The 70,502-nt window shown below is 49.8% G+C and overlaps 2 protein-coding genes across 3 annotated transcripts in view; one reads left to right on the top strand and one right to left on the bottom strand.

The window, feature by feature from the left end:
• Window positions 1-22,782: 22,782 nt before the first annotated feature.
• LOC103346748 (TBC1 domain family member 3D) lies at window positions 22,783-34,166 on the bottom strand. Of its 2 annotated transcripts, XM_051841207.2 has the most exons (14): window positions 34,037-34,166; window positions 33,385-33,454; window positions 33,138-33,223; window positions 32,041-32,083; window positions 31,559-31,639; window positions 31,039-31,146; window positions 29,841-29,950; window positions 28,505-28,553; window positions 27,824-27,944; window positions 27,171-27,265; window positions 26,720-26,785; window positions 26,087-26,186; window positions 25,404-25,556; window positions 22,783-24,245 (listed from the first exon to the last, which is right to left on the bottom strand). In XM_051841207.2, exons 1-14 carry the CDS (start codon window positions 34,051-34,053, stop codon window positions 23,098-23,100), a joined length of 2,247 nt encoding a protein of 748 aa, XP_051697167.2. In that variant the 5' UTR covers window positions 34,054-34,166; the 3' UTR covers window positions 22,783-23,097. The 2 variants fall into 2 exon arrangements, with proteins under 2 accessions (XP_051697167.2, XP_069914165.1); XM_070058064.1 differs by lacking the exon at window positions 34,037-34,166 and having other exon boundaries at window positions 33,385-33,693.
• A 25,518-nt stretch (window positions 34,167-59,684) lies between these two features.
• The window catches only part of LOC108176310 (beta-microseminoprotein), a 15,025-nt gene continuing 4,207 nt past the window's right edge, over window positions 59,685-70,502 (top strand). The window contains exons 1-3 of the mRNA XM_070058090.1: window positions 59,685-60,327; window positions 64,645-64,750; window positions 66,737-66,842. Of these exons, the coding sequence (XP_069914191.1) occupies window positions 60,325-60,327; window positions 64,645-64,750; window positions 66,737-66,842 (215 nt within the window). The 5' untranslated portion in view covers window positions 59,685-60,324. The remainder of the gene's footprint in view (window positions 60,328-64,644; window positions 64,751-66,736; window positions 66,843-70,502) is intronic.

Genomic DNA, 70,502 nt, shown 5'->3' with positions numbered 1-70,502 from the left:
AAGTGCACTAGTTTTCCTCAGCCTTTTGATCATGGGTTTCTTCAATCTGGTACCTTCTTCAGAGAATAAGGTTCCTTGCTGGAAGAACTTTTCTACAACCATACAAAGATGGGGTTTAGGACCTGGATGGACTCAAAAGCAGAGACAGAGAAAGGCCACTGAATTTGTCTGCATGCGTTTTGGAAATGTTAACTGTAGGATTAATCACAAGTCAAGCAAAAAGCATACACATGCAATAAAGTATACAAGACAGTATGTAAATACATGTACACCATTTAAGCCGTAAGTCACACGACGTCCCACAGTAGTACAAAACAAAATTGTTTTAATGAGACTCGTGTCTCATGTGTGGCATGTGTGATGGATTACAAAGGGAATGGCTATTGGAAGATTTAGGAGGAAAAAGAGTCACTCTGTTTTGCGCGACACCCAAATGCCATGACAGATGTAACAAACCATTGCAAGGCTGACTTTTTATTTTTAAATTGGTGAGACTTAGGATTCATGTTTGCAGCAGCCCAACTAGATGCAGCTGGGTAAAAGTTTTGACAAATGGAATTTAGCCCAACTGGGAAGTTACTAGAAAGGAACTCAGAGTGAGGGAAGGATTTCTGTAATCTTCAAATACTGAAGCCAGGAGGTTTGACGAATGGTTGGAGATAATGCAACACAGGAAGACAAAACAGGCCATCCACCTAGGGGCCTTTTTTTTTCCAGGATAGAATACTATTAGATTCTGTATTGGTTTTTTTCTTTAATTCATTTTGAAATCATTTCAGACTTAACACAAGAGCTGCAAATGTTCTCTCTGCATAACTTTCACTTCCCTTCTCCTAATGCTGCTATTTCATCCACCTGTGGTGCCCTGATCCAAACCATTAAGTCAGTGTGGGCCCAGTATTCGTAACTCAGCCACAGCCTTCACTCGGGTCCCAGCAGTGTTCCCACTGAGGTCCTGCTGCTTTTTCTCTCTCTCTCATGTTGGTTCTCCCAGTTTTTGTTTGTGTGCGGTTTGGACCTCTGTTAGGTGCACATACCTTTAGGGTTCATACGTCTTCTTAGAGAATTAAGGTTTTTTTATACCTTTAACTAATGTTCATCTCTGTCCTTGATAATATCCCTTGATTTTAAATAAGCTTTCCTTGAATCCCCGTAGATACTCTAGCTTGCTTTTGGTTCCTGTTGCCATGGTGCATATTTTTTCATCCTTTTACTTCTAACTTTTTTTGTGTGGCAACTTAAACTAGACTTTGTACAGATAGCAGTACTTGGGTTTTTCCTTATATTCAACTTCACAATCTCTTCTTTTAAGTAACTCACATATCCTAATCACCGTCAATGTGATTACCGGTGTGGTTGGCTTCATATCTATTCTCCTGCTGCTGTTTTAGCCATTTGTTCTTTTTCCTTTTTCCTCTTTTTTGAACTTCTCTTGGGTTGTTTGAGGATTTCATGTCCTCTGTTGACTTACTACTTATACCACTTAAGGTATATTGAGAGTTACTCAAATATTTAAAATGTATATTTTTAATGCATCTAAGTCTACCTTAAAATAACATATCCACTGCACTCTAGAGCAGGGGTCTTAGGTATTCCCAATACCCCACCACCCGTTGTGGTATTGTTTTCATATATTTTACTTTTTTACATACTACAAACACATTTATGGCCAGCATCATGGCTCGCTAGGCTAATCCTCCGCCTGCGGCGCCAGCACACTGGGTTCTAGTCCCAGTCGGGGCGCCGGATTCTGTCCCCGTCGCTCCTCTTCCTGTCCAGCTCTCTGCTGTGGCCCAGGAGTGCAGAGGAGGATGGCCCAAGTGCTTGGGCCATTGTGGGGGGGAGGTAAACCAACGGAAAAGGAAGACCTTTCTCTCTGTCTCTCTCACTGTCCACTCTGCCTGTCAAAAAAAAAAAAAAACACATTTACATTAATACTGCTTCTACCTTTGAATGTCAGATATCTTTGATGTTTTAAAATTAATTAGAATGATTAAATAAAAGTTAAGTAAAAATATACATAAATTAAGATGACAGTAAGTAAAAGTAAAGCAATTAAAGTTAAGTGAATTAAAGTTTTAAATTGAAAATAAGTAGAAAATATTTTACAGATATTCATTCCATGTCCAATGATTTTTCATTTTTTCTATCCCTGAATTTCCCAGTGATATTTCCTTTTGTCTCAAAAACTTCTGTGAATATCTTTTGTTGATTAGACCTGTTAACAATGCTTTGTCTTGGGTTTATTTGTGTGGAATCCTTTTTGTTTTCGTCAGTTGAAAATGTTTTCTTAGTTTCTCTATGCTAAGGTTTGTGGTGTACAGAAGCCACCAACATGGTGAGGAAGCAGGGTAATCTTGACCCCAAAGTGTCTGTGTCCTTGGTGGACATCCATTTAACCCCACTTCTAATCCCAGGCACTTAGTGTTCCATCCTCTGTCTCAGTGACTCTATCTTTCTGAGATCACTAGAGAGACTCATACGTGATTCAGTCTTGTGTCTGATTTAGTCCACTCAGCATAGTATCTTGAGATTAATACATGTTGGATATCAGTGGCTTGTTCCTTTTACTTGTTGAATAGCCTTCTGTTGTATCAGATGTACCCTAACTTCTTTTTAATCCATGGAAGAGCATTTGCATTATTTAGGAATTATAAATAGAACTACTACAACTCTCCATGAACTGATTTTTTTTGTACAAACATGGGTTTGTGTTTTTCTAGAACACATGTTCTCAAAGAAAGGGATAACCCCAAGGTGGAAAATTGGTTTTAGGAGGCAAAAAATATCATACTCCTCCTATATATAAAGTGCCTTGTATAGGTACATAAACTGATGCACAGTCCATCTGTAGTATTAAATTTCATGGGGGAATAATCACCAAAGCTCTGTAAAGAGACACATGAATGTTGTTTTTAAAAAATGTTTAGAAACTATCATAGAGTTGGTACCTAGAAGGGGAGCTGTGGGAACAAACTGTGTGTGTTTATCCTTGTAAATACTGTCCAACTCTTTTCAAAGGGCCGGTAACATTTTGCATTCACCTGCTCATCAGCAATGTGTGATACTGGCAGTTGCTCCACATCCTTGTTAGCTCTTGCCATCGCCAGTAATTTTTTTTCCTAAAGACATTTTTAAATTTGCTATTCAGAGATAATGCTGAATTTATTGTGTATTCTTATAAGTATATTCTTATATAACATTAATATAAATTATGCAGATTTTTAAAAAGATGGGATCACATTATCCTGAGTGTTTCCAGATTCTTCTTTTTCTTATTTCAAGATAGAACAGTAGACATCTTTTTTAAAGACATTTTTATACGTCTATATTGTTTTATTTTGCATTTACCTAATGGCTAATATCAGTGAACATGTTTTGTGTATTTATTTAGCATCTTTATATCATCTTTATTGGAGTGTCTGGTCAAGTCTTTTTTGCACTCTAAAAATATTTTTCAGAGCAAATTTATGTTTACAGAAATATCATACGGAAGGTACAAGGTTCCCATTTACTGCCCTTCCTTCCCTCCAGTTCCCCTGTGATTAACATTTTGCATTTGTGTAGAACGTGTGTTACAACAGTGGGTAGATGTCAACACATTTTTATGACCGAAAGCTCATAGTTTAAATTAGAGTTTTCCCTTTGTATAGTTTTGAGTTATGACAAATACATAACGTATGATAAGCACTGCTGCTATAGCACACAGCATCTCACTGCCTTAGCCATGCCCTGTGGAGCCCCCTCACCCCACCCTGAAACCATGGGAAAGACTGATCTTTACAATAGCAGTCTTTTCATTAATGGAGCAACAGTAAGGCTAACAGATAATGTCCCAGCATAAATAATGGAAAAGAGGATAATGCAGAATCATCAGTTGAAAGTGTAGAGAGAAAATAAAAACCAGTTAATTTGGAATTCTAGGAGGGTGGAGTAAGGTGGTGGCTGAATAAGATGCTTGAGCAAGAATCTCCTTGCAGAGACAGCAATTTGGACAGCTATTCATGTACCCAGGCCCCTCCAAAGAGCTTGGAAAGCCAGGCCGGTGCCTATGGATGGAGTCTGTTGGCTTGCCCTGATATCAGGTGAAGACCCGTGTTCCAGTGGGATGCAGTCATTTCTGGATTGTCATGGCTCTGGCCATTGTGGTAATTGGGGGGTGAAACAACAGATGGAAGACCTCTCTTTTTCTCTCTTCTCTCTGCCTCTCCTTCTCTCTGTATAACTCTGCCTTTTTGTTGTTGTTGTTGTTGTTGTTGTTTTGGACAAGTAGAGTGGACAGTGAGAGAGAGAGAGAGACACAGAGAAAGGTCTTCCTTTGCCGTTGGCTCACCCTCCAATGGCCGCTGCAGCCGGCGCACCACGCTGATCCGAAGCCAGGAGCCAGTTGCTTCTCCTGGTCTCCCATGAGGATGCAGGGCCCAAAGACCTGGGCCATCCTCGACTGCACTCCTGGGCCACAGCAGAGAGCTGGACTAGAAGAGGGGCAATGCGCCCCGACCAGGACTAGAACCCGGTGTGCCGGCACCGTAGGCAGAGGATTAGCCAAGTGAGCCGTGGCACCGGCCTCCTCCTCTGTGTTAAATAATAGTTCAACCAATAGTATTAAGTAGAAAAAGAAACTAGTAAAAAAAATAATAAACGGTTTCTCAACAGTCAAGACAAGGGCTGTTCAAGTCACTGCTTCTCATAGTATAAATGTAACTTCTACAGGTTTTCTTTTAGGTGGTCTGTTGTCACAGATCAGGGGGAACATGTGATTTTTGTCCCTTAGGTACTGGCTTATTTCACTAAGTATGATGTTTTCTAGATTAATCCATTTTGTTGCAAATGACTGGATTTTATCTTTTTTTATTGATGTGTAGTATTTCATAGAGTCCATATCCCATGATTTCTTTAACCAGTATTCATTGATGGGCATTTAGGTTGATTCCGTGTCTTAGCTATTGTGAATTGAGCTGCAAAATACATGGATATGCAGATAGCTCTTTTATTTGCTGATTTCATTTCCCTTGGATCAATTCCAAGGAGTAGCATGGCTGGGTCGTATGGTAGGACTACGTTCAGGGTTCTGAGGTACCTCCAGACTGTCTTCCATAGTGGCTTTATCAGTTTGCATTCCCACCAACAGTGTATTAGGGTACCTTTTTCCCCACATCCTCTCCAGCATTTGTTGTTTGTTGATTTCTCTATGAAAGCCATTTTAACTGGGGTGAGGTGAAACCTCATTGTGGTTTTGATTTGCATTTCCCTGACGGCTAGTGATCCTGAACGTTTTTTCATGTGTCTGTTGGCCATTTGGATATCCTCTTTTGAAAAACGTCTGTTTAAGTCCTTGGCCTGTCTCTTTAACTGGGTTGTTTAGTTGTTGTGGAGTTTCTTGATCTCTTTGTAGATTCTGGTTATCAATCCTTTATCAGTTGTATAGTTTGCAAATAATTTTTCCCACTCTGTCAATCGCCTCTTCATTTTCCTGGCTGTTTCTTTTGCCGTACAGAAACTTCTCGATTTGAAGTAATCCCATTTGTTAATTTTGGCTTTGACTGCCTGTACCTCTGGGGTCTTTTCCAAGAACTCTTTGCCTATGCCAATGTTTTGCAGGGTTTCTCCAGTGTTCTCTAATAATTTGATGGTGTCAGGTCATAGATTTAGATCTTTAATCCATGTTGAGTGGATTTTTGTGTAAGGTAGGGGATTTGCTTCATACCTCTGCATGTGGAAATCCAGTTTTTTTTTTAATTTTTTTTTATTTAATGAATATAAATTTCCAAAGTACGGCTTATGGATTACAATGGCTTCCCCCCCATAACGTCCCTCCCACCCGCAACCCTCCCCTTTCCCACTCCCTCTCCCCTTCCATTCACATGAGGATTCATTTTCGATTCTCTTTATATACAGAAGATCAGTTTAGCATATATTAAGTAAAGATTTCAACAGTTTGCTCCTACACAGAAACATAAAGTGAAAAATAATAGATGATTTTTTAAATGATGATGAAATCAGATCAGACCTATTGTCATGTTTAATCCCAGTGAGAGTCAAGTTGGGAATTGCTAATTTCTTCTTTTTTTTTTTTTTAACAGAAGATCAGTTTAGTATACATTAAGTAAAGATTTCAACAGTTTGCACCCCCATAGAAACACAGAGTGAAATATCCTGTTTGAATACTCGTTATAGCATTAAGTCTCAATGTACAGCACATTAAGGACAGAGATCCTACATGAGGAGTAAGTGCACAGTGACTCCTGTTGTTGACTTTACCAATTGACACTCCCGTTTATGGCATCAGTAATCTCCCTATGCACCAGTCATGAGTTTCCAAGGCTATGGAAGCCCCTTGAGTTGGGACGGTTACGGCTCGTGTGAAGCCGGGGCTGCGGCGGCGACTGCTCCTGCTGCCGCTCCCGGCCTGAGCCCGCCGCTGGGCTGGAAGGAGCGGCTGCGGGCTGGGCTGGCGGGGACTGGGGCCTCGCTGTGGTTTGTGGCGGGGTTTGGGCTGCTTTATGCTCTGAGGGTCCCGCTGAGGCTGTGCGAGAACTTGGCAGCGGTGACAGTATTTTTAAATTCATTGACACCCAAATTCTATGTGGCACTTACAGGGACATCTTCTTTGATATCAGGAGTAATATTTATATTTGAGTGGTGGTACTTCCATAAGCATGGCACGTCTTTTATCGAGCAAGTGTCTGTAAGCCATTTGAGACCACTGATGGGAGGAACAGAGAGCAGCATTTCGGAAATCCAGTTTTCCCAGCACCATTTGTTGAAGAGACTGTCCTTGTTCCAGGGATTGATTTAGCTTCTTGATCAAATGTAAGTTGGTTATAGATGTTTGGATTGATTTCTGGTGTTTCTGTTTTGTTCCATTGGTCTGTGTATCTGTCTTTGTACTTTGTATCAGGCTGTTTTGATTATAACTACTCCAGTATGTCTTGAAATCTGGTATTGTGATACCCCAGCTTTATCTATTTGAGGTCTCCTGTGCTGCCATATGAATTTCAGCATCTTTTTTTTATTCGACAGATAGAGTTAGACAGTGAGAGAGAGAGACAGAGAGAAAGGTCTTCCTTCTGTCGGTTCACTCCCCAGATGGTCGCTACAGCCGGAGCTACGCCAATCCGAAGCCAGGAGCCAAGTGCTTCCTCCTGGTCTCCGATATTGGTGCAGGGGGCCAAGCACTTGGGCCATCTTTCACTGCCTTCCTGGGCCACAACAGAGAGCTGGACTGGAAGAGGAGCAACCAGGACTAGAACCCGGCGCCCAAATGGGATGCCGGCGCTGCAGGTGGAGGATTAATCAAGTGAGCCATAGGGCTGGCCCCTCAGCACCATTTTTTCTAGATCTGAGAAGAATATATTTGGTATTTTGATTGGTTTTGCATGGAATCTGTAAATTGTTTTTGGAAGAATGGACATTTTGATGATATTGATTCTGCCAATCCATGAACATGGAAGATTTTTCCCTTTTTTTTTTTTGGATCTTCTTCTATTTCTTTCTTTAATGTTTTGTAATTCTCATCATAGAGATCTTTGACATCCTTGGTTAAATTTATTTGAAGATATTTGATTTTTTTTTTGTAGCTATTATGAATGGGACTGATCCTAGAAGATCTTTCTCAGCTGTGGCATTGTCTCACACACCATTAACACATGGTTATGCAAGGGCAGATTGCATGTTTTAAATTAATTTTCTCTTACAATAACTCAAAAGACTGGAGGGCCCAGTGCTGTGGCATAGTGGGTGAAACTGCCACCTGCAGTGCCGGCATCCCATATATCCTCAGTCGAAGTGACCCCAGGTTAGGCACACACCGCCCAGAAGCGTAACACCGCTTCTCGGTTCCTTGTTTTACTTTTGGTTCACCTGACAAATTCACATAAGGGACTGATCATCCCAGAATTCAGAACCAAGTCATCTTTCCTCACTTGAGAGAGGTGACTCTCCAGAGACACCGTGTGGGCATACGGCCTTGACCTAATGAATCAAGGAGGTCCCCCATAAGCAGAGGACATACCAACGATCTGATACACCACTGTCTGTTCGTCTAACGTAGGGAACCCCCTGCATAGTGCCATCAGCATCTGAGGTGCTAGGAATTTGTTTAGTTATGGCAGAAGTGCTGTGAGTGTCTTTCCTTTGGCTAGAATTGGCGTGGCACGCCAGTCTTAAGTGCTCAAACATGGGAAAGATACCCCCCTCTCAGAAGCCCACACAGATTACCAAACATAATGAATCGGAGACTGATAAGAGCCTGTCACTCTAGGCCTCTGCCTCACAGGCAACAGTTGACTTAGGGAGAGAGCCCTGACAGTGAAAATGACATGACAGCATACAATGCAGCAATGCCTAGTCAGCCACCCCCCAAATACCTGTGGGATGAACTTAGACGACCTCAAGATGATAACCCACATGAGTTCATCCCATCCGTACCCAGTGAGGATTCCCACGTTTGTGGCAGTCCCCAGGCACCCCAGGCCCTCAGGGCAGCCACTAAACCGCATCCCACCCGCATGTTTGCCGTTAATGTAGGAGCGGGTGCAGAATTCAGGCCCTGGATTCCAGTGCCTGTAGAAAGGCTTCTGCTAACCAAGGGCTGAGGATATGCTTGTGTCTTTCCAGAGAATGCGGGACAGCCCATTTGGGTAGCAGCCAGAAACATCAAGCCTGCAACTGACAGTCAACCAGAACCAGCTGAACAAGACTGAGAGTCCGCTTTATTAGTGGACACACCTGTACCAATTGTCAAGCTGCTGCCCTATCATCCTACCCTGAGGGACTGCCCATAGCCACATCCACTACTGCTTTATATCCCACTTAGCTCTGGTCAGTCATTCAAACAGCCAATAGCCTGTGTGCAGTCATGCTATTCCTGATTACCATTGTTCCTTATTCTTACCCCCTTTTGAGCAAGCACTCCTGTGGTCTCCTGTTTTGAGCGCTGGTTAGTCAATGACGGGTAAGATCCCCTGGGGGACAACCTAAGACAGGCACAGCTGCATACGGAGACCACATGGAAACGGGGTCAACAATGGTATGGCCAAGAATCATGCCTCCCATTGCTCAAAAATAAACAAAACGGGGGAAATGTGGTGGAATAAGGCCATGCCAAGATGGCCACTGGCGAGCGAGCATCAGTTACGCAGGAATGGCTTTGAAACCCACCTGGCAAAGGAGCCTGCCTGGCAACAGGCAGTGATTGGTTAGGGCATAAACCACCCCTTGACTGGATTGATTGGCTGCGTTGGCTATATAAGCTGCTGCACCAACTGAAGTAAACGAGTGTGCAAGCTGCTCTCCTCTGGCCTGCTTTCACCCGACTCCCAGGGTCTATGTGGTGACTCCGTGCCTCTTGCCCCCACCACACTTCTCCTCTCAGAATGAATCCACCTCAACATGCATGCACACACCCATGTACACGTCATGTTCCTCCTCTGTGCATCTCTTAAGAAATGGCTCAGCTTGAGCAAAGTTGACAGGAGTGGAAGGTGGAGCTCAGCACCACCAAAGGTAGCAGCCAAGGACAATGCCTCATTTTATAGAGATTCTTTCTGGTGGTTTTTTTTTTTTTTCCCCTCATGGACCCTTCTGAAAGTCTGGTGAATTTCATGGAGCTCTTCTCACAGTAAATTTTTATTTTTTTAAAAAAATTTATTTGTTCAAAAAACAGAGAACCTATTGTTTCACTGAACAAATATCCACAAAACCAGTGCTGGGCTAGACTGAAGCCAGGAGCTAGGAACCCAACCCAGATCTCCCACATGGGTGTCAGGGACCCAAGTCCTTGAGCTACCACTACTGCCTCCCAGGGTCTGAAATGGCAGGAAGCTGGAATTGCACATGGAGCCAGGAGCCAAACCCGCACACTTCAAGATGGAATGTAGGCATTCCAAGTACCTTCTTAAACAGTGTGCCAAACACCTGCCCCTCACCGTATTTTGTTTTAGATGTCTGAAATGAAATATACAGAACTACAAAAGAAAGCAGTTATACTAAAGAAGTTATCAAAATGTGCCCTACAATGAAAGGTATCCTTGTTATTCTGTGATGTTTGACAAATACATTCAGCCCATCGACTAACACTATAGACAAGATGTAAGAAATGGTTCTATCAATGCAAGAACTTCCCCAGTCTCTTTGTGGTCAATCCTTCCCTCAACTTCCAATCGTGGTGATCATTGGTCTATCTTTTCTCCTATGAATTTTTTTCTGTTCTACAATATCATCTTTTTGGTCAGTTTTCTTCTACTCTGTGTGTTGCACTTAAGGTTCATCCAAGTTGTCTCATATAGCATCAGTAGTTCAATCCTTTTTGTTTCTGTGTGGTATTCCAGTATATCAGTGTGCCAGAATCTGCTTGTCCGTTCATTCCCTGAAGGGCAGTTCCGTTACTTCCAGGCTTTTTGGTGATTAAGAATAAAGACCCTATAAGTATTCATATACAGATTTTTGTGTGTGTGAACACGAGTTTTCATTTCTCTTGGGTAAATAAGGATTGCTGCATCTATTTGCTTGAAAACTCCAAGTTTTAGCATATACTTGAAAATGCACAACTATTTCTTTTAAATTCATAACAAAGGCCATATTCAAAGGTGAAAGTACTTTCTTCCCAGGAGATTTTTCCATGTGTTTCGATCAGTGAGAGGAATGGTTTGTTCACTAGCAAAGTCACTGTTCATAATAATTTCGTTAGCACTTTAAAAAGTGTCTTGGCTGTCAATGTAGATGACACATATTCTTTTGGCTTACTTGACTCACCTGATGGACATTGTCCTACTACGGGAATGGAGTGACAGTCTTGCTGCAGATGAAGTCTTGGTGTGCTCTTGTTGGTCACTCTGCCAATACCAAGTAGGAGCCTGTGGTCTGATGCAGACGGAGGGGCTGACCACTCTGTCTTACAGGCTTTTCCTTGGAACAGGGGCAAGGGTGGAGGTGGCAGACTCCAGACTTCTTTAGAGAACTTGTGTTAATTCTGCTGTCACCAGTTAACCATATGAGCTATGAGCTGAGCAAGCCTTTTGTCTCTGTGGGCATCCGTTTTAGAGCTCACCCTAAGGCAAGATGAATAAAGTGCTCAAGGTGCAGAAGTACAGAAGGCACTCACCTTGGGGCTGGCCCTGCACCTTCATAATACTGTGAGCACCGGTTCCTTAAGTGCTGCCCCCCAGGGCTTCACTTGCCCAAGTTCAGGTTGTAGTCATCTATATAGTAAGGAGGTAGGTTCCATAATCCTAGCATTAACTTTTTATGACCCAAACTAATGCTTAGGACAACACACAACCAAAATAAGATTTAAATGTATTCAGTTGATTTTGGATAAGAGCCATGCTTGATAATGGAGACCAAAAATACATTTTTCTTTTAACAGAAGGGCATACTTCCTTTTCCCTCCACTTCAGAAAGGCTATATGAATGTTCTCCAGCCACCCTGTAACCTCAGTTCTACCCATGGTCCTCAGCTCACTGGTTACAGTACTTTTCTGTGGTGCATAACCCAGATCATTCCTTCTCTTGCCCTATGATGATAGATTCCCACGTGCAGTCTAAGAATTCTCAAAATGTCTGTATTTGTGGGTTGATGTGGGACAGAGATATTAAGAAGTACACTAGCTACATACACCCTTAGGAGTGATACTTGTTTTATTCTGAATTTGAAATAATGAGGAAAGATGGTATTAAAATATTTGTAAAAAGCTAATTTGTGAGATTATGGTAGATTGCTTTTTTATTTGGCCATTCAATAACAAGATCAAGTCTTTAAGCTATAAAATTGTAATTACTGTAGTGTGTGTACCTTCAGGAGAGAGTTTAGAAGTAGAATTGCTGGGTCCGAGCGTAAATGGGCCTATGTAATTTTCTAGGTATCGCCAAAGTCCCCCTCCAAAGAGAATGAGCCCTTTGCTTTCTGCTGGTGCTGTAGGAGAGTGCCTACACCACACAGATTCGTACCAGGCTATATTGGGCAACTAGGAGGATTTTTTTTTTTTTTTTTGCCATTTTGGTGGTTGAAAATAATATCTCATTATAATTTTAATTTACATTTCCCTCACTGTATAAACAAGCTTGAGCATCTTTTCATATGATTACAAGTCATTTTCATTTCTTTTTCTGTGAATTCTGTTTATTTCTTTAGCCTCTGTTTCTGCAAAGTTGATGGCTTTTTTCTTTTCTATATTTGAATCTCTATTTTAAGAAAATTCAGATTTGTTTGCCTTATTAGTATGACTCTTTATTTTCCATATGGAATGTGCCCTTTAACTTACATGTAGTATTTGTTTCTTATCACACATCTTTTAAAAATATAAAAATGTATCTATCTTTATTCCTTATTTGCTGCTTCTGGATTTTGAGTAACATAGTAAGATTTCCCAACTCGCAGATTATGATGGATTTATCCATGTATTCTTCTGGTAGGTGCATGATTTCATTTAAAATTTGAGATACATTTGAAAACCTGATAATTACAAAGAACGATCCAATGTTATCATTCTCCAGCTGGACCAAAGCTGCTAATTTAAATTTTAATCTTTTCTCTGTATTTTGGAAATTATTCCTGTATCATATACTCGATTTCCATGTGCAATTGTTTCTACTTACATATTTCCTATTGTTTCACTGGCCTGCCAGTACCTCACTGTTTTAATCATAGAAGTTTTAGGACACGTTTTACTGTCTGATTAGGCTGGAATTCACTCATTGCTCCTTTTTCCATGTTTATAAATTTGGAGAGAGGGAGAGGGAAAGAGAGAGGAGAAAAAGAGGAAGAAAGAGAGAGAGAGAGAGAGAATCTCCCATTTTGCTGGTTCACTCCTGAAATGTCCCAGATATCAGGAAGTGACCCAGCCAAAGCCAGTAGGCAGGAATTCAGTTCAAGGCTCTCACGTAGGTGGCAGTGAACCAAACTCTTGAGCCGTTACCTGCTGCCTTCCATGGTGTGCATCAAGAGTGGAGCTGTGACTGCATCACAGACACGCGTATGTGGGATGAGGGCATGCAGTGACTTACCAGCTGGGCCAAATGCCTGTCCCACATGATTCCTTCGGAAGAAGAATAAAATGGGAAGCATCAGTCTGCTTGGTTTTAGAATTTGTTATATAGCCATGGAAATCAAGACAGCATGGAATAGTATTGGCAAAGGGAGGCACACAGATGAAGGGAACAGAGTAGAGATCCAAGAAATAGCTCCTCACAAATACGGCTAACTGATTTTTGACAAAGGAGAAACAATAATTCAGGGCAGAAGGACATCCTTTTAACAAATGGTGCTGGAACAATTGGACAGACATAGGCAAAAAAAAAAAAAGAAAAAAAAAGAAAAAAATCTTAACCTAAACTCACATCCTATCTACAAATTAAATCAAGTGGATCACAAATTTAAATAGAAAACATAAAAAGTCTTCTAAAGGAAAACATAGGAGAAACTCTTCAGGACACATGGCAAGAAAAAAACATCCTATACACCCCAAAAGCATGACTGTAAAGGGAAATGGTGTTAAAATGGGCTTCATTAGAATGAAACATTTGTCTGCAATTGGCCCTGTTAAAAGATTAGAAAGACAGACTACATACTCCGAGAAATAATCTGCAAAGCTGAGATCTCACAAAGGACTCATGCTTAGACTACAGATGCTGTTTGGGTTATGATGTTACCTCTGGATAAACCCATACATCATAAGTTGAAAATACCATGTTGAAAATGCATTTAATCTATTTACCCTACAGAACAGCCTAGCTCATCCTTGCCTGTCTTAAACATGCTCCAAACACCTATGTGAGCTGTCAGTTGAACAAAAACACAAGTCCTGGCCGGCGCCGCGGCTCAATAGGCTAATCCTCCACCTGCGGTGTGGGCACACCGGGTTCTAGTCCTGGTCAGGGTGCTGGATTCTGTCCCAGTTGCCCCTCTTCCAGGCCAGCTCTCTGCTATGGCCCTGGAGTGCAGGGGAGGATGGCCCAGGTCCTTGGGCCCTGCACCTGCATGGGAGACCAGGAAGGGCGCCTGGCTCCTGGCTTCAGGTCAGCGCGATGCGCTGGCTGCATTGCACTGACCGCGGCGGCCATTGGAGGGTGAACCAACGGCAAAGGGAGGACCTTTCTCTCTGTCTCTCTCACTGTCCACTCTGCCTGTCCAAAAAAAAAAAAAAAAAAAAAAAAAAAAAACCACAAGTCCTGTTTTATCATACAGTGTTGAGTATCTCATGTAACAAACACAGATGGACATTTTATAGACATGATGGGATGGGAAAACACAACATGGGGGCGTGATTACTGGGTCTATACTTAGTTTATAAATATGCTCCATTAGTTTTCTATTCCTGCCAAAACAAACTTAAGAAACTCAAATGCCGCAGACTTACTCTCTTGACATCTTAGTATTCATGGGTCCAGAGTGGTCACACAGGCCAACACAGTGAATGGTCACACAGACTACAAGAAATGGCAGTAGGGCTCTTTCTGGAGACTCTAGGTAAGAATTATTTCCTTGACTTTTCCAACAGGAAGTACCTGTCTTCCTTGGATTATGACTCCATTCAGCCATCTTCAATGCCAATAATGTCATCTCTCTCCAACCCGTGTTTTCTCCCTAATCTCTCTCTCTCTCTCTCTCTCTCTCTCTCACACACACACACACCCACCCACCCACCCACCATACTCAGAAAAGATTCTTTGCTTCTGAGGACTCAAGCATTAAGAAATAATATGCTTACCAAGGTTTTTAATTATTTTTGAAACGAATTTTATTGATTTGTTTGATAAGCAAAGTGGCAGTGAGAGAGAGAGAGAGATCTTCCATCCATTGGTTTACTCCCCACATGGCCACAACTGCTTGGGCTAGGAGGGGCTAGGCTGAGGACAGGAGCCTGTAGCTTCATCCAGGTCTCCCACATGGGGGAAAGGGGGAGCTGGATCAGAAGCAGGACAACCGGACACTGGCACCAACACTCCAATATGGGATGCTGACATCACAGGTGGCAGCTTAACCCACTGTGCTGCCACTACGTAGGCCCCAAGGTCTTTAACCTTGAAATCACATGTACAGGGTCACTCTTGCTAGCTAAGGAATGTTCAAAGCAGTTTATTTGTGATAACCAAATATTGGAAAGGGCCCAAATGCCCTTTGGCGGGTGAATAGCTAAACCATGCTACACTCACACCATGCAATACTATGCAGTAATGAAAAGGGGACAGGCTGTGCATAGATCTCAAGGGCACTATGGCTAGTGGAAAAAGTTAATCTGAAAAGGTCATTGCCGGCCTGTGCTGTGGCATAGTAGGTTAAGCCTCTGCCTGTGCACCAGCATCCCAGCTGGGCACTGGTTCGTGACCCGGCTGCTCTACTTCCCATCCGGCTCTTTGCCATGGCTTAGGAAAGCAATGGAAGATGGCACAAGTCCTTGGGCCCCTGCATCCACGTGGGAGTTCAGAAGAAGCTCCTGGCTCCTGGCTTCAGATCGGCTCAGCTTCGGCCATTGTGTCCAAATGGGGAGTGAACCATCGGATGGAAGACCTCTCTCTGCCTCTCCTCTCTCTGTGTAACCCTTTGGAATAAATAAATAAATCTTCACTAAAATACACTTGGTTTCGTCCAGATTTTGATGTAAATTGACTAAGGTGGGGACTGGGAATGGACACTTATTAGAACTCTCCAGATAATTCAAGGGCAGAGCTGAGGCTGAGAGCTACATCTCTAATCCTTGTTATTCTAAGTGTCTTCTTTGGGCCAGCAGCAACAGCACATGACCTAGGAACTGCTACAGTCTCCAAATCCCAGGCCCTACCTCGGGCTTCCTGCATGAGAAGTGCATTTTCACAACATCCCTGGTTGATTCTTAGACACATGGGGGTTTGAGAAGTACTGCTCTCCAGCAGGGTTTAATGCTGAGGAGCAGAAAACAAGAACAAAAGGAAAATTTTCAGGTTTAGACAGCAACTGTAACGAGAGCCAAAGACAAGGCTGCTGATGAACAGGTGGTTCCTTTTGTCTGCATTGTCAAGATGAGCTCCCGCATTGATCAAATCATGGGCTAATTGCCGACCTTCCTCCCTGTGCCCATGGCTACAGATGAACTCAGTGATGGGAGCCGGGTTAACTGGCTGCTCAAAACAGTTCTCATTCCCTTCCTGGAGTGTGGATGGGACATACTAATGAGCCTCATCTGTGCCCATCCTAACGTGGCCACGCTGGGATTTCTCCAGCAGTGTCTTGCGTGCATGGCTGAAGCTGTGTGGAGTCCATGGCACCGCAGCATATAAACCAGATTCATTAATCCAGTTGTGTGTAGCCGTTTATTTGTGTGAGCCGATCTTATTGCGGGCATGGTTAAGAAGGCATTAGGGTATAGAGATGAAGAGGGCCTCCTTGGAGAAACTTGATGGACTAGGGGGTCAGAGGCTCTGAGAGACACTTAATGCCCAGTGTGAGGAGAGTGGTGGAAACCCCAGAAGGAAAGCCCCAGAACCACATTCGGAGGAGGTTCACAGTCAGAGAAGGTGATTGTCAGGATCATGTCAAGTCATTCCTGTTAACTCCCCAGGCTGTGAGGATGAGAAAGGGCAAGGGGGCATTAAGCAGACAGGGGGAAGAGAGAGAGCAAAGTCAGGAGGCATGAAATTTCTGGAAATCTTGCTTCTCTTTTTTTATATTCAGGGTTTGTAAAAAAAAAATTTTTTTTTGGACCTAGAAGCTCAAATTGTTTTCTTTTGTGGAGAGTCAGGAGGGTGATTTATGCTTAATTTTGGGCTTGAAGCCCAAAATATTTCCAGTGTGGACAGAGACCCTAAAGGCTGCTACAGTCTGAACAGAAAAGCACAAAGCAAAAAGCAAATGAATGCACTGTTTTGAGTCTGGGGACTCCTGGCACATGGAGGTCTACTCAAGGTCACTTCTGATTTTTTCACCCAGGACAAGCAGTCAAACAACCTGCCCCTGGAGCCTTGTGACATAGGGATACACATGGAGGAGGCTGATAGCCAACAGGATGGAGAGTCTATGTCTCAGGAAGCAAACAGACCCAAAAGGCAAAAGGAGACCTTACAGGGACTAGACTCACTCTAGATGTCAGTCTCTGGAGCTCTGTATCAGAGATGGAGTCAGAGACATGGGTTCATATCAGAGCCTTGAAACCCAGCAACCATGAGAAAGAGAAAAAGTCTGAGTAAAACACCAAACACAAGGCCAAGTTTGATATAGGTGATCAACGCCAATTCCCCTCCTGGCCACAGCTCCCTTTCCGTGCTAACGCTCTGGGAGCCAAACCCAGATTTCAGTGGTAACTAGCACTGTTTGCTTCTCTTTGACTTCTTGTCTTTAGTGAGAGCCTCTCTTACTGTTGGGTGAAGATCCATGGGACAGTCAACAAAAGCATTGAAATGTCCCCCTCTCTTCCTTCCTTTCCTTCCTTGCTCCCTTCCACATTAAATGAACGCATTGCAGCTGTCTGCATTCTGAGGGCTGAAACACATTCAGAACGAATGCAAGGAATTAACATTCAAGGGATTATCTCCTTTCAACCCTCAACATAGCTCTATGAAGTAGGTAATAGCATGCTATTCCCATTTTACAAGTTTAGAAACACTGAGGCATGTAATCTTGCCCAAGACCACTCAGCTCCCAAGTGTTGGAACTGATCTGTCCAAGTTTACCCTGGACTGGGCTGCTTTTAGTGGGGCTGTTTCTTATGCCTGTGGCTCAGTAGACACTGCAGAGACGTCTATATGACCTCAGATGCCCCAGTTGCCGTGGTGTCTGGGTCACCACCCGTGGAAAAAGACTCCGATGATCTTGGAACAGTCCTGAGATGGGGAAATGTTGCCTTGGGTATGGGTTCTGTGACCTGAGACCAGATAGTCTAGGGCTGCCCGGAGAGGGTTCATGTGATGTGTCCATGTGTCTCATTTAGAGTGTGTGTTGTATCATGGGATCAACGCAGGACTCGGATCCAGGGAAGGGCACATGAGTCACAGCTGCAGAATGACTCCATTCTGTTGGATGCTAGCAGGCGAGTTAGCCTGAAAACAAGTTATGCTTATGGAAGGGTTGGATGAGTCCGTTGTGGACAGCCCTGAGTGTAGCGGGTCATTTCTTGTCTGTAATTACTCTGGCCTCTGTTGGGGATGGAAAATAAGGTTAATCCATTACAGTCTGTCCCTAGGGCCAAGACCCCCTTGGTTATTTCCGCTTTTAAAATTCCTTGTTTTATTCAAACGAATGCAATTATTGTTTTAAATTTGTAAATGAATATAATTAACAAAGAAATTCTAACTCAAGTACAGGATTACATTTATTTGGCATCTACTCCATTAACGTCTAGTGTTGAAAAACCATTGTTAATTGTGTGCGCACTGTTAATTAACTCAACATGTTTAATGGTTGTTTTCTTAAATAACTAGTAGGCCACATGTAAATGATCTTTCAAGCATTCACATTTCATTTTGTAAGAGTAAAACCACAGGACAGATTGCTCGACGCATTAGGTTGAACGCGGCCCATGGCTCCCTTGTGCTGTCTTAGGGAAATGGAAAACCCTCCTCACCACCTCAAGCGAATGCCCATACAAACCCAGAGGGGCCAACATTCCTACACTTGGAAATATTACCACATTGTCAAAAGAGCAGCAGATCTGCAATGTAAATTGTGAAACATATGTTGATTCCGTTTTTCCTGTAACAGTAAACTCAGCATTCTTTTAAGCTCAGAAACAAAAATCGTGACATCTAGCACTACCTGTACACGGGATGGGTGCTGGGGCCAGTGCTGCCTGCAGTGTGGGCATCCCATATAGGTACCAGTTCATATCCTGGATGCTTCATTTCTGATCCAGCTCTCTGCTAGGGCCTGGGAAAGCAGTAGAAAGATGGCCCAAGTCCTTGGGCCCCTGTACCCGTGTGGGAGACCAGGAAGCTGCTCCTGGATCCTGGCTTTGGATTGGCACAGCTCCGGCCATTGAAGCCATCTGGGGAGTGAACCAGCAGATGGAAGAGCTCTCTCTGTCTGTCTCTGTCTGCCTCTGCCTCTGCCTCTCAAATATAGATACATCTTAAAAAAAATAGGGGGGGATGGGTGCCTTTTTCCATTTCACTCTCATAAAGGTCCTACAATTAATCGGTTTATCATCCCATTTTATATACCCAGGCAGGTAACATTCAGTTTCCCAGGGTCACACACCTAGTGTAGTAGCCACTAGGGACACTTGGTGAACATTTCCTATTTCCTGTTCATCTAAGTGGGATGGCCAGCAGTCTCCTTTTGTGGTCATAGCTTAAAACAACTAATTACCCAGGCTGAAACTGTGGTGCACAGAGTTAAGTTGCAACCTGTGGTGCCAGCATCCCATGTGGGAGCCGGTTTGTATACCAGCTGCTCCACTTCTGATCCAGCTCCCTGTTAATGCACCAGGGAAGGCAGCAGCAGATGACCCAAGTCCCTGGACCCCTGCGCCCACATGGGAGACTAGAAGAAGCTCCAGGCTCTTGGCTTCGGATTGGCCCAGCTCTGGCCGTTGTAGCCACTGGAGGAGTGAACCAGTGGATGAAAGGTGTCTCTCAGTCTCTTTCCTTCTCTTAAAAACATTACCCCACTTCTTGCTTGTTGAGCATCTGTCAGAGACAGAAGATTCATTCTTCAGCACACCTGGAAAACTCCTTCTGTAATCTTGCTTGGCATCATGTGTATTGAAACAGATGTTTTAGTCTGCTCAGGAGACAGGAGGGTGTGTTTTTGAATTTTGTGGTTATTTTGTTTTGTTTTACTTACGATGCAGGGAGGCACCATGGTGAATCTAGAGGAAGGAAAGAGGGTGTGTGTGTGTGTGTGTGTGTGTGTCGAGAAAAAGATGAGCAAGTGCATGAGCAGGACCAAGTCAGAACTAGAGATGTGTAGAGCAGCACGCAAGAAAAGAACTGCACTACATATGAGGGCTCTTGGAAAATGAATCTAATGAGAAAACTATGCATGGAAATAATAAAAGGTTCTGTAGCAAAACAAAAGAAACATCTAGGTATACTTGCAACAAAATATGCAAAATCTCTATGAGGATCACCACAAAGCTCCTAAAAAAGTCTCAAGGAAGAATTAAACATTTGGAGACACATTCTATGGTCATGGATTGGAAGACTCATTCTAGCTCAGATAGCTGTATTTCTTCACTTGATAGACCAACGCAGTCTTAATCAAAATCCTATCAACAGGGCCAGTGCTGTGGCGTAGCGGGTGCTAGCATTCCATATAGGCGCTGCTTCAAGTCCTGGCTGCTCCTCTTCCAATCTAGCTCTCTACTATGGCCTGGGAAAGCAGTAGAAGATGGCCCAAGTGCTTGGGCCCCTACCATCTGTATGGGAGAATCAGATGAAGGTTGGGGCTCCTGGCTTCAGATCAGCACAGTTCCAGCTGTTGTGGCCAATTGGGGAGTGAACCAGCAGATGGAAGACCTCTTTCTCTCTCTCTCTCTCTCTCTCTCTGCCTCTCCTTCTCTGTGTAACTCTTTGAAATAAATCTTTAAAAAAAATCCTATCAACATGTTTTACAATTACCAAACTGATTTTAAAATGTATGTGGGGATGAAGATACCCCGAAGATCCCACCTCCCATAATTGAAGATGAACATATTGGAGGATTGACGTGTCACAGCTTCACTAACTTAAGAGACAGCCAGTCATGGCAATGTGGGACTGGTGAGAGTCAGAATGGTAACCCCGGAAAAGACCTTCACGAATACAGTTATCAGATCTTTGACAAGAAAGCAAAGTGATACAAAGGAGAAAATCTTAAGAAAGAGCACCAGGTTTGTGAAATCTCCATTCCAGGAGAGGGCAAAGGACTGTCACCAAAGGCAGGTGGCTTTCAATGGAGACGGATGTCTGCAGGTCACCCTGCACATGGCTGACCAGGGGAGGATGGTTCGAGGCCATAGGCAGCAGGAAAGTCTCTAGGTGTGCGTTCCCATTAGTAACACTGTTTAGGGCATGCGCCTGGACAGGTGGATGCCTGCACATCTCTGAGTACACTGCGGTCCACCCAGGAAGCCAGGGCAGAGCAGGGAGCACAGGACAGGCTTGACCTGGACAGGGGCCTTCCCATCCACTTTGCCTGCCCTGTAGCAACCTTGCCTGCAAGCTCATCATCAGGCTCACATCTTCCCCCAGATAAGGAGCAGAAGAAGCAGGTGAAGAGTCCAAAATATGGCCTTATGGTTCCCAGGAACAAGAGGACCAGCCTCGAGCACTGGAGAACAGGAGCAGGCTCAGGACTGGCCCATGGCTGTGGCTCCCCACCCTGGAGAGATGAGTCATCAGCACAGTAGCCACTTGTCACCCTCTATCTCGTCAGCTTCTGGCCTCAGTGTGATTCTGCAAAAAGCACCCTGTGGGGACCAGCGATTCTGAGCCCTTGGGGTCCTGCCACTGACACAGCCATGGCTCATTCAAGAACGGAGTACAGAGTGGTCAACTCCAAACCAGACTCAACAGCTAGAGAATCCTGGGCCTTCCAGACCCAGGGGAAAATGGCTATGGCCTAACCTGCCCCATTGGGATGACCCAGGTAGCTTCTGATGAACAGGGCCTAGTCGCCTTTTGGAGGTCGTGTGGGTTGAGGAAGAGGCTACAAGTGTCAGGGACCCTTGGAGAACTGGGATGCTCTCTCTGCCCAAGGTAGGGTTCCAGACTCCTTCCCTGTGGATCCTCCAGGCCAGGAGCCTCTGAGCCAGGAGTCTCTTCTCCCAACGTCAGGGGACACATTCTCCATGCTAATGACCCCTAGTGACAGCATGACCTGGAGAAGCTGAACCCACTGTGACAGCAGCCCAGGAGGCCTGAGCTGCTAGAGGGCATGTGGGCATCTGGCCAGCCAGGTGTGCCACCAGGACCACCTGGACATTCTGGGGCTGCCTCCACCCACTGGCATCCTGGTCTGTGGTCAGAAGTGCCCTGGGGTCCTCTTGCAGGCTCAGGCCATGAGATGCTGGATTGTGAGATGGGGCAGGGAGGAAAGAAGAGTGGGAACCTGGTGCCCACACACCCAGGACAGTGCACAGAGGTGATCATGGGCCTGGTCCCTTGGCTGGGCCCACACTCCTGAACTGTCCCAAAGACCACATGTACCCAGCCATTGCTGCTCCTCCAGTTTTCCTCTGGTCCACGCTGGGCACAGGTCAATCTCAGGAAGTGATGGAGCACCCCAAGCTGGGTCTCTGACTGCATCTGGAGGCTGTGGCACCTCCAGCCACTTGCAAGGGACTCAGGGACCCTGTGTGGCAGCTCGGCTCCAGGGGTCACAAAATCAAAGGCATTCTGAAACCATTTAATACACAATCAACAAGGGGCAGAAGTTCCCGAGGGTTCCTTCACAAAGGCGGGAGGGGTATGTGGCAGCCCACAGGTGCCTGGGTTCATGTCCTATCTCATCTCCTGCTCTGAGGGTGCCCATAGCAACTGTGGCAGTGGACTGGCTCCTTGGCCGAGATGAGCCAGCGTGAGGCCACTCAGGGAGGGGGAGAGGAGCTCCAGAGAGGAGCCTTGTCAATTGGGGAGGCCACCAGGCATAGAGAAGCTAGATGCTGGCCGAGTTGAGCTAGGGTGAGAAAGCTCAGGGAGGGGAGAGGAGCTGCAGAGAGGAGCCTTGTCAGGCGGGAGGTGCTGGGCATAGAGAAGCTAGGCTTCTGGCCGAGTTGAGCTAGGATAAGGCCTCATGGTGAGGGAGTGGAGCTCCAGAGAGGAGCCTTGTCAATCAGGGAGGATGCCAGGCAAAGAGAAGCTAGATGCTGGCCGAGTTGAGCTAGGGTGAGGAAGCTCAGGGAGGGGGAGAGGAGCTCCAGAGAGGAGCCTTGTCCATCAGGGAGGCCGGCGGGCATAGAGAAGCTAGATGCTGGCCGAGTTGAGCTAGGGTGAGGCAGCTCAGGTGGGGGAGAGGAGCTCCAGAGAGGAGCCTTGTCAATCAGGGAGGATGCCTGGCAAAGAGAAGCTAGATGCTGGCCGAGTTGAGCTAGGGTGAGGCAGCTCAGGGAGGGAGAGAGGAGCTCCAGAGAGGAGCCTTGACCATCAGGGAAGCCGGCGGGCATAGACAAGCTAGCCTCCTTGGCCGAGATGAGCATGGGTGAAGCCTCAGGATGGGGGAGAGGAGCTCCAGAGAGGAGCCTTGTCCATCGGGGAGGCCGCTGTGCTCAGACAGCCTAAGCTTCTGGCCCGTCTGAGCTGGACACCTGGTGGGCTCTTCTTCCCCTCCAGGTGCCCACACACATCCAGCTCCTCCATGGAATGGGCAGCAAGGAGGCCTCGAGCCAGGGAGGGCACACAGGCCTGGTCTCCCAGTGCAGAGCTGGCTCCTGCAGGCTCCAGCCCGTGACTGTCCCCAGAGTGCATGGGGCTCCCATGCAGGGAGGGCGTCTTCAGCCCTGCTCCCAGGGCTGGCACAGCCTGCATGGGCCCGGGATCCAGGGGCTCTGAGGCAGGTGGGGGAGGGGCCCTGAGACCCTGCTGGCCACCCAGCTCCAGGGGCCAGAAATCAGCGCCTTTGACAGGCGGGCTGAGATTTGGGAGGCCCCCCCATCGGGACAGGTCTCCCCTGCTCTGCAAGCTCTGTGGGGCCAAGAGGCCTGGGCCACGCAGAGACTCTGAGGACTTCACAGACAGGGCTGGGGACGAGGGCTCTGGGGAGGCACCCTCTTCACAGCCTCCCTCCTCGTCCTCTTCAAAAATTGTCTCGGGCAGGACGAATCTCAGGTCCCGAAGCAGCTTTGGCCAGGGAGACGCAGGACACTCAGCAGCCTGGTCTTCCTCCCCTTCCTCCTCCTCTTCGTCCTCTTCCTGCTTCTCCAGGCCGCTGTAGTACTCCTCGTCCTCAGAGTCGGAGTCATCTTGGAAGGTCACGTTGAGTTTGGTCAGGGAAGTCCAGCGCCGGAGGGGGCCTGGCTCGTCCAGCCAGGAGCACTGTGGGCCCGAGAGGTGGGCGGCGCCCCCTGACCCTGAGGCCCCCGTGGAGGAGCCCTGGCCGCGGGGCTGGGTGCTGCTCTCGCCACGACTGCCCTTCTCCTCCTTGGTGTGTTGCTTGGAGTCGGGCTGGACGGCAGATCCGAGAGGACCGGTCTCCCCGGGGACAGAAGCTGAAGCCCCCGCTGGCTCCTGGAGAGCTGCAGCAGCAGGGTGACAGCCTTTGCGCTCAACGATGGTCTTGATGGACACTGGTGGGGGAGCGCGCTCCTGAGAGCCAGGCGGCACCTGCAGGGCCGGGCTGCCATCTTCGGTTGGCTTATCTGGAAAAAGAACAGATGGGTTTAATTTCTCCACGGCCACCATCTGGCCTGCAGGGTGCCTGCCCTGACCTGACCCTTGGGGTCCCCATTACTCGGTGTGATGCTCAGGACACCTCCAGCCTGCTGGCCGCAGAAGGAATGGTGCATGCAGCCTGGGCCATGGGAATGACAGGGACACCTCTGGTTCTCCCCTCAAAGCCCACAGACTGGACAGGCCTTGAGCCCCCCACCTCACTCTCTCATCTCTGGAGACTGCTGGCACCAACTCAGGACCCCATTACCTACCCCACCTGAAATCCTGGGCCCTAACAGTGCATTGGCTGAGTTACCCGCATCTGAGTCCCTCCTCAATTGTAGGAAGGGAACTGAGCCTAAGATGATGGGGGTGAGAGCTGGGGCTGTGGGGCAGACATGGGGTCTGGCCAGGCCCTCGGGGACAGGGAATGTGGTTTCCAAAGAGGTGGCAGGGGTTCCCTGTGTCCTCTGCCCCTGGGCCACAGTCCCTTTCCCGGTGAAACTGGGCTGTCATTGCTTCTGTCTCACGAGCACCCAGGGGAGGCAGCACCTGGAAGCACAGTGGGGACTTCCCAGTGTCTGAACAGGCTGCCCCTGGGCCCCCACTGCCAGCCTCTAGAGCTGGGACAAAGCCATCTCTGCTCTGCATGGGGACCCAGGTGCTCAGGTCCTTGTCAGCAGGGGACAAGAACGGGGACCCCTCTGCACCAGAGCCCAGAGGCCACTGCTGCTCCGGGTCCTGCTGACTTCTGTTGGCCCAAGGCTAGGACTGCAGAGCCCACACTCAGCTGAACTTGGGTTCTGCCGTGGGGGCCCCCAGCGCCTGCCTCTGCGCCCACCCTGCTCACAGGAGTGGACTCGGCCCCCACTACTGGGTTCAGGGCACGTGGGCCTTCCAGGGGTCCTCAGATGGCTGAAGGGGATCCAGTGCCGGCTGGACCACCCCGCAGGAGGATCCAGGGAAGCTGCCCGAGGCCCCGCCAGGCCATGCTGTCAGAAGCTCCTGAAAGCAGAACTGCTGAGCCCAGGGAGGACAAGGAGGACTAGGAAGAGGTGAGTCCCTGGGTGGGGCTGCCAGGGCCTGGCACTCCCACTACTGACTCCCCCAAGGGAGCATGGGACGGGGCCGTGTGCTGGACTCACCTTCGGGAGGCAGGAGGCACTGCAGCTTCCCCAGCTCACGCATGGAGGCCCGCAGCTGCCTGATGACTGCATCCTCGCTCAGTGACCAGGCCTGCTTCAGGGTCACCTGCAGGAACTCCCGGATGTGGTCCCTGGACATCTTCATCAGGCGCTCTAGACATGGGGGTGGGTGTCAGGCTAGGAGGAGCCCTAGGCATGGCGTAGCCACCATGGCTGCTCCAACCCTTGTTTCTGCTGCAACCCCTGACCCTGGCCCTGTCCCCCACTTGCTGGCCCTGAGGCTCAGCCTCAGCTTGGACCACCCTCAGCAGGACAGGGCCTGCCTGGTCTGCACAGCAGGCTCCTTCCTGTGTCTGCTGGGCCTGGGGAAGCTCAGCTCTGCTCAGAGTCACAGGCCACCAGGTCAAGAGAGCCAGGCAGTGGGGAAGGAGCGCATGCAGGAACTCCTGGATGTGGTCCCGGGGCATCTTCAACATGGGCTCTGGACATGGGGGTGGGTGTCAGGCTGGGAGGCGCCATTTTTGGGGGTTGGGGATGAAACGGGATTCGCAATGCCCCCTAAGCTGGCCAAGAACTCAGAAAACTCGTCCCTCCCCTAGGTTCTGCTCACCCGGGCCAAGCATGGGACCCCCCCAACTCCTCCATCCCCAGCACCCAGGCCTCTGTGGGCCCTGAGGACTTACTTCGGTGGACCTTGAGGACGGTGTACACCATGCCGGTGAGTACGTGCGCGCCCTCAAGGATGTAAATGTCGAACATCCGAAGTGCCAGGGGGAACGGCACCTGGGGAACAGAGGCATTGGAGGACCCCACGCATCAGGGCCTTAGTAGGACCCACAGTGGGTGGGTGTGCAGTGTCATAGGGCATCCTAGCTGTGCCCTAGAAGCCCAGAGAGAAAGAGTACCAAGGCCTATCCAGGACCCTGGGGCCACGCGGACTGCTCTGCACACTTTGGAAGCCACCCTGGAGATGCCAGACAGCCCAGGGACCTGGGGGAGGGGTCAGCCCTTGGGCTGTGCTGAAACCAGCCTGTGGCACCCAGGGTCTATGGATCTGCTGCCTCTCACTGTAGGGCTCTGGCCTTTGCCAGGCTCTCAGGATGGGTCCTGGTGGGACCTGTCCCCTCCTTGCTGTCCCTGAGGCTCAGCCTCAGCTTGGACCACCCTCAGCAGAGCAGGGCCTGCCTGGTCTGCACAGCAGGCTCCCTCCTGTGTCTGTTGGGGCTGGGGGAGCTCAGAGTCAGAGACCACCAGGTCAAGAGAGCCAGGTACTGGGGCAGGAGCTTCCCTGGGCAAGGGGTCCCTGGGGCACTTACCCCATCCAGGAAGCACTGGATGTACCAGTGGGCGGTGTAGTCCTCAAGGCACACACCCTCCTTCTCCTGAGAAGAGGCAGAGGGGGCTCAGGGCCCAGGGCCCAGGGCCCAGGCCTGACTCCCTCTAATCTGAGCCCTGTGGCAGAGCCCCTGGGTGCAGGAAGCCCAGCAGCAGGTGCATCCCCCCTCCCAGCGATGCAGATTCCTGAAAGGACACAGGTCCCTCAGTCCACTCTACCCTGGGGACAGCATCTCCCTTCAATCTACACAAACTCTGGGGGAACAAGTGGTGGAAAACACACCAACACCCAAGCTGCCACAGACCCCAGTAACAAGGAAAGTCTTGGTGAGGACGTAGCCTCCCCTGGCCCAGGAAGCAGTCAGGACCCCTCTCTGTCCTCCCCTCCCTCAGCACAGAGCCCCCGAGGGGAGAAAGGAGATGTTTACTTACCAGGTGTTTCTCCAGGGAGGGGAGCACGCGACGCATGATAGCTCCCAGGTGGTGCTGGAATCGCTCCAGTTTTGGGGAGTCCGGTGTGTAGAAATCTGAGTAATAGCAACCCCCCGGCCCTCACTTCAGAGTGTCTTCCCGGGAAGGCTGGAAAGTCAAAGGCTTGGGGCGGGTTCTTTCTGAACATGGAGGGTCAGGGGAAGCTCTAACAGGCAGGGGAGCCTCAGGGGAAGGGGGGGTACAGCTGACAGCCCAGGGCAGGCTGCCTAAGGTGACCTCTGGGCTGACTGCAGTCACACTGGGTGCCTCAGGGCCATCTGGACACTCAGGGTGAGGAGGGGTCACCCTAGAATGGATGCTCCTTCTGCAAGGGTGTGGCTCAGTGGGTGGGAGTCTGAGTAGAGATGTGAAGCAGTAAGGCCAGTAGAGACCTAAGGGTCATTTGTCAAAGACAAGGCACAGGACCTTTGTGTGATGGGAAGTGAGGGGTATGGCTTGGTATTGGGTCCTCTGCCGGCCCTGGCTTCTAAGAAAGCATTCTGAGGGAGACCGCCCTATGCACGCAGCAGCCAGTGAGGGACAATGTCCCAGTCACTTGTCTGCATGCCCATCCCTGCACTTGCAGGACCACGCCCACCACACCCATCACCCACCATGCATCGCGTGCTGGCTGTCCCCCATGAGCTGGACTAGGGCCCAGAAAGCATCCTCTTCACTCAGCCACATCAGCAGCAGGGCTGCCACGTGGCTTAGGCCCTGGCTGTAGCCCAATTCCTGGAAGAACACAAAACACATCAGAAGGACCTCCCTGGCTGGGATGATCTCACGTGGCAAGGGTGACCTCTCCTGGGAGAGCTGAGCATTACCACCAGGCCCCACTGCTGCCCCTTGGGTGTCAGGATCTCTCAAAGTTCCTGGAGAGAATCCTGCAGGGTCTGAGCGCAGGCTGTGCAGGGTTAAGAAGAGGTATGAGCCCCACCCCAGATGTCAGGAAGGGGAAGACTGTTGTGGGAGTGCAGACTGCACACCCGTGATGGCCTCTGGAGCTCTCTGCTGCACAGGTGCCCTGCTGGGCCCCACTGCAGACGTGAGGAAGAAGCACCATAGTAAGGCCTGCCTGGGCCAGAACAGAGCCCAGCCCAGGAGAAGGCTTCCGTTCTGCCCCAGAACTTGAGGTTGGGGCCAAGGAGGCCATGAGCTTGAACTCTACCCCTCAGTCTCTGCCTTGTGGATTAGAGAGGCCCCCTCAACCCAGGCTAGGATTTCTGTGACCAGGGGCACCCTGCATGGACAGCTCTGGATATGACCTTGGAACGTTATCGCAGAATACTCACGGGGTTGTACATTGAGTATGCGAGGAGCACCTCAAATAAGGAGCGTTGTCTGGAAGAGAGAGGACAGAGGCTGTGCGTCCAGTGCTGCCGAGGCTCTCAGTGTGGCTCTGCCTAACAGAGCCTGACAGCCACACGCAGGGCCCTTGATACTCTGCTCATGAGCAGTGACGTCATCAGGGCACCTGCGTGTGGTCCACCGTGTGGGTGAGTGCTGCCTGCAGGGACATGCACATCTCCCAGGGTGCAGTCATGTGCAGTTTCGTTTCCCCAGGTGGGTGTTCATTGCAGAGGTGAGCGTCCCACTGTGGGAAGTGCAGTCCCGTGGGTCTAAGCCATGGAGAGTCAGCCTCCCATGCACGTTCATTCTGATAGGGAGCAGCTCCTGTGGCCTATCTGTTCCCCATGAGCCTCTGTGGCCAAACTCCCCACCTCCCCCAGCCCGTGACCACCACTGCCCTGTTGTGTGTCCTGGAGTTTGGCCTCTTGCAGACGTCCTGTGAGTGGATCATAGCACGTGTAGCCTTTGAGGGATGCTTCCTCTCTTAGCAGAATGCACCTGAGATGCATCCAGGTGAGCCCAGGGCCGAGCCTCGTCCTGCCTCTCACTGAATCCTGTTCTCGGATTCAGCTGTGACACGGGTTGCTTATCCGTTTCCCCACTGAGCATCGTGCAGGGTAGTCCTGCGTCCAGTGACTGTGAACACAACCCTGAATCTTGCGTGAGGGTTTTATGCACTCAGCTGTTCTGGTGGTTGTGTAAATGTGCGTGTGTGCTGGGGGTTCATGTGGAAGGTGTGTGTCTCTCATTGTGAGAAATGGCCCTGGGTGCTGCTGGGGGCCTGGGCACTGTGCTCTGTTCCTGCAACGAACCGGAATTGCGCTCACCTCACGTTTTCCCCAGCACCCGGCGTTCAGTGGTCTTAGTTCCCCCATTCTCACAGCTGTGCGCTGGTGCCCCGTTGTGGTTTAGGTGCTAAGCATGTTTTCACGCGTTGAGTAGGAGAGTTGTGTGTGCCATCATGCAGGGGCCCTCCTGAGCCTTGGCCCATGTCAGGGCAGGGAACCCTCATTTGCTTTGTTGTTATTGAGATTTACAAACTTCATTTTCTGTATTTTGCAAATACTGTCTCCCCTTGTGTTCCTTTTCATTTCATTCCCACCAAAGTGTCTTTGGGAAAGCAAACTGTTCAGTATAAATAGAAGGCCATGGATCCATTTTTTTCTGTCCTACAGGAATTATGCTTTAGGTGTGAGCCCACGTCTCTCCTAGGACCCCATGTGTCCCAGGACCCTTGCACCTCCCTCCCCCAGGGCCCCTCCAGCCCAGAGGCCTCACTTGGCTCCGTATCGCTCTCGAAACATGATGTGACTTCTGAACGTGCGTGCTACATCTTCATCGATCTGTTGGACTTGATCTGAGCACAACCTGGCCCGTTCCTTCATCTCCTGCAGGGCAGGGCCGAGGGGGAGGGGCCAGCCTCAGGACGAGCCAACCCCCACTGTCACACAAGCACCCCAAAGCCACATCAGCTCTTCTGGTTGGCAGGGAGAGTTCCCCTTGAGGGAAGCTCATTCCCCTGATCCACGGAGGGTCATGGGTTCCCCACTCACCTTAGTGTCCACGCCACCCCCAGTGCCCAGCAGAGGGGCCACTGTGGACCCGCTACAGTCAGCCTGAGGCCAGGGGCTCTGCCAATGTCCTTCTGTGCTACCTCTGCCTTCCCAGAGCAGGAGAGACTGAATCAGGCCTCCGAGCCTCCTCACTGGGCTCTCAGGCCCCACAGGACAGGAGTCAGCCTCACCCTGACCAGCCTTCAGGGCTGCCCCCTGCAGGAGAGCCCCAGCTCCATCAAGAGAGTGGACACCCTTCTTGGACTTGGAGCTGGCCCCAGGGGCAGCCCCCACTTGAAGACTTGGGCGAGGGCGGGGCTGGCGGCTCAGTTGCTCCTTGCTCCCTGATGTCAGCCAGGGAGGTGACAGCCCGGGGCCAGCCCTCTGATGGATCAGCCCTCATTCCCAGAAGCAGTTGAGAGCTGACTCTGACCGATGGAACCAGCAGGCCAGGTGGGGGCTGGGTGAGCTGAGGCCAGGCCAGGCATGAGAAGGCCCAGGTGAGGGCAGGGCCCGGCGAGCATAAGAAACGCACAAGCAGGGTCAGGTGTGGGGAGGGCCGTTAGGGACAGAGCCAGCTGAGGGCCCTAGCACACAGGATTTCCACCTCACTCCAGGCCGTCTCTATCCATTCAGGACCCAGCACAATGGCACTGGGCAGTCCTGGGCCTAGAGGCAAGGCAGGACCACAGGGATGAGGGCTGTGGCCCTGACCGGATCCTTGTGTCCAGGCCCATTTGTGTGTGGGGAGACATGGAGGAGGCTTCTGGGGAGACGTGGATGAGGCAGAGGGGAGGGCCGGGTGGGGGCCCCAACCAAATGACCACTCCTCCTTGGCATTACTTGTCCACCACACGGGAGCCTTGCACTCCTGAGCAGGCCCAAGCGGGTCGGCCTGCCTCAGATTGCACGCAGAGCCATACCTCGAATTTGCCAGGGTTCTGGGCCTTCCTGGTATCCACGGAGAGCATCATGGCCCACACCTTGCCGCGCACCTGGGCAGGGATGCCTTTCTCAATTCTCCGGTGGAACTACAGGAGAGAGGAGGCTCTGGTGAGACCCGCCCCAGGCCCTCTGTTGGGGGGGAGTGTAGGGTGAGACAGCAGGAAGGGGAGCCCTGGGCTCTGTGCTGTGTCCCCAGATCTGCCTGGACCTGGGCCTCCTGACCCAACAGTGAGAGGAGGGCCGAGGGCTCAGTGCAGGCTCTGTGGTGCACTCACTGCCCACACAGGGCACCAGGAACTGTGCCTGCCCTGCATCTGGGAGTGGCCCCAGGGGAGACTGGATCTTCTACTGCGGCAGTGTCCTGGGTGCAAGGGCATTGGGCTGAGATGACCTGTGTCCTTTCAGGGCAGGACAGTTGTGTCTGAGAGGCACAGCGATGGGCACTGTCCATCCCAACTCCACCCTCAGTGGTCCCCAGGGGCCCTCAGGTCCAGGTACCTTCTCACTGCTGCGGTACTTGGTGAAATTTCGCAGCATCTTGTTCCATTTTTGCAGTCGGCGGCCCTCCTGATGTTTATGCTGGGAATGGAGACAGGATGGTGTGAGCCCAGCAGTGTCCTCTGGAGAAGCCACGGATGCAGCTCAGGAGGCTGTGGACAACTCAGCTGGGAGGAGCCAGCAAAGGGGCAGACCACGGCACCCAGACCTTCCAACTAGGGGAGCCTCAGGGGCTTGGGCTCTGCCCACAGGACAAGCCATCCTCAAGCCAGTCCCATCTCATCCAGGAAAGTGGGTCACAGTGGCCCACAGGTGGGGACCTCAGAGCTGCAGGCCTGCTCTGGGGCATGTGGGCCTCAACAGATCTCCTGGGGACTGCTGTCCCTGGAGGACCATATGGCACTCCCCTAAGCACTGCCTATACCCACAGGCCTGCTAGTTCTGCCTCCTAGATGAAGAGTCCATGGCCAAGGTCAGCTTACCCATTGCACTGCCAGGCATCCATGCCTGGGCGGCTTCTGCTTACTGAAAGGCAAGAGAGACAACACCATGAGAATGGGCACTGAACCACGCATGGTCCACTTCCCCAGCAAGGCTGGGACAGGACCCGTGTCCTCCTCACCCTGCTGAGGTGCAGCCCAGGGCACAGAGAAGGGCAGGGAGGGGGCAGCCATGCTGCAGGCAGACACCCAGCAGGGGCTGTGACCGTGAGCATAGGGAGCCCAGGGCCAGGGAGGAGCCCTTGCTGCCAGTGCTGTGAGTGTGCAGCTGGGACTCGAAGCACCTGGGACCACCACACCTCCCTGGGTACCCCCCTGCTCACCCTCCTCCCTATGCACTGGCTGCCTGAGGTGCCTGCTCCCCACCTCACCCTCCTCAGCCCGGACCGTGGCCATCTCTCCACCAATCGGCTCCTGCTTTTTCTCCAGGTTCTGGCACAACATGGAGCCAGAACCCCCATCCCCGAGAGCTAAGGTGGCCGAGACGGCTCCATCCCTCTAGGTCACCGGAGCCCACCCTCCAGCCACGGGGCCTCCAAGTCTGTCTCTTGCCCTCAGGTCCCACTCCTCCCAGCACAGTGCCCTCCGCTGCAAACCCCTCTGTCCCGGTCTGTACTGGGGAAGCCTGCAGGCAGGTTCGGAGCCTTGAGGTCACATCCCTGGCCTTCCCTCAGGCCAGGCCTTTAAGCCTTTAGCTTGGCCCCTGAGACCCAGGTACCTCCTGGACAACTGCCACCTTCTAGGCTGATGCCCCAACCCTGTGGCCACAGCTCTGGAATGCTGATGGCCCGGTTGTGTCCCCTAGGAGCAGGGCAAGACCCTCAAGCCACCCCCTCTACTTAGCATGAACAGAGGCCTCAGAGGCAGTGTGCCCCGTGCTTGCCCCATGTCCAGTTCTGTCCCTGCCTGCAGTTTGGATTCACTCACTGGGTCATCAGCTCTGGCCACACGCTGACCTGTGCCTGCACTGTTACAACAGCTTGGATCAAGGAGGGGGCCTGGGGACAGGTGTGCTACCTAATGGTGGGGTTTCTGACCCTGGTCCCTCCCCTGGGTGGATCGGGGTGCAGAGGACTCACCGCAGGAAGCCAAGTTTGTCTGGGACAAGGGCTCCACTCTCGTTGTCCTCTTCTCCCAGGTGAAACTGGGGCCCTTTACGGGGACCCTGCAGGGGAGAGGGGACCCAGGTGAGAAGTCCGGGTCTCAGTCACTGAGGGAAGCTGAGCCACCCTCCCCACTGTGTCCCCAGGGAGGTGGGGTCTGGCTCTCACAGGCACAGTACTTGAGGCAGGGTCCTACCTCCTCTCCCAGCACCCTGGCCCATACCTGCTCATATTTCAAGATGATCCCTGCTCGCTCCTGGGCCCTGCCGGACCTCAGGGCGTCCATATCCAATCTGTAAGACACACACGCACATGTGAGCCAGCACAGGGAGCCCACGGGAACTGCTGCCCTGAGGGCTGTCCCCCTGGTCAGAGGGGGGACAGCCACACAGCCAGGTGGGCGGGCACCTGGTGGTCGGGTCCCAGGAGGATGACTTGTCCAGAGCACAGGGACTAGGGACAGTTGGGGAAGGACAGCCCCCACCTTGCCTCCCCTGCCCTGGGAAAGGATGCTCCTCTCCCAGCCTGGCATCCACGTGTCCTCCAGGGAGCCCAAGTCCAAGGGTCTCCCTGGCCCTCTCCCAGCCCCCGCGTCTCTAGGGCTCTCAGAGCCAGCCTCGCTGCCCCACCTGATACCAGCTGATCCAACACCTAGTCTTGAACCCGTGTCTGACACAGACTCACACCAAGGCCCATTCGACACTGATGACCAGCAGAGTGGGAGGAATGAGACGACTGTATACACGCTCTGCACACAGGGGCCGACTGAGAGCTCAGCCACATCACTCATGGAACCTGGCGTGGGAGACCAGTGCCACCCACCTGGCGTGACCTTCCCCATGTCACAGCTCATGCACAGAGCAAGTCCCACTCACCTCCATCGCGAATCCATTGGATTCTAGCAAAAGTGCCTCCTGCCTACGCTACCAACATCTGGTCAGTTGGGCAGTAGATGCACTACTGACCGCTGGTTGCCGACAACCCAGAGTGCACAGTTCTCAGTGACTGTGATGTCACAGAATCCTGCCAGCCAATCCCAAGTGACACACAGCTCTGGCAAGGGGTCAGGGTTCTCATCCCGGCTTCATAAAAAGTCACCAGAAGTGGGGCCTGTGTTCTCCCCAGGGCCCAGGTGAAGAGGGCAGGGCTCTGGCAGAACTGCCCCAGAACCAGGGGTGCCAGGGCCCTCTGCCACCTGCCGTAACGGTCCCAAGTCTCAGGCAACCTGCACCTCCTGCCCCTCCTTTCTTCCTCTGCAATTTTATTACAGCACAACTGTGAAAGCCTTTCTCTATGAATACAAGGTGGCACAGGGAGCCCCATCATGGCCTGTCCATCTCCCTGAGGTCCCCACACTCGGGACTGCCCTTGCAATGACCTGAATGGAGACTCCCAAGGCTGCAGCCTCCTGTCCTACCACAGGCCCCACCCTAGCACTCCCAACCCCTGCCGACCCCTCCTGCTCTGTTCCAGCCCTTCTTCCCAGGAGTTTTAGGAGGTGGACACCGGCATCCTCCTGGGATGGGGGGAGGGGAGCAGCCCGCTGAGCACCACCTGCATAGGACCTCAAGCCAGCGTGGTCCAGACTGTCCAGAGCGGGAGCCAGGGCCCTGTCCTGACACTGACCATGGCTTCAGGCACAGAGCACTGAGAACTCCTGGGCACCAGCTCCTGAGCCGCACGCTGGTAACACCGGGCTGCTGCTGACCATAAGGACAGGGACAGCATGCATCGGGCAGGAGCAGCCACAGGCCCACAGTTTCCCGGGGTGCTGATCACCGGGACACCCACCCCTGAGGGATGCAGGGGTCACTGCCAGCAGCAGCTCAGCCCTTCCAGCCCCTGGGCTGCTCGTGGTCAGCACGGGCTCTGCAGAGCCCAGGGACCCCAGCAGGGTTGGCCCAGCCTCAAGGCTTCCAGCTTTGGCTGCCTTCCTGCTACTTCCTCGCTGCTTACTCCGGGGAGGGGGAGCTGTCTTCTACTGTGGGGTGCACATGTATTTCTCTATGTGCATCATACGTGTGTGCCCAAGGTGGGTGTGCTCCAGGCCTCCCCCAGGACTAGAAGCTCCACGCCTGAAGCACCCGGTCCTTGTCACTGTCACCTCATGGCATGCAGGCTACACTGAGATGGCACCAAGTGTCCCCCCATTTTCCCACCCCGCCTTGCTGGGCTGCTTTGGTGCAGTCAGGTGGGCTTGCAGCGGGCACAGCCCCATGGCAAGGCGGAAATCTGCACTCCTTCAAGAACTCTTGTTGCCTTCAGAGCAGTGCTCATTGGTGAGGCTGACACGATGGCCCCAGGCTGATGGGTTCAGGAGGCACCCGGGATGAATCTGCTCTGGGTGACAAGGCAGCTGGCTGCACAGCCCCTGCCAACCTGGCCCAGCATGGAGGACGCCCGGGGGGAGGGATGAACTCACCTCTGCAACGTGGCTTCTGTCCCCTACTGTCAGGTGACGATCCCACCTGTTGGCCATCTCCTCCTCTGTCAGGACCCTGGAGGTGGATGAGGAACAAAAGATGCACCTGTCTCCAGCCCCTCCCTCCCCTGCCTCAGGCCCCAGGACAGCCTCTCCTGCTCACCCCATCATGGTCAGGGCAGTGACAACCCAAGTCTCATCTGCAGCCTGCCTGGTACCACAGAGTCCAGCGTCCCCATCCCCTGCACATGCACCACAGCACTCTCTGTTCCACTTCCTCGTTGTAAGGAGCCCCTCCTGTGCCCAGGAACCCATGCAGGTGTCCCCCTCTGCTGTCCTGCCCTACCTTGACACAGCACTCACCAACCCCTGGAGAAACTTCTCCCCAGACACGGGGGCAGGAGGCCTCCCTGCACCCCTTAAAGCCATGCGGCCATGGCGTTGTCCTGCCTGTCAGTTTCTTCCCAGTCCTCATGGCAGCCTTGTTCGCCTCATCACCTGAAGGTCACGGGCGTGGGCAGTTTCTCTTTAGTCTCCCTGCCCTGCAGACTTGCTAGCAAACAATAGAATGCAAATAAATACCAATAAGTTGAAAACCATGGGATTCTCACACATTCGGTGTGGAGTTGATGGCCTGTTTAGTCCAGAAAGAGACCGAGGGTGATAAATGCTCATCCCCAGACCTCCTCTTCCACAGCTATCAGGGGACAGAAGAGTTACTGAGCCAGCAGGAAACACCTCTCACACCTGGGGGCCCTGCTCAGGGGCAGGAGCCAAGACTCGGGAGTGGATGCTGTCTGGCCCACAACGCTGTGCATCCGGGAGAGTTGGAGAATGAACCAGATGGACGATTCTCTCTCTCTCTCTCTTTCTCTCTCTCTACTGCTCTCTTTATGTAACTCTTACTCTCAAATAAACAAATCATATATATGTACATATATAAAAACATTAATTAGTGGAGCTGTAGAGCCTTTCTATTACTATATATATATATATATATATATATATCACTACACTGTTACACTGTGTACACATTTTTTTTTTCTAGTGAGCACTTGTAGTCTTCACCAAAACAAACTGCTCATGGGCCTTAATACCACTTGTTCAAATTTGAAAGGTTTTTTTAAAAAAATATTTATTTATTTGAAATTCAGAGTTACACAGAGAGAGGAGAGGCAGAGAGAGAGAGGTCTTCCATCTGCTGGTTCACTCCCCAATTGGCTCAGCTGCACCTATCTGAAGCCAGGAACCAGGAGTTTCTTCCAGGTCTCCCATGTGGGTGCAGGGGCCCAAGGACTTGAACCATTTTTCTTCTCTATAATCTTTTTTGTGGCTAAATGATCTTACCTAGTTGTGTATTTTAATTTTCCACTTATTGGCTTTGGTTATTATATTATAGAGTTTTGCTTTGTGTTTACCATGAGTCTTACTAAAACATTTTTGGCTTATCAAAAGCTTGTTTGACATGTAGACATCTTGGCATAAGGAAAAAACAAGGGGCTTGGTCCATGGCATGTTAGGTTAATCCTCTGCTTGCGGTGCCAGCATCCCATATTGGTGCCAGTTCTGGTCCCGGTTGCTCCTCTTCCAATCCAGCTCTCTGCTATGGTCTGGGAAAGCAGTAGAAGATGGCCCAAGTCCTTGGGCCTCTGTACCCACTTGGGAGACCGGCAGGAAGCACCTGGTTCCTGCCTTCAGATCCGCGCAGCTCTGCAGTGCAGCCACTGGGGAGTGAACCAACGGACAGAAGACCTTTCCCTCTGTCTCTTCCTCTCACTGTCTTTTACTCTACCTCTCAAATAAATTCTTCAAAAACAAAAAAAAAAAAAAAAAGAGATACATACTAATAAAGAACACTAAAATTATACTCCTTTCCTTCCTACATTTTGAATTTTTGATGTCTACTTTTAAATCTATATTATCTATTATTTTTAGTGGAATTATTATTCTTAATTCTTTTGCTTGTTATTCTTCATACTAAACATATGGATTGTGGATGTCCTTGTTTACAATATGGGAGCATTCTGAATTTGTGTATTTAGTGACTTGTACCAGTGAGTTTTCCACATTCTAATATTTTTTCTTACTCATTAGCATCTCTTTCTTCCAGTTTAAAAAACTTCCTTTCTTGTAGGACAGATCTATAAGACAATAACCTCTCTCACCTCTTGTTTTTCAGAGAATAACATTATCTGTCCTCCATAACAGAATGATAGCTTTGCTAGATCCAATATCCCTGGTCAGCAGGTTCTCCAAGAACATTGTGAGAATCACATCTCTTTTCGTGCCATCTGTAAATCCTGCCCTATCACTCTAGAAGTGAACTGGGACAGTCTGGTGTGTCATTCACTTCCTTTCTCTTGCAATGTTGAGACTCATCTTTTCCCTGGAGACAAATTTGATTTTAATACATCCCGGGATGGACTTGGTTGAATCAAATCTAATTGGTGACCCCATGCCTTCCTGTCACTTGGATCACTGTACCTTTCTGCAGACTTCAGGATGGTTCTGTATTATCTAGTTGTGTGTACTGACTACCAATTTAATATTCTCAGTTCCTCTTGACCCACAATAATGTAGATATGTTTGTTTGTTTTTATTGTTTGAAGGTAGAGAGATCTTTTATCAACTGGTCCACTCTGCAGATGCCCACACAGCTGGAGCTGAGACAAGTGAAAGCCAGGAGCCCAGAGCTCAATCCAGGTACCTCACATAGGTGACAAGGGCCCAAATACTTCAGCTATCATCTGACACCTCCCAGGGTGTACATTATCAGGAAATTGGATTCAGAAGCAGAGCTAGTGCTCAAACCCAGGCACTGCAATATGAAATGTGAGTATCCTCACCAGTGTCTTAACCACTGCACTGAAGAGATACACCAGATGTGTGTACCTTTCAAAGAATCCTAAAATACACGTAAGCCTTTTCATACTTGTTGGAATTTTTTTTATTTTTTGCTCCTCCATATGTTCATTTTCAAATAGCCTATATTTGAGTTTACTGCTTCTTCTGTTTGATATAGTTTCCCATTGATACATTCTATCATATTCTAAGTTTTGGTTAGTATAATTTTAGCTTAAAGATTTCTGTTTGGTTTTTGAAAATTACCTTCATTTCTTGAGGGCCGGCACCGTGGTGCAGTAGTTTAATTCTCTGCCTGAGGTGCTGGCATCCCATATGGGCGCCAGTTCTAGTTCTGGCTTCTCCTCTTCCCATCCAGCTCTCTGCTATGGCCTGGGAAAGCAGTAGAAGATGGGGCAAATCCTTGAGCCCCAGCACCTGCATGGGAGACCTGGAAGAAGTTCCTGATTCGTGGCTTTGGATCGGCACAGCCCCACCATTGCAACCATTTGGTGAGTGACCAATGAAAGAAGACCTTTCTCTCTGTCTCTCCCTCTCACTATCAGTAACTCTACCTCTCAAATAAATAAATACTTTTTAAAAAAAGAAAACTACCTTCATCTCTAGTAAGCCTCCTCCTCTGAGTATTGAATAGTTGTGCCATCTTCTCTTGAAGCTTAGTGAGTTGCAATACAGCAGCTCTTTTTAATTCTACATCTGAGAATCTGTACATGTCAGTTGCCGTCTGTCTGACCTCTGAAAACTTACTTTGTTCCTTAAGTGAGGTTGTGGTTACTTGAAAGTTCTTGATGCTTGTAAGCACACTACATCATCTTCAACTTTAGGGATTGTTTCCTTGAGCCTTCAAATTGTGGCTTTGTTTTTGACTTTCCTTCCAGAAATTCCAAGCAGTCTATTTTCAGAGCATATGGACACTTGGGCTGTTTCAGCTCTAGATTGCAACATAAGTCTGCTGTTGATGTGTTGTCACTGTTTTAGCACTAGAGAGTGCTCCAAGCCCAGGTTTGTCCTAATGCTGCGGTTGGTGTTTTGTTCAAAGTTAACTGAGGAAGTGCCTAAGTAGGGATAGTCTATCATTGCAGTCCTGTTCCTGGTGCTGAGCCAGATGCCAAGTACCACGCCACCAGTGCCAAAATGGCAATCACTTCTGGAGCCCAAGACCCATGCTTCCGGTCCTGAAGTGGACTCACTTCCATCATCCATCAGTGATGCTGTTTGGAATGTAAGTCTGATTAACGTGGGTCACAGGTCTCCACCTGGCACTCCTGGCACTGGGGTCAATCAAGAAGCAGGGGTTTGGGGAAGGGAAATGTTGGGATAGGAAGAGTCTCAGGTATTTTTCAGATGGGCACTGAGTCACAGGACACAATCCTGAAATCACTTTGTTTCTCAGTGGCTGGGGTCTTGTTCTGTATTCTTTCCAAGATTGAGAAAGGGATGGTTGAGGCAGTCCCCTTGACACCTCGCTAAAGAGGACACTTGGGCTCAGTCTGTAGCCACTGGCTTGGGAGCAATGGCCCTGGGGCCCTGTCTGGCACCATGTTTCATAGTAGTGAGCCTGGTACTGGGTTTAACATCAAAGGTCTGGGTGCAATTCCTCCTCTCTCCTCCAAGCAGAAAACCAGACACCCCTTTCCCTGCTACTTGGATCTGAGAGGTGGGTATGGCTGTCCTCTTTTCTTCCTGCATTCCTCAGAGTGTCTTTTCTTCTTATTCTCATGCCAGGCACTGTGGTCACTCACCTGCTTCCTTAGATCCTGTGGTGTGGTGTAGGAATAGCTGTTCTCATCAGTGTCTGAGTGCAGTGCTGACAGCCAGAACATCTTAGCTCCCTCCTGCTGCACCTTCTAGATATTATTTGCTGTACAAACACTACCAAGTTTGAGGCGAGCAGTGTCAGTGCGATTGTGTCATACACAGGAAGGTTTCCCCCCATGAAGTGATCAGGACTTGTCCCTACCATTCCTTGGAGATCATCTGTAATTTCAGAGTATGAAAAAGATGTCAAGGCCGGTGCCGTGGCTCACTAGGCTAATCCTCCGCCTTGCGGCGCCGGCACACCGGGTTCTAGTCCCGGTCGGGGCACCGGATTTTGTCCCGGTTGCCCCTCTTCCAGGCCAGCTCTATGCTGTGGCCAGGGAGTGCAGTGGAGGATGGCCCAAGTACTTGGGCCCTGCACCCCATGGGAGACCAGGATAAGTACATGGCTCCTGCCGTCAGATCAGCATGGTGCACTGGCCGCAGCGCCCTGGCCATGGTGACCATTGGAGGGTGAACCAATGGTAAAGGAAGACCTTTCTCTCTGTCTCTCTCTCTCACTGTCCACTCTGCCTGTCCAAAAAAAGAAGAAGTCAATATAAAAATATGAAAGATATGACAATATACATGTGATTGTGATGTGTAATTCTGGTGGACATTCAGGCTGGATAAGGGTGACTAGATAGCTTACTGAACATTATTTCAGAGCGTGTGTTGATGGTGGGGGGGATTTCTGGATGATGTAGGTGAATACATAGGTGCTGCCACCAGGGACCACAGCCTGGTCTCATCCAATATTTTTTGGAGGATTTATTTATTTATTTAAAAATCAGAGTTACACAGAGAGAGGTAGAGGCAGAGAGAGAGAGAGAGAGAGAGAGAGAGAAAGGTCTTCCATCCACTGGTTCACTCCCCAGTTGGCCACAATAGCCAGAGCTGCTGTGATCCGAAGCAGGAGCCTGGAGCTTCTTCTGGGTCTCCCATGCGGGTGCAGAGGCCCAAGGACTTAGGCCATCCTTCACTGCTTTCCCGAGCCATAGCAGAAAGATGGATAGGAAGTGGAGCAGTCATGACTCCAACCAGTGTGCACATGGGATGTGTGCACTGCAGGCAGTGGCTTTACCTGCTACTCCACAATGCTGGCCCCTGGCTTCTTTCTTACAGAGGTGTTTCCAAAGTGTGCCTGTGTTGTGCAATGTGTCAGTGCTTCTCTTTATTGCTGAATACCACAGTGTATGAATATGTTGCACTTTGCCTAGCCATCCATGGACATCTGGTTAGCTTCTACCTTTTACTTAATATGCATAATGCTAGTATAAACATTTGTGTTTCAGAAGGGTATGTTTGGTATCTGTTTTCAGTTCTCGTAGGTGTATATTTAGGAGTGGAATTGCTGGGGTAAATGATAACTTGGTGCCTACCTTTTTAAGAAACTGCCATGCAGGTCCAGTTTCTCCAAGACTGTATTGACAAGGGTTGTCTATATTTTTGACAATGGACTTCTTACAGGGTGTCCCCTTGTGCTTTTTTTTTTTTTTTTTTTTTTTTTTACAGGCAGAGTGGACAGTGAGAGAGAGAGACAGAGAGAAAGGTCTTCCTTTGCCGTTGGTTCACCCTCCAATGGCCGCCGCGGCCGGCGCGCTGCGGCCGGCGCACCGCGCTGATCCGTTGGCAGGAGCCAGGAGCCAGGTGCTTTTCCTGGTCTCCCATGGGGTGCAGGGCCCAAGCACCTGGGCCATCCTCCACTGCACTCCCTGGCCACAGCAGAGGGCTGGCCTGGAAGAGGGGCAACCGGGACAGAATCCGGCGCCCCGACCGGGACTAGAACCCGGTGTGCCGGCGCCGCTAGGCGGAGGATTAGCCTAGTGAGCCGCGGCGCCGGCCATCCCTTGTGCTTTGCATTTCCCTAATGTCTGATGGTGCTGGACAGTTCTTCATGTGCTTGCAGACCAGTAATAAGGCTCTTTAAAACCTTTTGATTATGATATAGTTTTTGCACTTACAGAGGAGTTACAGAATAGTTTGAAAAAGTCCTGTAGTTCCTTCACTCAGACTCACCAGACATTAACATTTGCCCTATTGGAGTTGCATTCCCATTCGTATTCTCTCCCTTTTCCCTCTCTCTGGTCTTCGTCTTTCTCTACACACATCCATACAAACACACACACACACACATTTTTATTTAATAATCTGAAAGTAGCTGGACTCATCATGTCCCTTTATCCATGAATACTTTGGCATAGATTTTCTGAGAACACGGATTCTTTTCATGTAATTTCAGTACACTTCTCAAAATCAGAACACACGGCATTGATAACCAGTAATATCCAATCTGTGTTTAGACTTTATCAATCGTCCCCATATGCTAGACCCACAGCTTGCTCATCAGATTTCCTTAATCATATTTATTATTTTTTGAAATATTATTTATTTGAGAGATCAATGGACAGAGAAAGAGAAGAAGACAGAAAGACAGAGCTACTATCCATGGGTTCACTCCCCAAATGCCTGCAACTGCCAGGCTGGACCAGGGCAAAGCCGGGACCCCAGAACTCCATCTGGACCTCCCCCATGGACCATTGTCTGCTGTCTCCCAGGTGCACTGGCAGGGGCCTGGATTGGAAGCCCAGGAGACGGGACTCAAGTCGGCACTCTGATATGGGAGGCGGGAGTGCTGGGTGGCGGTGTAACCTGCAGCGCCACAGCATTCACCCCATCCTTGGCAGGTGCACGACCTTGCCTGTCCTGGAGAGTTTGCACCGTGATTTGGTAGAAGAGTTGCCCGCTGTTTCGTGACAGTTTGGGAGAGTTTGCCTGCTTTTCCCTGGGGCTCTATTAAAGCACACGTGTTTAACACTCAGGAACAACAGGCAAAACGTGCTTCCCAGGCATGGTGGGCAGGGACTCATTCCTGCCCCATCGTTGACGATCAGCTCTGTCACTTGGCTAAGGTGCGGCCTATGGGTTGAGGGGTTAAGCAGCCAGGACAAAAGGCAGTACAAAAAATTATTGTAGTTAATAAGAAGTTTGGGGGGTGGGTGTTGCGGTGCAGTGAGTTCAGCTGCTGCTTGGGATCCCCGCATCCAACACCAGAGTGCCCCTCCGGCTGCTCGGCTTTGATCCAGCTCTCTGCTAATGCTCCTGGGAAGAGGGGGATGACGGCTGAAATACTGGAGGCCCTGCCACCATGGGGGACACCCAGATGGAGTGGCAGGCTCTTAGCTTCGGCCTGGTCCAGCCCTGGCTGATGTGGGTATTTGGGAAGAGAATGAGGAGATGGAAGGTGTCTCTCTCTCCTTTTCTTATCACTAGGTTCAGCATAGTGTGTGTGTGTGTGTGTGTGTGTGTGTGTGTTTAAATCAGACCTGAGGTGCGAGATACATGGAAGAAAATTCACCCAAGTGTCTCTTAGATGAGTTTTGCCAAATGTGTAGAGCCAGGTCCACATCATTGACAAAAACTCAGAATGGGTTGAAAAGGGCACACACTTTTTTTAAAAAATATATATTTATTTGTTTACTTGAAAGTCAGAGTTACATAGGAAGAAGAGGAGAGACAGAGAGAGAGAGACAGAGAGGTCTTCCATCCGCTGGTTCACTCCCCAATTGGCCACAATGGCCAGAGCTGTGCTGATCGGAAACCAGGAGCCAGGAGCTTCTTCTGGGTCTCCCACGCAGGGGGAACACACTTTTAAATCATAATTCAGGACTACATACATAACCAGACATGCATCACTCTAATCTTAAGGGACTTGGTCTCCTTCCTCTTGGACACATGCACCCCTAGGAGCCCAGGAGACAACGCTGGTGTCTCCTCTGTTGCTGTCACGGTGAGCTGTGGGCAGTAGGGGGACCCACAGAGAAGTCACTTTCCTGGGTACCGCAAGAAGGGAGCACAGTGTCCTTTTCCTTGCTCGACGACCCCCCTACTTACCTGGGGGTTCTGTTGCCTGCCCCCTTTCCTGGGGCACCACCCTGGTGTGGTCACAGGCAGGGCATGCACTGTGTCTCTGGGACCCACTCCCCCAGCTGCCTCTCCTTTGCCCTGGCCCTGGGCTGGATGTTGAGTCTGGTTGAATGGTGGCTGTTCTTTCATGCCATCTTCTTCAAAAGCTGCCATCCCTGCCATGAGCTGGGAAAAGTCTGTTTGGAAGTTAAAGGCTGAGCCTTGAGTCCTTTCTTAATCAATGGCTGTAGAAAGCCCCATCCCTCAGCCCAGGGTACCAGGCAGAAGAGGAAGGTGGGGGAGAAACACACCTCCCTAGCTAATACTTACCAATGCCTTCCCATGGTCGGACAGGTGATTTGGGAAGAAAAAAACACAGAATTGGCCCAGCATCCCATATGGGCACTGGTTCGAGTCCCGGCTACTCCTCTTCCAATCCAGCTCTCTGCTGATGGCCTGGGAAAGCAGTAGGAGATGGCCCAAGTCCTTGGGCCCTTGCACCACGTGGGAGACCCAGAGGAGGCTCCTGGCTTCAGATCGGCCCAGCTCCAGTCATGGTGGCCATCTGGGGAGTAAACCAGCGGATGGAAGACATTTCTTCTCCATCTCTCTGTAATTCTAACTCTCAAATAAATAATACATCTTAAAAAAAAAAAAGAACTTAATGTTGACCTACCTTAAATGTTATCATTCTTTGTCTACCTTAATCATTCTTCCTTTGGAAACAGGACAGATTAAATATTTATTAAGTATTTCTCTACATTGGTCTCCCCTGTTTTGGCCAAGAGGCAAATTAAATATTTGTCTACCTTAATCCTTCATCCTTTTGAATTTAAGACAAACAAGATAAGGGCAAGTTCTTGTCGATTTTTTTAATCTGATTGTTTTTGGTAGTGCAGCAGGTGAGAAGGGAGACAAAGACAAGGTCAAGATGATTGGAGAGGGTGTAGGAGCTTAGATCCTGTCCTGGGGCGTGCACATGGGCTTCAGGGAAGGGAAGGTATGTTCCGGGCAGCGTGGGGGATGGCGCAGGTGCTGGCTAGGCCGTGTGAAGGTAACGGGGTAGGGGTATGGGAAGGGGCCATGTCTAACCTTCACCTCAACCTAGGGTTGTTTAAGATGCAACAGAGAGCTGGTCTCTGAGCAGACAAAGTTTCCTTTCCAACACCATTTGTGCTTCTCCCAGCATGCTGTGGGTCGGTCTCAGAGACCCCTGGTGTGCGGGCTGAGTCCTAGCCACTGTGGTGGCTTCACTTTTGCACCATGAGATTGGAGACATGGCTCCATGCAGTCCGCAGAAAGTGATCTCCAGGCACTCGGGTGTAGCAGATGAGAAGCAGGATGGCACTCTGGAGAAAGGACAGCTGCCCAGGATTCCCTCAGTGGCTCGGACAGTCCAAGGTCATCAGCAGAATGGAGCCGGGAGTTTCTTCCAGGTCTCCCACATGGGTGCAGGGCCCAAGGACTTGGGCCATCATCCACTGCTTTCCCAGGCCATAGCAGGGAGCTGGATCGGATGTGGAGCAGCTGGGATTCGAACTGGTGCCCACCTGGGATGTGGGTGCTGCAGGCAGAGGCCTAACTTTCTGTGCCACAGCACTGGCCTCCACCTCTGCTTTTGATCCAAATCCTGCTGCATGTGCCTGGGAAGACAGTAGTTGATGGCTGAAGTACTTGGGTTCCTGCCACTTATGTAGGAAACCCGGATGGAGTTCCTGGCTCCTGGCTTTGGCCTGGTCCATGCATAGCATTTGAGGAATAACCCAGTGAATGGAAGATCTGTGTGTGTGTGTTTGTGTGTGCGCGCGCGCTTGTGCGCGCACGCACCCCTCTCTGTCACTCTTTCAAATAAAAAAATAAAACATCAAAAATTAATAAAAGAGACAGTTCATCCCCCCAAAAGAACTTTGATCCCAGTTGTGTCTGATGAACCTAGGCCATTTTCTTTAAGCTTCTGAACACTGACCAGCTAGACATCTAAACTTAGAGTAAACCTAGGCCATTTTCTTTAAGCTTCTGAACACTGACCAGCTAGACATCTAAACTTAGAGTAAGCTGTATTTTCTCTCTATGTCTATTTTCTTACAAAAATAGTAATACCTAGGGCTGGTGCTGTGGTATAGTAGGTTTAGCCTCTGCCTGTGGCACCAGCATCCCATATGGGCTCTGGTTCAAGTCCTGGATACTCCACTTCTGATCCAGCTCCCTGCTAATGTGCCTGGGGAAGCAGAGGAAGATGGCCCAAGTGCTTGGGCCCTGTATCCACATGGGAGACCCAGAAGAAATTCCTGGTTCCTAGCTTTGGCCTGGTCCAGCCCTGACTGTTGCTGCCATTTGGGGAGTGAACTAGCAGATGGAAGACTCTCTCTTCCTCTCTCCCTGTAACTCTTTCAAAATAAATAAAAAAATAAATCTTTTTAAAAAAACCAGTAATACCTTCCCTCCAATGCAATCATTTCAATATGAGACTCAAAGGAGTCAGGTTTATGTGAAAGCAACACACAGGGTCTCTAATTATGCTCCCCCAGAGGATTCCCAGGATCTACTGGATCCAAAGAAATTCTAGAGACACAAGAGAGAAAACTGGATTATGTCATATATTGGTCTATTTTGCTTACTATCACAAAATACCCAAGGCTGGATAACTTTATAAAGGAAAGGGGTTATTTAGCTCACAGGTGTAGAAGTTCAAGGGCCTGCGTCTGGTGACAGATTTCTTCCAGGCAGGGAGACCTGAATGTCTGCACCTGCACCTGCTGCCTCCTTGTGCATCTCCCTCTCCCTCTCCCTCTCCCTCTCCCTCTCCCTCTCCCTCTTCCCTCCTCTTCTTCTCCTGCCCCGCTACCAATTATCCACCAGTATTTTAGTCCTAGTAGCTCTATGATTTTGTTTAATCCTAGTCACCTTCCAAAGATCTGACCTTTAAATACCAGGGTCAAATTGAATTTCCATCCTCCTAACACCTGACAAGGGCATCAAATTTCAACCCATGAGCCTTTGGGGAGCACAGACAAACCAGTGTGGCAGAAATGAATTCTTCACACAGCCCCGGCCATTGTGGCCATCTGCAGAGTGAACCAGCAGATGAAAGACACCTCTCTCTCTCTCTCTCTCTCTCTCTCTGCCTCTGCCTCTCTATAACTCTGCCTTTCAAATAAATAAATCTTAAAAAAAAAAATGAATGCCTCATTCATTTGGCAAACATCTGTCTGGTGTCTCCTTTATGCAGCCTGGAGCTTGAAGGACTGGATTACAGGGGTGACAGGGGTGCCTCTTCCTCCCATTGTTGAAATCGGTCTACATTTTCATTGAAATCGCCCTGCTGGGGGCCAGCGCTGTGGTGTAGCAGGGTGAGCTGCTGTTGTTGGCAGTGCCAGCCTCCCATGGGGTGGGGGAATGGTTCAAGTACCAAGAGGCGCTGCTTCCAATTCAGCTCCCCGCTAAGGCTCCTGGGAAAGCAGGGGATGATGGACCAGGTGCTTGTCCCTTGAGCCCATGGGGGAGACCTGGAAGAAGCTCCTGGCCCTGGCTTCAGCCTGGTGCAGCCCTGGCGTTGAGGCCATTTGGGGAGTGAACCAGTAGTAGATGGAGAATCTCTCTCTCTCTTGCTCTCGCTCTCTGCCTTTCACATAAAATTAAAAATAAAAAATTCTGTAAGAAAAAAGAGTTTCCATAAAAGAATATGCTATAAAGCAAATCTCCTGGACCAGAAAGCATTTGTCCTCAAGTTCCACACTGTGGCTCGCTCCTGCCTGCTGAGGACTCAGAATACTGAAAGCCCAGGAAGCTAAGAATAAGTTTCCATCACTAACTCAGCAGCCCTAGACCAGGAGCAAGGGAGACTACACCCAAGTGGCCCATCAGAAGCGGCCACTCGCCCTCTGTGCCATTTTCGTGCCATCCCAGGGGGAAAGTCAGAAGTGCTCTACAAAGGAAAGCTGCGTGGTTGCCAGCAGCCATAACTAAACCCGCCTTGGGATCTTAAAAGCTGGCTGTGCCAGATGCAGTAACGGTCCAGGAAGCTTGCCTGCCCACTTCCTGTGGACGCTAGGGGACTGGTGTTCTCCCTGGTGGTGGTGGTGGTGGTGTGTGCTGGGGTCACCATGGCCAAGTGCAATGCACATGGGCATCCTCCAAGGCTGAGTCTCCGATCAAGGGACTCGAGGGGGCCGCTCCTCCTGAGATCCCTCCTCTGGGTTTGTAGGTGGTGAGTGCCACCTCCCTGTGTGTTCACAGAGCTTCCTCATGAAAAGAGCAGGCAGGGGGCCGTGACTGTGGCATAGTAGGCTAAGCCTCTGTCTGTGGTGCCGGCATCCCATATAGGCACTGATTCAAGTCCTGGCTGCTCCTCTTCCCAGCCAGCTCTCTGCTTATGAGCTGGGAAAGCAGTAGAAGATGGCCCAAGTGCTTGGGTCCCTGCACCTGCATGGGAGACCAGGAAAAAGCTCTTGGCTCCTGGCTTTGGACTGGCTCAGCTCTAGCTGTAGTGGCCATTTGAGGAGTAAACCAGCAGCTGGAAGACCTTTCTCTCTCTCTCTGCCTCTCTCTATCTGTAACTCTGCTGCTCAATAAATAAATAGAATATTTAAAGAAAGGGAAGGCAGTAGATGGGAAATAGAGAAGGAGAAGGAGTTCTGGTGTCTGTTTCCTGTTTAAAAAAAAAGTATTTGAAAGACACACGAGAAAGAAACAGACAGAGGCCTCCCATGTGCTGGTTCACTCCCCAAATGCCCACAACAGGTAGGGCTGGGCCAGACTGAAGGCAGGAGCCAGGAACTCCATCCGGGTTTCCCACATGGGTGGCAGGGATCCAGGCACTAATGCCAGCACCTGCTGTTTCCCAGGGTGTGTGATGGCGCCTCTTTTTTAAGATTTTGTTTACTTTTTTCAAAGGCAGAGTTTACAGAGGGACCCACACACACCCAGATACCTTCCATCCTCTGGTTCACTCCCCAAGTGACTGCAATGGCTACGGTTGGCCAGGCCAAAGCCAGGAGCTCCTTCCAAGTGTCCCACATGGGTGGCAGGGGCCTAATCCCATTTGGGCCATCCTCTGCTGCTTTCTCAGGTGCATTAGCAGGGAGCACAATTAGAAGTGGAGCAGCCAGGATCCCAACCAGGGCCCTATGGGATGTCCCTTTCACAGGCGACAGCTTTATCCACTGTGCCACAGCACTGGGCCCTGATGGGTCCTCTTTTAAAGACATTAATTCCGAGGTCAGAAACTGGATTGGGAGGAGGGAGCAGGGGTGATTGCTCTGGGTAGCTAAGAGAAAGTTCTGGAGGCCAGTGCTGTGGCATAGCAGGTAAAGCTGCCACCTGCAGTGCTGACATCCCATATGGACACCAGTTCAAGTCCTGGCTGCTCCATTTCTGATCCAGCTCTCTGTTATGGCCTGGGAAAGCAGTGGAAGATAGCCCATGTCCTTGGACCCCTGGAAGAAGTTCCTGGCTGCTGGCTTCAGATTGGCCCAGCTCTAGCTGTCACAACCATTTGGGGAGTGAACAAGTGGGTGGAAGACCTCTCTCTCTGCCTCTGCTTCTCTGTAAATCTGCCTTTCAAACAATAAATAAATAAACATTTAAAAAGAAAGTTCTGGAAAATGTCAAGGGCTCTGCAGGAAGATTAGTGCCCCAGTTAGGGATCTGCTCATTTACTGGGGGCTACGAAGCCGCCACCCTGAGACTGAACGCCAGGGGCAGAAGGGCATCACCCCCTCCCCTTCCTCGGCCCACTTCTTACTGGCCTGGTGACTGAAAGGAATTCAAAGTGTGTCAGGAGCTCCAACTGCAGCAGGGCCTGCACATAATCATCTCCAACCTGCTGGCCATGGAGAGGCTCTGGGGAAAGAAAGCCACAACCTTTCCAGCTGGCTGCAAATCAAGGCCGAGCAAGCAGTCTGTGCTGGGGGGGGGGGGCATGCACCTAACCAGTCCCTAACCAGTGCCCAACACACAGTAGGTGAACGAACGAATGAACAGTAAGAGCAGCGCCATTGGGGAGGGGAGAGCTGGAGCACAGAGAGGTGGGGGCTTTATTTTTGCATTTCTTTTTTTCCTAAGATTTATTTATTTACTCAAGAGGCCAAGTTAGAGAGAGAGGGAGTTACATCATTCAACCTCCCCTCATCTCCTCACAATGGGACATTATCTCACATCAGTCCAAGAAGGCTGAGTGTGGTGCAATTAGAGAGAGGGAAATAGAGGGAGAGGCCACATTTGCATAACTTTTATTACTTTAAATCGTCATAATCATTCTATTGTGTTGTGAAGTTGTTGTTGTAAATCTACTGTGCCTGATACACTTCATCATAGGTACGTATAGGAAGAAGAAGTGCCCACAGGGTTTGACATTATCTCCAGTTTCAGGGCTCTGCTGAGGGATCTTGGAACAGATCCCCTGTGGAAACGGGGGTACCTGCTATATGCACAGTAATTTGGGGGATGACAAATGCTGTGAGTAAGAAGCAACAGGAAGGAAGGGAGTGTGGGCGTGGATGCCGCTCTGAGCGATGGCCTGGAGTGGGGGATGAATCTCTCAATCTGCAGACACTCAGATAGCTGCGGGTGCACCAGCCAGGGTGGGAGGATTTTCCCAGTGTGGTGAGGAATAGCAAAAAGGACAAAGTGACCCTCTCTGAGTAATGAAGGGGACAATGTTAGGACCTAGATATAGCAGGACATGGGGCGTAAGCAGGAGGCCAGCTCCCCGAGAGTTTGGTGAGGGCTTTGTTCTACAAGTGTGGTATGCAGCTGTGGGTAGGGGCAGGGTGGGGATAGCAAAGGTGCACCTGCTCTGTGTATGGGGGTCACGGTGACGGTGACTGTGCTGGCTGTTCTGCAAACAATTGACAGCAAGAGGTTTTGAAGTGGGCGTGAAAAGGCCACCACCAGGTTCCCCCTACACACACACACACACACATACAAACACAAAGAGGCTTCAACAAACACTAGCCTAGCTTCTCACAGCTCATGGCCGTGAACTCAGGATGATGAGCTGTATGCTGACCTCAGCCCCGTAAAGGCCCTGCCCACGAGAGCTCAATGTCATGGAGCATGGGCCCCGAACCTCCCTTCGGTTCTTAGAAAACTCGTCCTTGGGGCTCCTTTCTTTGTCTCTCTGAAATGTGTCCGTGCCAGTACAGAGCTGGATACATCCCTTTGAAAAGCAATCATCCCTCAGTCTTCCAGCCCTTGATAGGAGGGTAGGCCCCCACCTGGTTAGCAAACCCGGATACCAAGATCACCTTTACCCAGCCTCCCCCTAGAGAGTGTCCTCAAACACGCTTCCCTTGGCATGGCTCGGCATTTAAAACGTCTCCTGCCTTCGGGTGGAGTAGAGCCCAGTTCAGACCACAGGGTCCCTCTCCAACCACCGGTAGTCTGAATACAATCTGTCTTTGAAAATTTTTTTAAAGAATTTTTTTGAAAGAGTTACACAGAGAAGAGAGGCAGAGAGAGAGAGAGAGAGGTCTTCCGTCCGATGGTTCACTCCCCAGTTGGCCGCAATGGCCGGAGCTGCATTGATCCAAAGCCAGGATCCAGGAGCTTCTTCCAGGTCTCCCATGCGGGTGCAGGGGCCCAAGGACTTGGGCCATCTTTTGCTGCTTTCTCAGGCCATTACAGAGAGCTGGATTGGAAGAGGAGCAGCTGGGACTAGAATGGGCACCCATATCAGATACCAGCGCTTCAGGCTACGGCGTTAACCCACTGAGCCACAGCGCCGGGCCCTGTCTTTGACATTTTTTAACAAGTGCCTGGGACAAAATTTAACTTTTTTTTCCAAAATTTATTTATTTGAAAGAGTTGCACAAAGAGAGAAGGAAAGGCAGAGAGACAGAGAGAGACAGAGACAGAGAGAGAGAGAGAGAGAGAGATCTTCCATTTGCTGGTTCACTCCTCAATTGGCTGCAATGGCTGGTGCTGTGCTGGTCCAAAGCCAGGAGCCAGGAGCTTTTTCTGGGTCTCTCATTCAGGTGCAGGGGCCCAAACACTTGGGCCATCTTCTACTGTTTTCCCAGGCCATAGCAGAGAGCTGGATTGGAAGTGGAGCAGCCGGGACTTGAACCGGTGCCCATATGGGATGCCAGCACTGCAGGCGGCAGCTTTACCGGCTAAGCCAGAGTGCCAGCCCCAGAATTTAACTTTTGAAATTGGCTGGTGTAACCTCTTTCATCTTGTCCTGTTTAGAAAGTATTTTGGCTATTCTAAATTACTTGTATTTCTATATAAATGCTAGCCGAAGTTTGCCAATTTCTCTAGGAAGTCTGATGCACTCTTTCTTTACAAATGACTTTTCTTTAGGAATGGCATTGGATTTGTAGCTAAATTTGAGAAGAACTGTCATGTTAGCACTATAAAGTGAACGTGGGTGTATTTAGATTAAGGGTTGGCAAAGTTTCTATAAAGGGCCAGAGGATAAATATTTTTGGCTTCCTGAACCATTCATGTCTACCATTGTAAGTAATATGCCAATAAGTGAGTATAGCTGTGTTCCAATAAAACTTTATTTACCAAGCATGCAGGGGGCCAGATTAGTCCGAGAGTCTGTAGTTTGTTGTCCTGATTTAGGTCTTCTTTAATCTCCCTCAGCAAAATTTTGTAGTTTTCAGAGTAAAATCCTGCCCTTATTTTGCTAAAGTCATCCCTAAATGAATATAATTGTTTCCTGGATTATATTTTCAGATTGTTCATTGATTTTATTTATTGGTTTTGTATCCTGAACCTTGCTCAGCTCTCTTACTAATACCAGTGAGAATGGTTGGCAGATCCCCTGTGATTTTCTGCATGCGGTCAGGCACTCTGCAGGGCCAGTTTTTCTTCCTCCTCTTCATTCTTGATGCTCCAATGTGAGCCCTTGGATACCACACAGCTCTCTTGTGTCTTGTTTGTATACAGGAAAAGGTGTATCTGAAGGATCCTGGGGTAACACAATGAACAGATGGCGAGGAAGAGGAAAATGGCCTTTTTTTAAGAGCAGAGTTGTAATTTTGATGCTGAGGAGTGATCAGTCTCATGCTGAATTGTTTGATAGCTGAAGTGGACATCATGTTCGCATGGGCCCTGACCTGCTTTCCCACCAGCCCCCAGGAGTTGCCTGTTACCCTCTACCAGGAAAGAGCCAGGCCCTCTCAGTATCCCCATGGAGACCTGGGCTTCCTCAGATGCTACCTAGGCAGGATGAATGATGCAGCCCAGGGGTTGACTGTGGTATGGGATAGATCAGAACCAGTAGGATAGAAGAGATGGGAAGAAACTGGCATTATTCCTATTACTCTCCCTTCCCCCATGCCTTCCTTCTCAACACTGCACAGGACTGTTTCCTAAACCCTCCATGAAGACATCCCATGGGAGTACACCCTCACTGCCTGCAGGGCAGCAGCCAGCTCACAACACACTCCTGTGCCCTGCACGCCTCTTCCCAGCCTGCCTCACTTTCAGTACCCCCTACTCTTTTATTTCCCTGGGATTGCACCCCCAAGAAAATGTGAACATGACAGCCTTTTTTTTCTTTGATTTCTAAAGAACCAGGCAGACAGGGCCTTAGAGATTATCTAAGAGCAAGATCACAAAGTCACCACCTCCCAAGCAGGATTTAGCCTACAGACATATCTGATTTAATTCAAGAGAGATGGGGCTGACCTTGTGGTGCAGTGGGTTAAGCCACAGCCTGCGATGCTGGCACTCCATACGAGCACCAGTTCAAGTCCAGGCTGCTCCACTTCTGATCTAGCTCCCTGCTAATGCACCTGGGAAGGCAGCAGGAGATGTGCTTGGGCCCCTGCACCCGTGTGAGAGATCCAGAAGAAGCTCCTGGCTCCAGATTGGCGCAGCTCTGGTTGTTGCGGCCAATTGGGGAATGAACCATAGGACGGAAGACCTTTCTCTCTCTCTCTGCCTCTCCTCTCTCTGTGTAACTCTGACTTTCAAAAAAAAAAAAATCTCAAAAGAGATTTTTTAAACAGCTATTATCTTTTAGTGGGAAGACTTCCAAAGCATCTGCATTTCCTGCTTGTCAGGGACAGAGGCCTTGAAACAATTGGCTGCTGAGGGGCTGCCTACCGGGCCTCTTGTCTTCCCCAGCTGGGCCCAGCATTCAGCAGGCATTTGCCTCCACACTCAACCAACTACCTACCTAAGGGTTCTCGGACATACATCTCCGTCCAAATCAGGATGAAGCAAAACAGGCTGGGAATAACGTGTGTCAAGGTCACATTCTCCAGAGCCCCTTTGCCAGCAACAGGGTCTGTATCAAGTCATCCGTGGGTTAACTGAGGGTCTACTTGTAAAGTTCATGGCTGAATTTCCCCAAGCTGGGGCACAGCTTGTGAGTTTGTGGCCCAGCCTATCAGGGAATATAAAATGCATGTTTTTGCTTGGACCTGAAATGAGAATTGCACCATGCTGAGCTGGGTCACCTTGACATTCAGCACGAGGGCCAGGCTGGTCTCTGCTGGCTTCCTGGGACACTGGACTCTCTGGGGGCTCTGAGGAGGCAGACTCTTCACCTCTTCATTGCCAGGCTTGTGTAATCTGCGCCATCTACATCAGTGGGATGCTTGGATGACTGAGAGTGACATCTGCTTCCCCTAGGGAACTCTGGGGGAGTTGGCCAGATCTTCTGCATCTCCCTTGCAGATGTGGTCCAGGAAACACTGCAGGAAAACCCCCACAGCCCAGAGCTGAAGCGCATTGGCTGTGGCAGCCCCCAGGGTCTCTCAGCACTCAGGGTAAACTGACCGCAGGCCAAGCCTGCACCGCCATAGGCCTGTTGTTGACTAGGGTGGAGATGGCCATCATATCCTCTGTCTGAGGCTGCAGACACAGTCCACTCTCGGGCCATATTTCTTTCTTTGAAAAATGTTATTCATTTAAGAGGTAGAACAAGAAGGAGAGAGAGAGAGAAAGAGAGAGAGAACCAGCATGGAAATCTGCAGGTACCCCAAATGCCCAGGAGTATGGGGAAGGGCCTGGGCCAGGCTGAAGTCCAGAGCTGGGAACACAACCAGGCCTCTCACGTGGGTGGCAGGAGCCCAGTGACGAGCTGTCACTGCTGAAAATGCATCAGCAGGAAGCTGGAGTCAGGAGCCAGAGCCAGGTACCAAACCCAGGCGCTGTGATGTGGGACCCAGCATCTGAACTGGCATCTTAACCAGCAGGTCAAGGACCCACCGTCTGCTGGAGCTCCCTCGTGACAGTGGTCATGAGGGAATGTTCCCAGTGCGTTGTCGAGGTTAGGAAGGAGGGCTAGGAAGAGGGTGGGCAGGCACGTCCCCTGCTCCGAAGGCCCCGCCGGGGTGGCGGCTGCCCTCCTGCTGCTGTTCTCCGTGCTTGGGTCCCTTCTCTTGAATTCAGATGCAGGGGCAGGTGTGTGAGGGAGGAAGCATCTGCCCTAAGAGAAGCACAGGCCTGGGTACAAATCCTGCCTTTGTCTCACTGCCTGGAAACCCTGAATAGATTCCTCCCTCCTCAGCTACCCCATGCCTGCCGTGGTCCCCCTTCCCATTGCTGCACCTAGGTGACATGGATCCGGCATGGATGGTGTGGCTCAGTCACTGATGTGATCCTTTGAGGGGACCAGGAGATGCAGCAGACACTGGATGGGTGAGGTTTGCTGCCAGCGTTACACACAAAACACTGGTTTATGGTGAACTTTTACATAAGGAGGAGTACACTGTAAAAGAAGGCTGACGTGTCAGTATGGTAAACACTAAACCAGGAACATAGGTGTTGATTTTATTATCAAGTATTATGTACTGTGCATAATTGTATGCAGTTTAGTTTTTTTTTTATTTTAAAGATTTTATTTATTCACTTGAGAGGCAGAGTTACAGACTCTTCCATCCGCTGGATCACTCTAAATGGCTGGAGTGGCTGGAGCTGGGCCAATACAAAGCCAGGAGCCAGGAGCCTCCTCCAGGTCTCCCACGTGGGTGCAGGGGCCCAACACTCGGGCCATCTTCTACTGCTTTCCCAGGCCACAGCAGAGAGCCAGATTGGAAGAAGAGCAGCCGGGACTTGAACCAGTGCCCATGTGAGACGCCGGCAGTACTCCATTATAGCCTTGTGGGACTGCTGTCTTTGTGTGGTCCATCGCTGCCTGGGACATTGTGGTAACTGTATATGTCGCGATTCATCCATGGGTCCAGAGCTTTCTGGAATAAAGTCCAGAAGAAAACAGACAGGTTCTTGTCCTAAAAGAGCTGATATTGTAGTCAAGGGAAGGCAGACAATGAACGGGGAGCTGTGCCTCCAGTGAGTCCAGGATTAGTGTCGAGAGAGAGAGAGAGAGAGAAAGAGAGAGAGAGAGAAAAGCAAAGAGGACAGGAAGCAAGGACTGTGAGAGCAGGTGCATGGTGAGAGGTTGTTCAGGTCGTTCAAGGCAGGATGTATTGAGAAGATGGCATTGCAGTAGCAGCTTGGGGGAGCATGGGAGTGATGCCGGCCGAGGCTTGGGGAAAGGTCTGTTCACACAGAGGAAATGACTCCGGGGCAACTCGGCTCTCTGGGGACAGCAAAATGGCCTAGAGCAGCTAGGATGGAGCACAGTGGAGAGAGCAAGTGCAGAACCGTGGGCATTGTGCTAGGGGCTGTCTTGCAAAGAGCACAGGCATGTAAAAGAGGGTACATCCAGGATCTGGTGGAAGAGCAGGCCTGTCTGAGTATCCGGCCACTCCAACTCCTGACTCCAGCTTCCTCCTAACAGAAGAATGGGTAATGAATACCAACAAACAGGCAACTTGCGAAAGTTGGTTAATAAGTGCTCAAAACTGTCTGAACCTTGCCAACCACCAAAGAAAAGTTACTAGAACAAAATAGTGTCCACCTATCAGAATGACAGGTGATGGGCTGGTCGAGGGCAGATGTCAGGAGCCAGGAACTCAATCCAGATCTCCCCCGTAGGTGGCAGGAACCCAGTGACTTGAGCCATCCCTGCTGCCTCCCAGGGTTGCTGCCGGCAGGAGGCTGGAATCAGGAACTGGAGCTGGGAATCGGACCCAGGCACTCCAACGTGGGATGTGGGCTTCTTAACCTGCATCTTAACTATGAAGCCAAATGCCCACCCCCAGGAGCTTTTCTGAATGGGAAGAGCAGACTGTACAACAGTGCATGTGAGACCCCGCGTTTGGAGAGACAGCTCTCGACTTCCACTTCTCCTGAATGCAAACACACCCAGAACACTCTCGAGGGAAATTCTCCACAATGCTAACAGTAGCTCTCTTGGAACAGTCCGACCATGATATTTTTTCTTTGCCTCTTTGCATGTTCCTTTTTTTTTCTACAATGAAGGTGGATTGGTTGGGGTGGGTGCTAAGTTTCTTAAACATCAGCCAATACATGCAAACATGTATGATACATGAATATACTCATGGGAAAAAATAAGGCCTGGTCTATTTGTAAAGATGACAGTGGAGATGGGATAAAAGCTGCACATCAGTCAGGCAGAGCTAGCCGCCATACACTGGGCGGTGGCCCTCATTCCATCTTCCTGCCCCCCACCCTGCATGGGCACCTGCACACCCCTGCTCCAACATCCGTCTCCCCTCACAAGTGCCTGCCTGGGCTGCTCTGGGGCAGCTGGCCACTGCCTTCCTGCTAGTGCCTGCTGAGAGGCAGATGGGCTCCTTGTAGCAAGGCTATGGGGCCTTGGAGACCTCTCTCCTGCTTGAGAACCTCTGCACTAACCCAGAAGGCGGCCTATCCCACACAGCTGTGCTTCACTGGGCAAGGTGCCAATTACCGGAGGGACACCAGCAGGGAGAACTTGATGGTCACAGGGTTGCACACAACAGAACCTGCTGGAATTTTATTAAAGAATGCCAGGGAGCTCACAGGCTCTGAGAAAGGCCGGAGACCCTGGTTTGGTTGCCAGAAGGCCGGGTAGATCACTGAAACCCCACTGCCACATGGCTCTGGCAGTACAACCCTGCTACCATGTCCGTCATTGGACTCCCACAAACGAACTGAGTGCCAGAAACCCCCTGTTTGAGGAGCCAGTGCTCCACTCACATTTAGCTTTGATCCTATCTCAACTTCCATCTTTACAGAGGCAACCAGCTCCCCTCCCCTTTCCTCCCCTCCCCACCTCTCCCTTCTCTCTCTCTCTCTCTCTCTCTCTTTCTCAGAGGCAGCCAACTCTGCAGCTCTGCATGAGAGCAGGAAGTGAACCTACCCTGCATTGGGTGCTGAGCCTGGATTTGGGGGGAGTTGAGGCTGGCACTGGGGCAGATCGCCTGGCCAGCTCTACAGACCTCTGTGGAGCCACTGGCTGAGTCTGAGCTCTCATCTGTGGACAGAGGGGAACCAGTGATTGGATCTCAGACACTAGGGAGCTCCAGGGGTGGGGGTGGGGGATCACATGGTATCATGGCCTCCACTGTGTCCACCCAAAATCCATGGATTGAAAAGTAGCCCTCAGGACCTCAGAATATGATTGCATTGGACATATGGCTGCCTCTAAGCAGGTGATTAAGGAGCGACGAGATAGTCAGGGTGGGCCCTAATTGGATAGGACCAGGGTTGCTATAGGAAGAGGGAATGGGTACCATGGGAAGAGACAGCAAGAGGGCGAGCCTCTGCAGACCAAGAACAGACCCGCATCTGCCTCACTGCCTGACTCTGGATTGATTCCCAGTCCCCAAAACCATGAGCAAATAAATGACTGTGGTGCAAGCCGCCTAGTCCATTCTATTCTGTCCCGGCAGCCTGAGCAATACATAGCTAATACACCAGGTGGTTCTGCCCGTCGCCACTCCTGAAAGGCCATCATGAGGGTGAGCAGGGATTCTTCAAAGGAGATCATTCTTGAGCAGCGCGAAAGAAGGCTGGGATGACACAGCAGGGAGCCAAGACTGAAGACTCTGGGCCAGCATTGTGGCTCAGCATCAAAGCTGCTGCCTGTGATGCCAGCATCACATAGGGGCACTGGTTCAAATCCCAGCTTCTCCACTCCTGATCCAGCTCCCTGCTAATGCACCTGGAAAGGGCTGGGCCCCTTCCACCCACATGGGAGGGACAGATGGAGTTCTAGGCCCCTGGCTTTGACCTGGCTCAGTCCTGATTGTGTGGTCATTTAGGGGAGTGAACCAGCACATGGAAAATCTCTTTCTCCTCTCTGTAACTCTGCTTTTAAAATAAATTAAAAATAATAATTTTTTTTAAAAGAAGACTCAGCAAGAGCTTTAGAAAGTTCAAATGGACTAGGCTGGTGCCACGGCTCAATAGGCTAATCCTCCACCTGTGGCACCAGCACCTCGGGTTCTAGTCCCGGTCGGGGCGCCAGAATCTGTCCCGGTTGCTCCTCTTTCAGTCAAGCTCTCTGCTGTGGCCAGGGAGTGCAGTGGAGGATGGCCCAAGTGCTTGGGCCGTGCACCCGCATGGAGACCAGGAGAAGCACCTGACTCCTGGCTCCGGATCAGCATGGTGCGCTGGCCGCAGCACACCGGCTGCAGGGGCCATTGAGGGGTGAACCAACAGAAAAGGAAGACCTTTGTCTCTCTCTCTTACTGTCCACTCTGCCTGTACAAAAATTAAAAAAAAAAAACTTTAGAAACTTGAACTTTAGAAAGGTCAAGGCCAAGTGGACAGAGCCACATGGCTTGTCAAGGGGAAGCTGTGCTCCCGGCCCTGGAACACTGCTGCTCTCTCCTGCCACACTCTAAAGGCAGTGCCAACTGGACCATAGCTGCAGGCCTGGTGGGCCAGGGTGGGGGACGGCGTTGATTCCTTGGGCTGTTCTTACTCCTTCACAAAACCCAGCTTCATGACCTGGCTCTCGGGGCTGGCATTTCTGGACTTCCATTTCTTTGTTCATAAAATCAAGTAAGAAGGTGTCACATGCCCAGCTCAGAGTGACGGCTCTGTGAAGGGCAGTGCTCTCCTCCCCCACCCTTTCAGGTCAAGGGGAAATGCAGTTGGGGTGGGGACAAAGGTAAACACTTATTTGGGGTGGAGGCTTGCTTTATGAATCATCGTAACTCAGCTGATCGCAGCCCTCTGCAAACACTTGAGGTGTTCTTGGCGTGTTACTTTCTTGAATGATGTTGCGTGGTGCTGGTGGCGGGGTGGCGGGTGTGTGTGTGTGTGTGTGTGTGTGTGTAATTGTCCCTTCCTATATAAAAGTGTGGCCTGACTTGTCCTGGATGCACCTGTCTGTAAGGAACCCTGCTCACCACAATGGTAGGTAACTGAGTGGGTACATAGAGACCAGAAAGGAGGGGGGAAGTGTCTTCCTTATTTCACTTCTACTTGTACTGGAGCTCACGGGGTGCATTTAATGGTGAGTGGACCTAGTTAGGAATCTATTGCCATGTGACTTGGCAATTCAACGTGTAGAGTAGAAAAAGGGTGTGGGGACTCTGGGAAATCCTAACGAGTTCCCTAAGATCTGAGTTGCTCTAGAAACTCTGGGGTTCAGTGAGGTCTCTGGTGTCTCTGATTCTTGGGGCCTATTTGAGTGGCTGGTGAGATGGAATGCAATGCCGGACCAATCATTGCACCATTTTATAGATAAACTGAGCCTGGGGACTGGAAGAGACTACAAGCCTATAGGGGAGCTGAGTGCAAAGCCAGGGGTTGCTCTCTGCAGCAGGATCGCCTGGGAAACCTTGAAAAATACTGACAGGAGCTCCCAGACACTCGGATGTAATTGGTCTGCAGTGAGAACAGGGTTTTTGTTTTTTAACATTTATTTACTTATTTTAAAGGTCAAGGTCTACAGAGAGAGGGAGAAGAAGAGAGAGAGAGAATCTTTCATCTGCTGTTTCACTCCCCAAAGGGACTGGGCCAGGCTGAAGCCAGAAGTCTGGAACTTCATCCGGCTCTCCCATTGAGTGGCAGGTGCCCAACTACTTGAAGGGCCACCCTCTGCTGCTTTCCCAAGCACATTAGCAGGGAGATGGATTGGAAGTGGAGCAGCCAGGACTCAAACCATGACCCTATGTGATGCCAATATTGCAGGTGGAGGCTTAACCCCCTGCCCCACAACACCAGCTCCTATCTTATTAATTTGAAAGGCAGAGTGACAGAGAGAAGTGGAGAGACAGAAAGAGCTCTTCCATCCATTGGCTCACTCTCCAAATATCTGCAGCAGGCAAGGCTGGGCCAGGCAAAGCCAGGAGCCTGGAGCTTCATCTAGGTCTACCTATGTGGGTGGCAGGAACCCAGGCACATTAGCAGGGAGGTGGATCAAAAGTGGAGCAGCTGGGATTCGAACCAGCACTCTGATAGAGGATGTCCCAAATAACACCTTAACTTACTGCACCACAGTGCCAGCCCCCAGATCCCTTAGTCCGTGAACTCATGAATGCTCCGCCCACATGACCTAATCACCTCGGGGGGGGGGGTCCTACCTGTTAGTGCCTTCCCATCTGGGTTGAATTGTTACAGGAGTTTGGGTGACGGCATTCAAAGCATAGCATGCACGCAAGACAAACTAACTTTTGGGTGGGGCCGGGGAGCGGGCTGTTTCTGAGACACTGTCACCTGGGTAATGCACCCTCTTAGTAAGGTGATCTCGCGTGGGTCACTGTCATTCAGTCTCGTGCATCTCCAGCACCCCCAGGAGTCACATCCTGCAAAGTCTTCATCTCCCTGAGTGCCCCAGGTCCTGCCACCACCAGCCCCGCCCACTTGCCAGGTGCTTTTCTGAATCATCCCTGGTTCTGAACCAGCTCTGTTCTTGGGCGAGTGGTGTTTTTCCATTTCCCACTGCTATGGGGAGGAGTCTTTTCTGAAGATCAAGTCTGGGAAGTGAAGAAGTGAAGATTGGCATTGTAAACCGTGTTAAGGAGTTTGATGCACGCTCTCAAATTGCGTGCCCTAACCACTGTTCCAGCCGACTGGCCCTTGTGCCTCTCACATCTCACCCATGCGTCTGTTTCCCTCCGGGTGTTATAAATTAAATGGTTATTCTCGCCATACCATTATGGTTCTATTTTATACACATTTTACATTTGTTTTGTTTTCAGTAAGTTGAACTTTTTCTCGTGCTTGCTCATCATGTTTCATTGTGTCTATGCATGGGTGTGAAACGCCTTTTTTAAAAAAAAAAAAAAGATGTATGTATTTATTTGAGATGTGGAGTTACAGTGAGAGAGAGAGACAGAGAGAGAGGTATTCCATCCAGTGAGAGAGAGAGACAGAGAGAGAGGTATTCCATCCACCGGTTCACCCCACAAATGGCTGCAACTGCTGGAACTGGGCAGATCTGAAGCCAGGAGCCAGGAACTTCTTCCAGGTCTCTCACGTGGGTGCAGGGGCCCAAAGATTTGGGCCATCCTCCACTCTTTCCCAGGCCACAGCAGAGAGCTGGATCATAAGAGGAGCAGCTGGGACTCAGACTGGTGCCCATATGCGATGCTGGCACTGCAGGCGGAGCTTAGCCCACTACGCCACAGCGCTGGCCCCAAAATGCCATTTTTATACTAAAATGTTTTTCTTTTTCTATGAGATGACAGTCTTCCTGTAATGATACTATTTTCCAAATCTGATATCTTTTTAATTTTATTTATATTTTTGCAATTTTTTACATACTCAAATCTATTTTTTTCATACTGCATATGATAAATATTTGCCAATATTTTCTGTGGTTATTTTATTATCTTGTAAACATTTGAGCCTTGAATCCTTTTCAAGCTTCTTACATTGTGGCAACTAAAGTAAGAAACTTGTTTCTTCCCCACACAGTGCCTCACTTGTTCTAAAACCACTTAATGAATCATTACTCTCCTCAAAGACCATGCTTATTTTATAACAAACTTTCATACAGATTTATGAGTACTTTCTGAGTTCTCTATTTGGTTATGTATATTTGCACTTCTATTCTTTTTAATTTATTTTATTTTTTATTTTTATTATTTTTTAAGATTTATTTATTTATTTGAAAGGCAGAGTTACAGAGAGGCAGATGGGGAGAGAGAGAGAGAGAGAGAGAGAGAGAGAGAGAGAGGTCTTCCATCTGCTTGTTCACTTCCCAGATGGCTGCAACAGCTGGAGCTAGGCCAATCTGAAGCCAGGAGCTTCTTCCAGGTCTCCCACGTGGGTGCAGGGGCCCAAGTTGGGCTCAAGGACTTGGGCCATCTTCTACTGCTTTCTCAGGCCGTAGCAGAGAGCTGGATTGGAAGTGGGGCAGCTGGCACTCAAATTGGCCCCCATATGGGATGCCAGCACTGCAGGCGGTGGCTTTACCTGCTATGCCACAGAGCCAGCCACAGGCTAACAACTTTTAAGTGTCACAGGTTTTAAGGATTCTGCAGAAACAACAACAACAAAAAAAAAAAAAAAAAAAAAAAAAAAAAGAAGAAGAAGAAAAAACCCTGTAGTTTAGAACACACAGAAGTTTGTGCATTTTAGTTAATGTACTTTGTAACCTAAGTTATTGCAGGATAATTCTGTCATGTATCCTGTTTGTATTTGTTGGTGTAGTTCTCATGACAGACTACACACATTTTTGTCAATCTGTACTTTTTTCAAATATTGAAAACCTTATTTTTTAATTCTTTGCATTTTTCAATTACAGAAAAGCACTTCAAGTTTTTTATTTGTGAACATTACATATAAAGCCTTTAAAACACATAACTTCAGTGCAAAAAGAGAAAGTACAAGGTGGGAGTTGTGGCACAAGAGGATTCAACTGTGGATTACCAGGCCAGTGTCCCGTGTCCAGTGCTGGCTCGGGTCCAGGCTGCTCTGCTTCTGACCCAGCTTCCTGCTAACGCTCCTGGGAAGGCAGTGGAAGGTGTCTCAGGTACTTGGGCTCCTGCCACCTATATGGGAGACCCAGGTGGAGTTCCTGGCTCCTGGCTTCAGCCTGGCCCAGCCCCTGCTGTTGGGGCCGTGTGAGGAGTGAACCAGCAGATGGAAGGTCTCTCCCTCTCTCTCTCTCTCTCTCTGTCACTCTGCCTTTCAAATAAATATTCTTAAGTACTCTCACCCCATCTTTGTTTTTAGAAGATTCCTGGGGATTATCATTTTAAAGTTAGTTTGTGCAGTTTATCTAGGAAAGATGACAAGCGTAACCTGATCCTTCTCCTTGTCCTTGATTTCAGCCTAGATCGGTTGGTCTGTTCATATGGTCGGCAGCGATGCCTTTGTCATCTAGAAAATGAAAAAAATCATCTGATCCTCATGCTCACAGCTTTGCTTGCACCTGTCTTTCCTCTGGGACCCCCAGCTGACCCAGCTAGCCCCAGAAAGCCCCAGCCAGAGTCTCTTCCCCTTTATCTCTTCCTGAAACTCTTCCACCCCTTCTCTCTTGCAGATTCTTGCTAAAAACGACCCTACCCAGAAAGGCTTCCCCGACCGCTCTGTGATAAGTAGCACATGGGCATCATAGCTCCAGGACCTTGAACTCACAACTCAGTCTTTCTTTGGCTCATGCTCTGCACTTGCACAGGTCTTGCTCCATGAGGGTGGCAGCTCCATCTTTGCACACCTGCCAGGACCCAACCCTCTGGGTTCATTCATGCTCCGTCTTCACTCCTCTTCATGTTACAGAACACTCTGCTGGGCAGCCTTGTGGTCTTTGCCAGCCTCTTGGTGTTGTGCAACACGCAGTGCTATGTCGAACTCTACGACAAGAACCCGGAGGATCCCCCTGATGGTGAGTCCCCATTCTCCAGCGTTGATTATGTCACTGCAGCCTGGGAGATGTGACCTGTGCACTGGTGCTGAACACCTTTGAATCTGCATAAGAAAGAAGGTCAGGGCAAATATAGAGATGGTGTCAAAAGGATTCCAACTTAACCCTAGCTAGGTGAGAGTTGACTTTTTTCTTCTTTTGAAACTTACCAGCACTCAAGTCCCATCCAATCTAAAACCAGGTAGGCAAATGAGAATCACTGGGGTGTGAGCTGCACATTAAAAGCTCCTTGATGGGGTGAGCATTTGGCTTAATAGTTACACTGTGGCTTGGGACCCTGTATCCCATACTAAAGTGCCTGGGTTCAAGTCCCAGCTCTGCTACCAATTCTAGCTTCCTGCTGTTGTGCGTCCTGGGAGGCAGCAGATGACGGCTCAATTCATTGGGTCCTTGCAGCTCATGTGGGAGACCTGGATGGAGTTCTGGGCTCCCAGCTTTGGCCCTGGGCCACACCAAGGTTGCTGTGGGCATTTAGGGAGTGAATCAGCAGATGGGAGCACCATATGTTGCTCAAAAATAAAATAGAATAAAAGCTCCTTATTTGACTATGAAGTGGGGCACAACCCTGGGTCAGTGGCTCTGCAGGCAGATGTGGGAGTCTGCATGTCTCATGCCACCCCAGGTGATGTTGCAACTGGTCCTTCCAGGACACTGGGACCACATGGATGCAAAGCAGAGGATTGTACACTTGGTTAAACATTTGAATTCTTGGGGAGTTTGGTTTTTTTTTTAAGATTTATTTATTTTATTTGAAAGAGTTACACAGAGAGGAAAGGCAGAGAGAGAGAGAGAGAGAGAGAGAGAGAGAGAGAGAGAGAATCTTCCATCTGCTGGTTCACTTCCCCAATGGCTAAACTGGCTGGAGTTGGGCTGATCCAAAGTCAGGAGCCAGGAGCTTCTTCCAGGTCTCCCACGTGGGTGCAGGGGCCCAGGGACTTGGGTCATCTTCCACTGCTTTCCCTGGCCACAGCAGAGAGCTGGATTGGAAGGGGAGCAGCTGGGACTCAGACTGTGCCCATATGGGATACCGGCGCTTCAGGCCAGGGCATTAACCCGCTGCACCACAGCGCCAGCCCCGGGGAGTTTCTTAAACATGTGGTGGCCTGGGCTTCACACCCAGAGACTCTGATTTCCTTGCTCTGGGGTGGGTCCCAGATGTAAATTTTTTTATTTCAAATTTTCCATTATCTATTTTGTTTATTTGATAGGAAATGGAACAGGGAGAGAAAGAGACGGAGACAATGAGCTTCCAAACCCTGACTGGTCCACTCCTGAGATAGCCCAAATGCCCACCTACAAGTGTTCAATTTTAAAAAAATTATCTTATGTATTTTAAAGGCAGAGTTACAGAAAGAGAGGAAGGGACAGAGAGAAAGTATGAGAGTGGGGAGAGAGAGATGTTCCACCCACTGCTTTACTTCTCTGAGTTTCCCCATGTTGAGTGCCAGGGGCCCAACTAACTGAGCCATCTTCCACTGCTTCCCCAAGCACATTAGGAGGGCACTGGGTAGGAAGTAGAGCAGCTGGGACTCAAAGTGGCACCCATGTGGGATGCCGGCTTCTCACAGGTCCCTGTAGGTGGCTTTGAAGTGCCCAGTATGTGTCACATGTTCACCCAGGGTTAGGGACCGCCGATGCAAAACATAGGGAGGTGCTGTGCTGAGGTATTTCTGCAGAGAGAAGCCAGCAGGAGAGAACTTGGTCCCACAGAGCCCCATGCTTGTCCTAGCTGTCTGATTAAAGAGGAGGGCTTTATATCTCCAAATGTCTGTCCGGAAATAAAACCTGCAGGGATTCAAGCTTTGTGACAAAACGTCACCAACGGCAGGTTCTGCATGGCAGCACCTTTCCCGGACACCATGGTCACACGGCAGGGGGCTGGCCTTCCTGTCCTCATGTGCCCTGCTCCCGCCAATGCTCCTGATGACGTCGCTTGTGTTGTCTTAGAATGCAGGGACCTTGATGGAGTCACACACAAGCTGAACGTGGAGTGGAAGACTGAGAACTGTTACACATGTAGTTGTGATGAGACTGGAATTCATTGCTGCAACACGTGAGTCACGCGGGTAGTGACGGAGAGAGGAACAGCACTGCTCCTTCTTTGAAAACCGTGTTATTTTGGGGCATCCTTGTTTGTTTTAAATAGGCTTTTTTATAGGCATTTTTAAAGAGCCTCTTAGATTCCCAGCAAAATTGAGCAGAGCTAGAGCGATTTCTCATACACCTCTGCCCCCATACATGCACTGTCTCCCTGTTAGCAGTGTCTTCCACCAGCGGTGCATTGGTTACTGACTGACCTCACATGGACTCATCCTTGTCACCCAGTGGCCACAGTTCACATTCACTCTTGATGTGGTGGTGGGGGTTGAGGGATGGAAGTCATTTTCAGTCCTATTTCTTTTATTCTTTATGTAATTACACACACACACACACACACACAGAGAGAGAGAGAAACAGAGAGAGAGAGACAGAGAGAGAGATCTCCCATGTGTCAGTTCACTCCCTAAATGCCTTCCTGCCAAGACTGGGTCAGGGAGCCAGGAACTGAATCCAGGTCTGCCAGACTCCCATGTGGGTGGCGGGGACCCAAGGACTTGAGCTCTCACTTGCTGTTTCCCGGAGTGTGTATTAGCAAGAAGCTGAAATCTTGAACTGGGACCCCAACCCAGGGACTCCAACATGGAATGCAGGCAATCCCAGGGGTATCTTAACCACTAGGCTGAATGCCCACTCCTCTCTTCCTTCTTTGGCTTGTGGTGGAATACGTAGCACATTAAACGTACCGTTTCAGCCATTTGTAAGTATACACTTCAGTGGCGTTAAATAAATTCATTGTGGCTGCCACCCCCCCACCATGCCCTTCATCCTGAAGAACTGGGATTCTGCACCCAGTCAACACTGCCCTCGCAGGGGCTGGTGCTGTGCTGCAGCGGGTTAACACCCTGACCTGAAGCGCTGGCATCCCATATAGGCGCAAGTTCTAGTTCGGGCTGCTCCTCTTGCAATCCAGCTCTCTGCTATGGCCTGGGAGAGCAGTAGAAGATGGCCCAAGTCCTAGGGGCCCTGCACCCGTGTGGGAGACCTGGAGGAGGATCCTGGCTCCTGGCTTCAGATTGGCGCAACTCCGGTGGTTGTGGCCGGCCATCTGGGGAGTGAACCAGTGGATGGAAGATCTTTCTCTCTCTCTCTACCTCTCTGTAACTCTGTCTTTCAAATAAATAAAATAAATCTTAAATTTAAAAAAAAACACTGCCCTTGGGGCTTGGCAAACACCATCTGTCTCTATGAATTTGACTGTTCCAGGCTCCACATGTAAGTGGAATCATGCATGTGTTTGTCCTCTTGAGACTGGCTTCTTCACAGAGTGTGGTGTCCTCCGAATTCACCCATGTTGTGGCCGGTATCAGAATTTCCTTCCTATTTGAAGGTGGACTAACACTTCATTCTGCACATTTTGCTTAGCCATTCGTCTGCTGGTGTACACTTGGCTGCTTCAGTTTTATTTCCTTTATGTTGCTTTTGGAACTTGGTCAACGCCTTCTCTTTAAAAAGTATCTGTTTTATTTATTTGAGAGACAGGTAGAGCGAGCTGCCGCCTGCTGGCTCACTTCCCAGATTTCTGCTACGTCTGGGATTAGGCCAACAGATGCTGGGAGTGGGAACCAATCCTTGTTGGTGGCAAGGCTCAGCCACTTGAGCCACCGCTGCTGTCTCCCAGGGTGTCCATTCTCGGGAAGCTGGAATTGAGAGCAGAGCTGCCTTCAACCCACTACTCAAATGTGCGATGCGGCCACTCAGCCAGCAGCTTAGCCTCTAAGCCCCCAAATGCCCACCCCAGTTTCCTTATTCTTTGTTTAAAAGATTTATTTATTGGGGCTGACACTGTGGTGTAGGAGGTTAAGTCTCCACCTGCCATGCTGGCATTCCATATGGGCGCCAGTTCAAGTCCCAGCTATTACACTTCTGTTCCAGCTTCCTGCTAATGGCCAGGGAAAGTAGTGGAGGATGACCCACGTGCTTGGACCCCTGCACGCACATGAGAGACCTGAATGAAGCTCCTGGTTCCTAGCTTTGGATTGGCCCAGCTCCAGCCCTTGCGGCCATTTGGGGAGTGAACCAATGGATGGAAGATCTCTCTGTCTCTCCCTGTAACTCTGCCTCTCAAATAAATAAATATTTTTAAAAATATTTATTAAAATATAAAATACATAATACATAATTTATATTATCATATTTATTTATTTGAGAGGCAGAGTTACAGAAAGGAGGGAAGAGAGAGAGAAAGAGAGAGAATCATCCCTTGGTTCACTCCCCAAATGATTACAATATCAAGGGCTGGGCCAGGCCAAAACCAGGTGTCTGGAACTTCATCTGGGTCTCCCAAGCACTCAGGTCATCTTCTGCTGCTTTCCTAGGCCATTAGCAGAGAGCTGGATGGGAAGAGGAACAGCCGGAACTTGAACCAGATGCCCATATGCAGGTGTCACTTCTCCCTGCTGCAGCACAGCGCTGGCCACAGTATCATTAGCCTTAAATCTCTGTATCCAGAGGGGTTCTTGGAGACAGGAAAGCCTATGCAGTGGTCGATGTTATTGGAGAAGCTGGCCCAGCCATCGGTGCAGCCTTGGCCTTGGCCACTAGGAGGAGCAGGCGGTGCTGGATGTGAGGTGTAAGGAATGAGGGCGCAGTGTGTGTACCTTGTGCTGTCAACCCTATGTTGTGCTGCTGGGAGTTCTACCCACGTCAGCTCAAAGGTCATGCAAATGTGTTCTGCTGGGGTGCTGTGGACACCAAAGTCTAGATTGGGGAGGAGACAACACAAAATACCCACAGGTCTGTCCACACCAGCCACCCTACTCCTAGCCCCCTGCCCTAATCCATCTGCCATCCACATCAGCTCTGGCCTATGGTGTTTCACAAGCACGTAAGTGGCCTTGACGGGAGCACGTGTGTAAAGCAGCTTTCCCACGCTTGCTGGTCACAGAGTCCTCTGGGAGGCCAGGTGAAATGCAGATTCCTGGGCCCTACCCCAGAGCCATGGAACCTGAATTTTCTAAAAAATATTTTTATTTATTTATTTGAGAGGTGGAGTTACAGACAGAGAGAAGGAGAGACAGAATGAAAGGTTTTCCATCCGCTGGTTCACTCCCCAGATGGCCACAATGGCCAGGATTGGGCAGATCTGAAACCAGGAGCCAGGAGCTTCTTCCAGGTCTCCCACATGGGTGCAGGGGTCCAAGTGCCACCTTCTTTTGCTTTCCCAGGCATATTAGCAGGGAGCTGGATCAGAAGTGGAGCAGCAGGGACTTGAACTGACGTCCATATGGGATGCTGGCGCCACAGGCAGAGGTTTAGGCTACTATGCTGCAGCACCAGCCCAGGAACCTGCATTTTAACCAGGGCTTCCAAGAATCTGATGACAACTCCAGGGAGTAGGGGAGTGATCTTCTGACCCAAACCAGAACACTTGAATCTCATTGAAGTTCGCGTGGCTGGCAAGTGCCACTCACATTTGTGAAGCAGGTGCCAATGCTAAGTACGTACTGGAACAAAAGGCATATGGAACCGGGCCTCCAGCTGGCTGCCCGCCCAGAGCAGGCTCCCAGGCATCTACTGGCTGGGGCACTGTGTGTTCCATTTGAATCTTGATGTTGTGGCCCAGAACCTTGAATTCGCCCTTGTGTCGAGGGTCAGCAGGACCCTGGTGTGCCTG

This window comes from Oryctolagus cuniculus, chromosome 15, assembly GCF_964237555.1.
Source record: "Oryctolagus cuniculus chromosome 15, mOryCun1.1, whole genome shotgun sequence".
In the NCBI taxonomy this organism is placed as follows: Eukaryota; Metazoa; Chordata; class Mammalia; order Lagomorpha; family Leporidae; genus Oryctolagus; species Oryctolagus cuniculus.
Note: the sequence above shows the minus strand (reverse complement) of the source record. Positions and strands in the feature narration are given on the sequence as shown.

What these genes read in the sequence shown, in the direction of transcription:
- LOC103346748 (XM_070058064.1), bottom strand. Translation starts at nt 33,693, where the DNA reads ATGCCAGGCTGGGAGAGGAGCATCCTTTCCCAGGGCAGGGGAGGCAAG. An exon ending in GATGCCTGGCAGTGCAATGG is followed by an intron (nt 31,640 to 32,040) that starts GTAAGCTGACCT and finishes CTCCATTCCCAG; the next exon opens with CATAAACATCAGGAGGGCCG. An exon ending in AGTACCGCAGCAGTGAGAAG is followed by an intron (nt 31,147 to 31,558) that starts GTACCTGGACCT and finishes TCTCTCCTGTAG; the next exon opens with TTCCACCGGAGAATTGAGAA.